Source organism: Tachyglossus aculeatus, unplaced genomic scaffold (genome assembly GCF_015852505.1).
Source record: "Tachyglossus aculeatus isolate mTacAcu1 unplaced genomic scaffold, mTacAcu1.pri scaffold_131_arrow_ctg1, whole genome shotgun sequence".
Classification (NCBI taxonomy): Eukaryota; Metazoa; Chordata; class Mammalia; order Monotremata; family Tachyglossidae; genus Tachyglossus; species Tachyglossus aculeatus.
The window spans coordinates 684,674-756,762 of record NW_024044860.1 but is presented as its reverse complement, the minus strand read 5'-3'; the positions used below and the strand labels follow the sequence as shown (position 1 = coordinate 756,762).

General features: G+C 47.9%; 2 protein-coding genes across 2 annotated transcripts in view; both read left to right on the top strand.

Moving 5' to 3' along the window:
- Positions 1-20,693, top strand: part of LYRM7 (LYR motif containing 7) — a 22,870-nt gene extending 2,177 nt beyond the window's left edge. Inside the window, exons 2-5 of the mRNA XM_038742565.1 lie at positions 2,709-2,781; positions 16,436-16,506; positions 19,796-19,877; positions 20,011-20,693. Of these exons, the coding sequence (XP_038598493.1) occupies positions 2,709-2,781; positions 16,436-16,506; positions 19,796-19,877; positions 20,011-20,099 (315 nt within the window). The 3' untranslated portion in view covers positions 20,100-20,693. The remainder of the gene's footprint in view (positions 1-2,708; positions 2,782-16,435; positions 16,507-19,795; positions 19,878-20,010) is intronic.
- Positions 20,694-47,870: 27,177 nt separating this feature from the next.
- CDC42SE2 (CDC42 small effector 2) lies at positions 47,871-68,785 on the top strand. Its single transcript, XM_038742566.1, has 5 exons — positions 47,871-47,915; positions 48,075-48,162; positions 57,749-57,850; positions 59,766-59,919; positions 68,682-68,785. Exons 2-4 carry the CDS (start codon positions 48,109-48,111, stop codon positions 59,889-59,891), a joined length of 282 nt encoding a protein of 93 aa, XP_038598494.1. The 5' UTR covers positions 47,871-47,915; positions 48,075-48,108; the 3' UTR covers positions 59,892-59,919; positions 68,682-68,785.
- Positions 68,786-72,089: the final 3,304 nt, after the last annotated feature.

Sequence of the window (72,089 nt, the reverse complement as noted above, 5' to 3'; positions counted from 1 at the left end):
CTGGACTGAGCGCTTATTGGAGTGTAGAGCACTGGACTGAGCGCTTTTTGAGGTGTAGAGCACTGGATGGAGCGCTTATAAGAGTGTAGAGCACTGGACTGAGCGCTTATTGAAGTGTAGAGCAGTAGACTGAGCGCTTTTTGAGGTGTAAGAGCACTGGATTGAGTGCTTATAGGAGTGTAGAGCACTGGACTGAGCGCTTTTTGGAGTGTAGAGCACTGGACTGAGCGCTTTTTGAGGTGTAGAGCACTGGACTGAGCGCTTATTGGAGTGTAGAGCACTGGACTGAGCGCTTTTTGAGGTGTGGAGCACTGTACTGAGTGCTTATAAGAGCGTAGAGCACTGGACTGAGCGCTTATTGGAGTGTAGAGCAGTAGACTGAGCGCTTTTTGAGGTGTAGAGCACTGGATTGAGCGCTTATTGGAGTGTAGAGCACTGGACTGAGCGCTTATTGGAGTGTAGAGCACTGGACTGAGCGCTTATTGGAGTGTAGAGCACTGGACTGAGCGCTTTTTGGAGTGTAGAGCACTGGACTGAGCGCTTTTTGAGGTGTAGAGCACTGGACTGAGCGCTTTTTGAGGTGTAGAGCACTGGACTGAGCGCTTATTGGAGTGTAGAGCACTGGACTGAGCGCTTTTTGAGGTGTAGAGCACTGGATTGAGCGCTTTTTGAAGTGTAGAGCACTGGACTGAGCGCTTATTGAAGTGTAGAGCAGTAGACTGAGCGCTTTTTGAGGTGTAGAGCACTGTACTGAGTGCTTATAAGAGCGTAGAGCACTGGACTGAGCGCTTATTGGAGTGTAGAGCACTGGACTGAGCGCTTTTTGAGGTGTAGAGCACTGGACTGAGCGCTTTTTGAGGTGTAGAGCACTGGACGGAGCGCTTATAAGAGGGTAGAGCACTGGGCTGAGCGCTTATTACAGTGTAGAGCAGTGGGCTGAGCGCTTATTGGAGTGTAGAGCAGTGGACTGAGCGCTTTTTGAGGTGTAGAGCAGTGGACTGAGCGCTTATAAGAGCGTAGAGCACTGGACTGAGCGCTTATTGGAGTGTAGAGCAGTGGACTGAGCGCTTTTTGAGGTGTAGAGCACTGGACGGAGCGCTTATTAATAATAATGATGGCATTTGTTAAGCGCTTACTATGGGCCCAGCACTGTTCTAAGCGCCGGGGAGGTTACAAGGTGTTGAGGTTGTCCCCCGGGGGGCTCCCGGTCTTCATCCCCATTTCCCAGATGAGGAAACTGAGGCCCGGAGAAGGGAAGCGACTCGCCCCAAATCACCCAGCTGACAGGTGGCGGAGCCGGGATTCGAACCCGGGACCTCTGAGTCCTAAGCCCGGCCTCTTTCCACTGAGCCACGCTGCTTCTCAGTAATTATTATTAAAATAATTATTATATCAGTGATGTTATCATTATATCACATATAATAATATAATAATTATAATAATAATTACTGAGAAGAATAACTATTATATAATTAATATTATCATTATATCACATATAATAAAATAGTAATTATTATATGATATATTATATATTATGTATTATATGCTGTATGTGAAAATATCGATAAAATAATAATTACTGTAATTATATTTTATATTATATATATTTTATATTATATTATATATGATGGATGTCATATGATGGATTGTATTATATATCATCTGTAGTGATATATGAATATTTAATTCAACATATTAGATATTAATAATTAATATTTATGTAATGGTATTATTTAATGTATAATATTAAATGTTAGTGTAATATATATCATGATAATATAATAGTAATAATAATATTACATATTATATAATGTATTATATTACATATTGTATATAGCGATATTGATGATATAATAATTATTGTAATCATATATAATATATATTTTATGTTATATTATGTAATATACATTATATAATGCATTATATTATATTGCATTATACATATAATATGTATTTTACGTTATATTATATAATATACATTATATAATGCATTATATTATATTGCATTATATATGTTAATATATATTTTAAGTTATATTATATAATATACATTATATAATGCATTATATTATATTGCATGATATATGTTAATATATAAATATTTAATTCAATGCATAACATTAAATGTTATGAATGTAATATGTTATGATAATATAATATTAATAATAATAATGGCATTTATTAAGCGCTTACTATGTGCCGAGCGCCGCTCTAAGCGCCGGGGAGGCGACAGGGCGGCGGGGTTGTCCCCCAGCCTTCCCATTTTCCAGATGCGGAAACCGAGGCCCCGGAGACGGGAAGCGACGCGCCCAGCGCCCCCCAGCCAAGTGGCGGGGGGGCAGGACTCGAACCCAGGACCCCCGACTCCAGAAGCCCCGGGCCCTTTCCCCGCCGAGCCACGCCGCTTCCCCCTCGTCCTATTTACTGAGCGACCGTCCATTCACTCATTCGGCGGTGTTTGCTGAGCGCCCGCTCATTCATTCAGCCGAGCGCTGTACTGAGCGCTTAACTGAGGGCGCTCAATAAGTACGGTTAAAGTAACGAACGTCTCCTGACTCTACCGTTCCCTCCGCAGCGCTCAGCACAGCGCTGGGCACCCGGGAGCCCGTCAGGCCCCCCAGGGCGGCGGGTGGCGTCTCCCCCATGCTCTGCGGGGCGTTCAGCACAGTCCCCCCGGTGTCTCTGACGTCTGTCCTTGTCCCCATCAGGTCCTGCGGCTGTTCAAGGCCCTGCACCGGGCGCGGAGGGACGTGTTTGCCGACGACGCCGTCGCCCTGCGAGGTGAGCACTTGCTTGGACGCCGGGGCTATGTACTGAGCGCCGTCCGGCAGAGTCGCTTGGGCCCGGTTCCCGCCCCGGCCCGTAGTGGGCGCTTCGCCTGGAGGGGGATAATAATAATAATAATAATAATAATAATAATAATAATAATAACAATGAGTCATTCACTCGATGGTACTTATTGAGCGCTTCCCCTGGAGGGGGGTAATAATAATAATTATAATAATAATAATAACAACAATAATAATAATAATGAGTCATTCACTCGATGGTACTTAGTGAGCGCTTCGCCTGGAGGGGGATAATAATATTAATAATAACAACAATGATAATGATAATGAGTCATTCACTCGATGGTACTTATTGAGCGCTTCGCCTGGAGGGGGGTAATAATAATAATTATAATAATAACAACAATAATAATAATTATGAGTCATTCACTCGATCGTATCGAGCGCTTCGCCTGGAGGGGGATAATAATAATAATAATAATAATAATAATAATAATAATAATATACCAACAATAATAATAATAATGAGTCATTCACTCAATCGTACTTATTGAGCACCTCCTGTGTGCAGAGCACTGTACTAAGCGCCTGGGAAAGTACAAGTTGGCAGCAGATAGAGACGGTCCCTGTATTTATTGAGCGCTTCGCCTGGAGGGGGATGATAATAATAATAATAACAACAACAATAATAATAATGAGTCATTCACTCGATGGTACTTATTGAGCGCTTCGCCTGGAGGGGGGTAATAATAATAATAATAATAATAATAATAACAATAATAATAATGAGTCATTCACTCGATCATATTGAGCGCTTCACCTGGAGGGGGATAATAATAATAATAATAATAATAATAATAATAATAATAATATACCAACAATAATAATAATAATGAGTCATTCACTTGATGGTACTTATTGAGCGCCTCGCCTGGAGGGGGATAATAATAATAATTATAGTAATAATAACAACAACAATAATAATAATAATGAGTCATTCACTCGATGGTACTTATTGAGCGCCTCGCCTGGAGGGGAATAATAATAATAATAATAGCAACAATAATAATAATAATGAGTCATTGACTCGATCGTATTGAGCGCTTTGCCTGGAGGGGGATAATAATAATAATAGTAATAACAATAATAACAACAATAATAATAATAATGAGTCATTCACTTGATGGTACTTATTGAGCGCTTCGCCTGGAGGGGGGTAATAATAATAATTATAATAATGATAATACAATAATAATAATAATGAGTCATTCACTCGATCGTATTTATTGAGCGCTTCGCCTGGAGGGGGATATTAATAATGATAATAACAACAATAATACTAATAATGAGTCATTCACTCAATCGTATTTATTGAGCGCTTCGCCTGGAGGGGGATAATAATGATAATGATAGTGATAATACTACTAATAATAATAATGATATAACAATAATAATAATAATAATGAGTCATTCACTCGAGCGTATTGAGCGCTTCGCCTGGAGGGGGATAATAATAATAATTATAATAATAATTATAACAATAATAATAACAACAATAATAATAATAATGAGTCATTCACTCGATCGTATTTATTGAGCGCTTCGCCTGGAGGGGGATAATAATAATAATAATAGCAACAATAATAATAATAATGAGTCATTCACTCGATCGTATCGAGCGCTTCGCCTGGAGGGGGATAATAATAATAATAATAGTAATAATAATAATAATATAACAACAATAATAATAATAATGAGTCATTCACTTGATGGTACTTATTGAGCGCCTCGCCTGGAGGGGGATAATAATAATAATTATAATAATAATAATAACAACAATAATAATAATAATGAGTCATTCACTCGATCGTATTTATTGAGCGCTTTGCCTGGAGGGGGGTAATAATAATAATTATAAAAATGATAATAACAACAATAATAATAATAATGAGTCATTCACTCGATTGTATTTATTGAGCGCTTCGCCTGGAGGGGGATAATAATAATAATAATAGCAACAATAATAATAATAATGAGTCATTCACTCGATCGTATTGAGCGCTTCGCCTGGAGGGGGATAATAATAATAATAATAATAGTAATAATAATAATAATATAACAACAACAATAATAATAATGAGTCATTCACTTGATGGTACTTATTGAGCGCCTCGCCTGGAGGGGGATAATAATAATAATTATAATAATAATAATAACAACAATAATAATAATAATGAGTCATTCACTCGATCGTATTTATTGAGCGCTTCGCCTGGAGGGGGATGATAATAGTAATAATAACAACCATAATAGTAATAATGAGTCATTCACTCGATGGTACTTATTGAGCGCTTCGCCTGGAGGGGGATAATAATAATAATAATAATAATAATAATAATAATGAGTCATTCACTCAGTCGTACTTACTGAGCGCCTACTGTGTGCAGAGCACTGTACTAAGTGCTTGGGAAAGTACAAGTTGGCAGCAGAGACGGTCCCTTTATTTATTGAGCGCTTCGCCTGGAGGGGGATGATAATATTAATAATAACAATAATAATAATAATAATGAGTCATTCACTCGATGGTACTTATTGAGCGCTTCGCCTGGAGGGGGGTAATAATAATAATTATAATAATAACAACAATAATAATAATAATAAGTCATTCACTCGATCGTATCGAGCGCTTCGCCTGGAGGGGGATAATAATAATAATAATAATAATAATAATAATCCAACAACAATAATAATAATGAGTCATTCACTTGATGGTACTTATTGAGCGCCTCGCCTGGAGGGGGATAATAATAATAATTATAATAATAATAATAACAACAACAATAATAATAATAATGAGTCATTCACTCGATCGTATTTATTGAGCGCTTCGCCTGGAGGGGGATGATAATAATAATTATAATAATAATAATAGCAACAATAATAATAATAATGAGTCATTCACTCGATCGTATTTATTGAGCGCTTCGCCTGGAGGGGGATAATAATAATAATAATAGCAACAATAATAATAATAATGAGTCATTTACTCGATCGTATTGAGCGCTTCGCCTGCAGGGGGATAATAATAATAGTAATAATAATAATAATAATAATAATATAACAACAATAATAATAATAATGAGTCATTCACTCGATGGTACTTATTGAGCGCTTCGCCTGGAGGGGGATGATAATAGTAATAATAACAACCATAATAGTAATAACGAGTCATTCACTCGATGGTGCTTATTGAGCGCTTCGCCTGGAGGGGGATAATAATAATAATAATAATAATAACAATAATAATGAGTCATTCACTCAATCGTACTTATTGAGCACCTCCAGTGTGCAGAGCACTGTACTAAGCGCTTGGGAAAGTACAAGTTGGCAGCAGATAGAGATGGTCCCTGTATTTATTGAGTGCTTCGCCTGGAGGGGGATAATAATATTAATAATAATAACAATAATAATAATAATGAGTCATTCACTCGATGGTACTTATTGAGCGCTTCGCCTGGAGGGGGATAATAATAATAATAATAATAATAACAATAATAATGAGTCATTCACTCAATCGTACTTATTGAGCGCTTCTCCTGGAGGGGGATAATAATAATAATAATAGCAACAATAATAATAATAATGAGTCATTCACTCGATCGTATTGAGCACTTCGCCTGGAGGGGGATAATAATAATAATAATAATAATAATAATAATAATAATGATATAACAACAATAATAATAATAATGAGTCATTCACTCGATCGTATTGAGCGCTTCGCCTGGAGGGGGATCATAATAATAATAATAACAACAATAATAATAATAATGAGTCATTCACTCGATCGTATTCATTGAGCGCTTCGCCTGGAGGGGGATGATAATAATAATAATAACAACAACAATAATAATAATGATAATGAGTCATTCACTCGATTGTATTTATTGAGCGCTTCGCCTGGAGGGGGATAATAATAATAATAATAATAATAATAACAACAATAATAATAATAATAATGAGTCATTCACTCAGTCGTACTTATTGAGCGCCTACTGTGTGCAGAGCACTGTACTAAGCGCTTGGGAAAGTACAAGTTGGCAGCAGATAGAGACGGTCCCTGTATTTATTGAGCGCTTCGCCTGGAGGGGGATAATCATAATAATAATAACAACAATAATAATAATAATAATGAGTCATTCACTCGATCGCATTTATTGAGCGCCTACTGTGTGCAGAGCACTGTACTAAGCGCTTGGGAAAGTACAAGTTGGCAGCAGATAGAGACGGTCCCTGTATTTATTGAGCGCTTCGCCTGGAGGGGAATAATAATAATAATAATAATAACAACGACAATAATGATTCATTCACTCAATCGTATTTATTGAGCGCTTCGCCTGGAGGGGGATGATAATGAAAATGATAATAATAATAATAATAATAATAATAACAACAATAATAATAATAATGAGTCATTCACTCGATTGTATTTATTGAGTGCTTCGCCTGGAGGGGGATAATAATAATAATAATAACAACAATAATGATTCATTCACTCAATCGTATTTATTGAGCGCTTCGCCTGGAGGGGGATGATAATGATAATGATAATAATAATAATAATAATAACAACAACAATAATAATAATAATGAGTCATTCACTCGATCGTATTTATTGAGTGCTTCGCCTGGAGGGGGATAATAATAATAATAATAATAACAACAACAGTAATAATAATGAGTCATTCACTTGATCGTACTTATTGAGCGCTTCGCCTGGAGGGGGATAATAATAATAATAATAATAATAATAATAATAATAATAATATAACAACAATAATAATAATAATGAGTCATTCACTCGATCGTATTTATTGAGCGCTTGGCCTGGAGGGGACTAATAATAGTAATAATAATAATAATAATAATAATAATAATGAGTCATTCACTCATTCGTATTTATTGAGCGCTTCCTGCGTGCAGAGCACTGGACTAAGCGCTTGATGCTATTTATTAAGCGCTTCCTCTGTGCCAAGCACCGTTCCAAGCCCTGGGATAGATAGAGAAGCAGCGTGGCTCGGCGCAAAGAGCCCGGGCTTGGGAGTCCGAGGTCCTGGGTTCGAATCCCGGCCCCCGCCACCTGTCAGCTGGGTGACGCTGGGCGAGCCGCTCCCCTTCTCCGGGCCTCAGTTCCCTCGTTCATTCAGTCGTATTTATTGAGCGCCTACTGCGCGTAGAGCGCTGTACTGAGCGCCTGGGAGGTGCGTCTGTCAAATGGGGATGAAGACGGGGACACCCCGCTCACCTCGTATCCTCCCCGGCGCTTAGAACAGCGCTCGGCACGTAGTAAGCGCCTAACAAATAGCACTTTTATTATTATTATTATCATCATGGCAGGGCGATCAGATTGGGCCCCGGGGGGCTCACAGTCTCCATCCCCGTTCGGCGGAGGAGGAAACTGAGGCCCAGAGGAGGGAAGTGACTTGCCCAGGGTCGCACGGCAGACCAGCGGTGGGGCGGGAATTCGAACCCGCGACCCCGGCCTCCCTTAGGACCCCCCAGGCCGCCGTGGGACAACCTGACCCCCTTGCATCTCCCCCCCGGGGCGCTTAGAGCACGTAGTAAGCGCTTCACGGCGACCACCAGTAGAGAAGCGGCGTGGCTCAGCGGGGGGAGTCCCGGGTGGCGAGTTCGAATCCCGGCCCCGCCGCTTCTCTGGGCCTCAGTCGCCTCATCTGTCAAATGGGGGTGAAGGCCGGGGGACACCCCGACCACCCTGTGACCTCCCCGGCGCTTAGAACAGTGCTTGGCACGTAGTAGGCGCCCCGCAAACGCCGTCCTCCTTCTTCTCCCGACTACCCGCTGGGCCGCGCCGCTTCGGAGAGAGACGCCGTCCTTCGGTGGGGTGTACTGAGCGCTCCCTGCGTGCAGGGCGCTGTGCTGAGCGCTACGGAGAGTCCTGTCAAGGGGCCCAGAGTCTGTCGGTGGTACTTGTTGGTCTCCCTTTGTTGCCGAATTGTCCTTCCCAAGCGCTTAGTGCGGTGCTCTGCACACAGTGAGCGCTCAATAAATACGATTGAGTGAATGAATGAATTTGTTGAGCGCCTCCTGCCCTTTCCCTCGTCTCTCTTTGTCTCCGGGTTGTCTCTCTGTCTCTCTTTTTGTCTCTGTCTCTCCGTTTTGCCTCTTGCTGTTGATCTCCCGGCCTCTGTCTCTCTGTCTTAGTACAGTACTAAGCGCTTAGTACAGTGCTCTGCACACGGTAAGCGCTCAATAAATACGATTGATGGTGTCTCTCCGGCCCCGTCTCTTGTCTCTCTCCGTTTTGTCTCTTTCCGTTTATCTCTCCGGCTCCCGTCTCTCTGTATTTTTCTGTCTCTGTGTTGCTCTGTTTGTGTCTCTGTTCTTGTTTCTCTCTGTCTCTCTTCGTCTCTCCATCTATTTCCTTGTCTCTGCCTCTGTTTTTTGTCTCTCTTATTCTCTCTGTCTCTCATTGTCTCTCCACCTATTTCCTTGTCTCTGCCTCTGTTTTTGTCTCTCTTATTCTCTCTGTCTCTCATTGTGTCTCCATCTGTTTCCTTGTCTCTGCCTCTTTTTTGTCTCTCTGATTCTCTCTGTCTCGTTGTCTCTCCATCTATTTCCTTGTCTCTGTTTTTGTGTCTCTGATTCTCTCCGTCTCTCGTTGTCTCTCCATCTATTTCCTTGTCTCTGCCTCTGTTTTTTGTCTCCCTGATTCTCTCTGTCTCTCGTTGTCTCTCCATGTATTTCCTTGTCTCTGCCTCTTTTTTGTCTCTCTGATTCTCTCTGTCTTGTTGTCTCTCCATCTATTTCCTTGTCTCTGCCTCTGTTTTTTATCTCTCTGATTCTCTCTGTCTCTCGTTGTCTCTCCATCTATTTCCTTGTCTCTGCCTCTTTTGTCTCTCTGATTCTCTCTGCCTCTCATTGTCTCTCCATCTATTTCCTTGTCTCTGCCTCTGTTTTTGTCTCTCTGATTTCTCTCTCTGTCTCTCGTTGTCTCTCCATCTGTTTCCTTGTCTCTGCCTCTGTTTTTGTCTCTCTGATTCTCTCTGTCTCTCGTTGTCTCTCCATCTATTTCCTTGTCTCTGCCTCTTTTGTCTCTCTGATTCTCTCTGCCTCTCATTGTCTCTCCATCTATTTCCTTGTCTCTGCCTCTGTTTTTTGTCTCTCTGATTTCTCTCTCTGTCTCTCGTTGTCTCTCCATCTATTTCCTTGTCTCTGCCTCTGTTTTTTATCTCTCTGATTCTCTCTGTCTCTCGTTGTCTCTCCATCTATTTCCTTGTCTCTGCCTCTTTTGTCTCTCTGATTCTCTCTGCCTCTCATTGTCTCTCCATCTATTTCCTTGTCTCTGCCTCTGTTTTTTGTCTCTCTGATTTCTCTCTCTGTCTCTCGTTGTCTCTCCATCTGTTTCCTTGTCTCTGCCTCTGTTTTTGTCTCTCTGATTCTCTCTGTCTCTCGTTGTCTCTCCATCTATTTCCTTGTCTCTGCCTCTTTTGTCTCTCTGATTCTCTCTGCCTCTCATTGTCTCTCCATCTATTTCCTTGTCTCTGCCTCTGTTTTTTGTCTCTCTGATTCTCTCTATCTCTCGTTGTCTCTCCATCTATTTCCTTGTCTCTGCCTCTTTTTTGTCCCTCTTATTCTCTCTGTCTCTCATTGTCTCTCCATCTTTTCCTTGTCTCTGCCTCTTTTTTGTCTCTCTGATTCTCTCTGTCTCTCGTTGTCTCTCCATCTATTTCCTTGTCTCTGCCACTGTCTTTTGTCTCTCTGATTCTCTCTATCTCTCGTTGTCTCTCCATCTATTTCCTTGTCTCTGCCTCTTTTTTGTCCCTCTTATTCTCTCTGTCTCTCATTGTCTCTCCATCTTTTCCTTGTCTCTGCCTCTTTTTTGTCTCTCTGATTCTCTCTGTCTCTCGTTGTCTCTCCATCTATTTCCTTGTCTCTGCCACTGTCTTTTGTCTCTCTGATTCTCTCTATCTCTCGTTGTCTCTCCATCTATTTCCTTGTCTCTGCCTCTTTTTTGTCCCTCTTATTCTCTCTGTCTCTCATTGTCTCTCCATCTTTTCCTTGTCTCTGCCTCTTTTTTGTCTCTCTTATTCTCTCTGTCTCTCGTTGTCTCTCCATCTATTTCCTTGTCTCTGCCACTGTCTTTGTCTCTCTGATTCTCTCTGCCTCTCATTGTCTCTCCATCTATTTCCTTGTCTCTGCCACTGTTTCTGTCTCTCTGATTCTCTCTGTCTCTCATTGTCTCTCCATCTATTTCCTTGTCTCTGCCTCTTTTTTGTCTCTGATCATCTCTGTCTCTCGTCTCTCCATCTATTTCTCTGTCTCTTCCTCTGCTTTTTGTCTCTCTGATTCTCTCTGTCTCTCGTTGTCTCTCCATCTATTTCCTTGTCTCTGCCTCTGTTTTTGTCTCTCTGATTATCTCTGCCTCTCGTCTCTCCATCTATTTCCTTATCTCTGCCTCTGTTTTTTGTCTCTCTGATCTCTCTGCCTCTCGTTGTCTCTCCATCTATTTCCTTGTCTCTGCCTCTTTTGTCTCTCTGATCTCTGTCTCTCGTTGTCTCCATCTATTTCCTTGTCTCTGCCTCCTTTTTGTCTCTCTGATTCTCTCTGTCTCTCGTTGTCTCTCCATCTTTTCCTTGTCTCTGCCTCTGTTTTTTGTCTCTCTGACTCTCTGTCTCTCATGTCTCTCCATCTATTTCCTTGTCTCTGCCTCTTTTTTGTCTCTGATTCTCTCTGTCTCTCATTGTCTCTCCATCTATTTTCTTGTTTCTGCCTCTGTTTTTGTCTCTCTTATTATCTCTGTCTCTCATTGTCTCTCCATCTATTTCTTTGTCTCTACCTCTGTTTTTGTCTCTCTGATTATCTCTGTCTCTCGTTGTCTCTCCATCTACTTGTCTCTGCCTCTGTTTTTTGTCTCTCTGATCTCTCTCTGTCTCTCGTTGTCTCTCCATCTATTTCCTTGTCTCTGCCTCTGTTTTTTGTCTCTCTGATCTCTCTCTATCTCATTGTCTCTCCATCTGTTTCCTTGTCTCTCTCTGCCTTTGTTTTTTGTCTCTCTGATCTCTCTCTATCTCATTGTCTCTCTGTCTTTTTCCTTGCCTCTCGTTGCCTCTGTTTTTATCTCTCTGATTCTCTTTCTGTCTCTCATTGTCTCTGTCTATTTCCTTGTCTCTCTTGCCTCGGTTTTTTGTCTCTCTGTCTCTCATTGTCTCTGTCTATTTCCTTGTCTCTCTTGCCTCTGTTTTTTGTCTCTCTGTCTCTATCTCCCATTGTCTCTGTCTATTTCATTGTCTCTGCCTCTGTTTTTTGTCTCTCTTATCTCTCTCTCTGTCTCTCGTTGTCTCTGTCAATTTCCTTGTCTCTCCCTGTTTTTATCTCTCTGATTCTCTCTATGTCTCTCACTGTCTCTTTGTCTATTTCCTTGTCTCTCTTGCCTCTGTTTTTTTGTCCCTCTGTCTCTATCTCTCGTTGCCTCTCCGTCTATTTCCTTGTCTCTCTCTGCCTCTGTTTTTTGTCTCTCTGATCTCTCTCTGTCTCTCGTTGCCTCTCCACCTATTTCCTTGTCTCTCTTGGCCTCTGTTTTTTGTCTCTCTGATCTCTCTCTGTCTCTCGTTGCCTCTCCACCTATTTCCTTGTCTCTCTTGGCCTCTGTTTTTTGTCTCTCTGATCTCTCTCTGTCTCTCGTTGCCTCTCCACCTATTTCCTTGTCTCTCTTCGCCTCTGTTTTTTGTCTCTCTGATCTCTCTCTGTCTCTCGTTGCCTCTCCACCTATTTCCTTGTCTCTCTTGGCCTCTGTTTTTTTGTCTCTCTGTCTATTTCCTTGTCTCTCGCCTCTGTTTTTTGTCTCTCTATCTCTCGTTGTCTCTCCGTCTATTTCCTTGTCTCTCTCTGCCTGTTGTTTATTTGTCTCTCTGATCTCTCTGTCTCTTGTCTCTCCACCTAGTTCCTTGTCTCTGCCTCTGTTTTTGTCTCTCTGATTTTCTCTCTGTCTCTCCGCCTATTTCCTTGTCTCTCTTACCTCTCTTTTTTTGGCTCTCCCCGTCTCTCCGTGTTTCTCTGCGTCTCCAGCCTTGTCTCTCTCTGCCTCTGTTTTTGTCTCTCTGATCTCTCTCTGTCTCTCGTTGCCTCTCCATCTATTTCCTTGTCTCTCTTGGCCTCTGTTTTTTGTCTCTCTGATCTCTCTCTGTCTCTCGTTGCCTCTCCATCTATTTCCTTGTCTCTCTTGGCCTCTGTTTTTTGTCTCTCTGATCTCTCTCTGTCTCTCGTTGTCTCTCCGTCTATTTCCTTGTCTCTGCCTCTGTTTTTTGTCTCTCTGATCTCTCTCTGTCTCTCGTTGCCTCTCCATCTATTTCCCTGTCTCTCTTGGCTTCTGTTTTTTGTCTCTCTGATTCTCTCTCTGTCTCTGAGTGTCTGTCTATTTCCTTGTCTCTCTCTGCATCTGTTTTTTGTCTCTCTGATCTCTCTCTGTCTCGTTGTCTCTGTCTATTTCCTTGTCTCTGCCTGTTTTTTGTCTCTCTGATCTCTCTCTGTCTCTCGTTGCCTCTCCATCTATTTCCTTGTCTCTCTCGGCCTCTGTCTTTTGTCTCTCTGATCTCTCTCTGTCTCTTGTTGTCTCTCCCTCTATTTCCTTGTCTCTGCCTCTGTTTTTTGTCTCTCTGATCTCTCTCTGTCTCTCGTTGCCTCTCCATCTATTTCCTTGTCTCTCTTGGCCTCTGTTTTTTGTCTCTCTGATTCTCTCTCTGTCTCTCATCGTCTCTCTGTCTATTTCCTTGTCTCTCTCTGCCTCTGTTTTTTGTCTCTCTGATCTCTCTGTCTCTCGTTGTCTCTCTATTTCCTTGTCTCTGCCTCTGTTTTTTGTCTCTCTGATCTCTCTCTGTCTCTCGTTGTCTCTCTGTCTATTTCCTTGTCTCTCTTGGCCTCTGTTTTTTGTCTCTGTGATTCTCTCTCTGTCTCTGAGTGTCTCTCTGTCTGTTTCCTTGTCTCTGCCTCTGTTTTTTGTCTCTCTGATCTCTCTCTGTCTCTCGTTGTCTCTCCACCTATTTCCTTGTCTCTCTTGGCCTCTGTTTTTTGTCTCTCTGATTCTCTCTCTGTCTCTCATTGTCTCTCTGTCTATTTCCTTGTCTCTCTGCCTCTGTCTTTTGTCTCTCTGATCTCTCTCTCTGTCTCTCATTGTCTCTCCGTCTATTTCCTTGTCTCTGCGTCTGTTTTTGTCTGATTATCTCTGCCTCTTGTCTCTCCATCTATTTCCTTGTCTCTGCCTCTGTTTTTTGTCTCTCTGATCTCTCTCTGTCTCTCGTCTCTCCATCTATTTCCTTGTCTCTGCCTTTGTTTTTTGTCTCTCTGATCTCTCTCTATCTCATTGTCTCTCTGTCTATTTCCTTGCCCCTCTCTGCCTCTGTTTTTATCTCTCTGATTCTCTTTCTGTCTCTCATTGTCTCTGTCTGTTTCCTTGTCTCTCTTGCCTCTGTTTTTTGTCTCTCTGTCTCTATCTCCCATTGTCTCTGTCTATTTCCTTGTCTCTGCCTCTGTTTTTTGTCTCTCTGATCTCTCTGTCTCTCGTTGTCTCTCTGTCTATTTCCTTGTCTCTTGGCCTCTGATTTTTGTCTCTCTGGTTCTCTCTCTGTCTCTCATTGTCTCTGTCTATTTACTTGTCTCTCGCCTGTTTTTTTGTCTCTCTGTCTATTTCCTTGTCTCTCGCCTCTGTTTTTGTCTCTCCATCTCTCTATCTCTCGTTGTCTCTCCGTCTATTTCCTTGTCTCTCTCTGCCTCTGTTTATTTGTCTCTCTGATCTCTCTCTCTGTCTCTTGTCTCTCCACCTAGTTCCTTGTCTCTGCCTTTGTTTATGTCTCTCTGATTCTCTGTCTCTCCGCCTATTTCCCTGTCTCTCTTACCTCTCTTTTTTTGTCTCTCCCCGTCTCTCACCATCTCTCCATGTCTCTCCGCGTCTCCAGCCTTGTCTCTCTCTGCCTCTGTTTTTTGTCTCTCTGATCTCTCTGTCTCTCGTTGCCTTTCCATCTATTTCCTTGTCTCTCTTGGCCTCTGTTTTTTGTCTCTCTGATTCTCTCTCTGTCTCTGAGTGTCTCTCTGTCTATTTCCTTGTCTCTCTCTGCCTCTGTCTTTTGTCTCTCTGATCTCTCTCTGTCTCTTGTTGTCTCTCCGTCTATTTCCTTGTCTCTGCCTCTGTTTTTTGTCTCTCTGATCTCTCTCTGTCTCTCGTTGCCTCTCCGTCTATTTCCTTGTCTCTCTTGGCCTCTGTTTTTTGTCTCTCTGATTCTCTCACTGTCTCTCATTGTCTCTCTGTCTGTTTCCTTGTCTCTCTCTGCCTCTGTTTTTTGTCTCTCTGATCTCTCTCTGTCTCTCGTTGCCTCTCCATCTATTTCCTTGTCTCTCTTGGCCTCTGTTTTTTGTCTCTCTGATTCTCTCTCTGTCTCTCATCGTCTCTCTGTCTATTTCCTTGTCTCTCTCTGCCTCTGTTTTTTGTCTCTCTGATCTCTCTGTCTGTCTCTCGTCTCTCTATTTCCTTGTCTCTGCCTCTGTTTTTTGTCTCTCTGATCTCTCTCTGCCTCTCGTTGTCTCTCTGTCTATTTCCTTGTCTCTCTTGGCCTCTGTTTTTTGTCTCTCTGATCTCTCTCTGTCTCTCGTTGTCTCTCCGTCTATTTCCTTGTCTCTGTCTCTGTTTTTTGTCTCTCTGATCTCTCTCTGTCTCTCGTTGTCTCTCCACCTATTTCCTTGTCTCTCTTGGCCTCTGTTTTTTGTCTCTCTGATTCTCTCTCTGTCTCTCATTGTCTCTCTGTCTATTTCCTTGTCTCTCTGCCTCTGTCTTTTGTCTCTCTGATCTCTCTCTCTGTCTCTCATTGTCTCTCCGTCTATTTCCTTGTCTCTGCCTCTGTTTTTGTCTGATTATCTCTGCCTCTTGTCTCTCCATCTATTTCCTTGTCTCTGCCTCTGTTTTTTGTCTCTCTGATGCTCTCTGTCTCTCGTCTCTCCATCTATTTCCTTGTCTCTGCCTCTGTTTTTTGTCTCTCTGATCTCTCTCTATCTCATTGTCTCTGTCTATTTCCTTGCCCCTCTCTGCCTCTGTTTTTATCTCTCTGATTCTCTTTCTGTCTCTCATTGTCTCTGTCTATTTCCTTGTCTCTCTTGCCTCGGTTTTTTGTCTCTCTGTCTCTATCTCCCGTTGTCTCTGTCTATTTCCTTGTCTCTGCCTCTGTTTTTTGTCTCTCTGATCTCTCTCTCTGTCTCTCGTTGTCTCTCTGTCTATTTCCTTGTCTCTTGGCCTCTGATTTTTGTCTCTCTGATTCTCTCTCTGTCTCTCATTGTCTCTGTCTATTTCCTTGTCTCTCGCCTCTGTTTTTTTGTCTCTCTGTCTATTTCCTTGTCTCTCGCCTCTGTTTTTTGTCTCTCCGTCTCTATCTCTCGTCTCTCCGTCTGTTTCCTTGTCTCTCTCTGCCTCTGTTTATTTGTCTCTCTGATCTCTCTGTCTCTTGTCTCTCCACCTAGTTCCTTGTCTCTGCCTCTGTTTTTGTCTCTCTCATTCTCTCTCCGTCTCTCCCCCTATTTCCTTGTCTCTCTTACTTCTGTTTTTTTGTCTCTCACCGTCTCTCCGTGTCTCTCCGCGTCTCCAGCCGCAAGACTGAAGATCAATGAGGAATTCCGAAACCACCGAGGCGAGACGTCCCCCGAGAAGATCCAGCAGGTGACTGAATTCGAACCCGGCCCCCGCCCTTCCCTGGGCTCCCCCCCGGCCTCACTTAGGCCAAATGGCTGCTCCCTGCCTCAGTTTCCCCCTTAGTAAAATGGGCACCCGAACCCCGCTCTCCCTCCCCCCGGACCAAGAAACCCATCTCCATGTTATTATTATCATTATTGTTGTTATTATTATTATTATCATCTACTCCAGTGCTGAGTATCATGTCTAGCACATAGTAAGCGCTTAGCAAATACCACTATTATTATTATTGTTATTGTCATTGTTATTATTATTATTACCATCACCCCCAGGGCTTAGTACAGTGCCTGGCACCTAGTAAGCACCCAAGCAATACCACAGTGATTATCATTATTATTATTATTATTATTATTATTATTATTATCATCTACCACAGTGCCAAATACTATGTCGGGCACATAGTAAGTGCTTAGCAAATACCACTATTATTATTATTGCTATTGTCATTGTTATTATTATTATTACCATCACCCCCAGGGCTTAGTACAGTGCCTGGCACCTAGTAAGCACCTAAGAAACACCACAGTGATTATTATTGTCATTATTACTGTCATTATTATTATTATTATTATTATTGTTATCATCATCTACCCCAGTGCCGAATACTGTGTCTGGCACATAGTAAGCGCTTAGGAAATACCACTATTATTATTATTGTTGTGATTGTTATTATTATTATTATCATTATTATTATTATTATTATTATCATTATTATTATCACCACCCCCAGGGCTTAGTACAGTGCCTGGCACCTAGTAAGCACCTAAGAAACACCACAATGATTATTATTGTCATTCATTATTATTTATTAGTATCATCTCCCCCGGCACTTAGTACAGTGTCCGGCGGCAAGCAGGAAGTGCTTAAGAAGTACCCCTGTTGTTGTTATTATTAATATTATGATTATTATTATCTCCGCCGATGCTTAGTACAGTGCCTGGCACCTAGTAAGCACCTGATCAATCAACCAATCAATCAGTCGTATTTATTGAGCGCTTACTGTGTGATACCACAGTCATTATTGTCATCATTATCATTGTCATTATTATTATTATCACCCCCAGGGTTTAGTACAGTGCCTGGCACCTAGTAAGCACCTAATCGATCAACCAATCAGTCGTATTTATTGAGCGCTTACTGTGTGATACCACAGTCGTTATTGTCATCATCATCATTATCATCATCTCCCCCAGCGCTTAGTACAGTGTCTGGCACGTAGTAAGGGCTTACCAAACACCGCAGTTATCAATTGCGATCTCCCCCGGCGCTTAGTACAGTGCTCTGCACATAGTAAGCGCTCAATAAATACGATTGATTAGTGCGGTGTCCGGCCCTTAGTAAGCGCTTAACAAATACCGCTATTATTATTATGATTATTAACCATGACGCTTAGTACGGCGTCCGGCCTATAGTAAACGCTTCACAAACCCCACCGTGATTATTCTGGTGATTAATTAGCGCTTAGTACGGCGTCCGGCCCGTAGTAAGCGCCTAACGAATACCACTATTATTGTGACGATCATTAACGCAGCGCTCAGAACAGCAGCCGGCCCGTAGTAAGCGCTTCCCGAACACCGCTGTCGTTGTTGTGATTATGAAGCACAGTGCTTAGTGCGGCATCCGGCCTGCGGTAATAATAATAATGCTTTGCACGTAGTAAGCGCTTAATAAATGCCATTATTGTTATTATTATTATTAATTATTATCATTATCATTATTACTATTACATATTATTACTTATTAATTAATTATATATTATTAATTACATTATAATATAATTAGAATATAATTACATTATAATATAATAATATTATATCATATGTTAATATGATATATTATATAATACATTATATAAAACAATGGTATTTTATATAATAATTATAATATAATATAATATTATTAATAGTAATCGTTATAATTATCATCATATATTATTAATCATTAATTAATTATATATTATTAGTTGTATTGTGATATAATTATAATATAATTACATTACAATACAATAACATTATATTATGTATTAATATAATATATCATATAATGCACTACATGTAATAATATTATTTTTTATAATATAATATAATATAATCAATCAATCAATCGTATTTATTGAGCGCTTACTATGTGCAGAGCACTGTACTAAGCGCTTGGGAAGTACAAATTGGCATCACATAGAGACAGTCCCTACCCGATAGTGGGCTCACAGTCTAAAATAAAATATAATGTTATTAATATTATATTATCATATCGTAATAATTACTATACAATATAATATCATTACATATCATTATCATAATATCATAATATCATTACATATAATGCATTATATTATATATTATATTAATATGTAATATAATGCATTGTATACAATGATATTATATTATATGATATTATATTATATATTGATATAATATTATATCATAATAATTACTATATGATATAACATCATCACATATAATGCATATATATATTAATATATAATATAATACATATAATATAATACACTATATATAACGATATTTTATTATATAATAATTGTAATATAATATTATAATAATATAATATTATTAATATAATATTATTATATTATAATGATTATTATTAATAATAATGATAATAATAATGATGGCATTTATTAAGCGCTTACTGTTCTAAGCGCATAAGCCCTTCCCAAATCCCACTGTGATGATTCTGATCATTACTCCCCAGCGCTTAGTACAGCATCCGGCCCGTAGTAAGCGCCTAACAAATGCCGCTGTTACGATTATTACCCCCCCCCCCCCCGTCCCAGTGCTTAGTATGGCGTCCGGCCCGTAGTAAGCGCTGAAGAAATCCCACCGTTATTAGGATTATCGCTATTACTATTATTATTATTATTATTATTATTATCATAATTATTACTGAGCCCCCGGCGCTCAGCACGGCGTCCGGCCCGACCCCCCCCCTCCCCAAACTTGAGAAGCAGCGGGGCTCAGTGGGAGGAGCCCCGGCTTTGGAGTCCGAGGTCCCGGGTTCGAATCCCGGCCCCGCCAGCCGTCAGCTGGGCGACTCCGGGCGAGTCGCTTCCCTGCTCCGGGCCTCAGTTCCCTCACCTGGAAAATGGGGATGAAGACCGGGAGCCCCCCGGGGGACCACCCCATCACCCCGTAGCCTCCCCGGCGCTTAGAACAGTGCTGGGCACATAGTAAGCGCTTAATAAAAGATGCCATCCTCATTTTTTTTCGATCCGGGCCTCGGTTTCCCCCCCTCGCAGCTGGTGGCGACGGGCCGGGAGGTGGAGACGCTGCTGAGGAGGTCGGTAGTCCAAGTGGTCCACAGCGGCACGGGCATCCTCCGTAAGTCTGGGAAGCCTCCGGGAGGAGGCGGGCGGCGGGGCCGGGGCGTCCAGTACGCCGCCGCCGCCACGGAAGGGGCGGGAGGCGCGGGGGTCCCCGCGGAGCGCTGTGCTGAGCGCCCGGTCCCCCGCAGGCCTGGTCCCCAGGAAGGATCTGCTCGTCGAAAACGTTCCCTTCTGCGACGCTCCCGACGGGAGGCCCCGTCCCGCCCGGAAACCCTGATCCCGCCCGGAAGGCCCGATCCCTTCCGGGAACTCCGATCTCGCCCGGAAGCGCTCATCCCGCCCGGAAACTCGCATCTCACCCCGTCCCGCCCGGAAGGCCTCATCCCGCCCGGAAACTCCGCTCCCGCCCGGAAGTCCCGATCCCTTCCGGGAACTCCGATCTCGCCCGGAAGTTCTCATCTCGCCCTGACGCCCCGATCCTTCCCGGATATTCCGATCTCTCCCGGAAGCCGTCACCCTGCCCGGAAACTCTGATCCCGCCCGGAAGTCCCGATCCCTTCCGGGAACTCCGATCTCGCCCGGAAGTTCTCATCTCGCCCTGAAGCCGCGATCCTTCCCGGATATTCCGATCTCTCCCGGAAGCCGTCACCCTGCCCGGAAACTCCGATCCCACCCAAAAGTCCCGATCCCTCCCGGAGATTCCCATCTCTCCGGGAAGCTCGGAAGCCGTCTTCCCACCCGGAAAGACCCATCCCTCCTGGAAACTCTGATTTTTGCCCGGAAGTGCCGATTCCACCCGGAAATTCCGCTCCCACCCAAAAGTCCCATCCCTCCCGGAAACTCTGATCCCACCAAAAGTCCCGATCCCACTCAGAGATTCCCATCTCGCCGGGAAGCTCGGAAGTCCTCTTACCACCCGGAAAGACCCGTCCCTCCCGGAAACTCTGATTTTTGCCCGGAAGTGCCGATTCCACCCGGAAATTCCAATCTCGCCCGGAAGCGCTCATCCCGCCTGGAAACTCTCATCTCGCGCAGAAGCCCCAATCCTTCCCAGATATTCCGATCTCTCCCAGAAGCCCTCACCCTGCCCAGAAACTCCGATCCCGCCCAAAAGTCCCGATCCCTCCCGGAGATTCCCATCTCGCCGGGAAGCTCGGAAGCCCTCTTCCCGCCCAGAGAGACCCATCCCTCCCGGAAACTCTGATTTTTGCCCGGAAGTGCCGATTCCACCCAGAATCTCCGCTCCCGCCCAGCAGTCCCGATCCCTTCTGGGAACTCTGATCTCGCCCAGAAGCGCTCATCCCGCCCGGAAGCCCCGATCCTTCCTGGATATTCCAATCTCTCCCAGAAGGCCTCACCCTGCCCAGAAACTCCGCTCCCGCCCAAAAGTCTCGATCCCTCCCGGAAACTCCGATCTCGCCCGGAAGTCCCGATCCCTCCCGGAGATTCCCATCTCGCCGGGAAGCTCGGAAGCCCTCTTCCCGCCCGGAAAGACCCATCCCTCCCGGAAACTCTGATTTTTGCCCGGAAGTGCCGATTCCACCCGGAAGTTCCACTCCCGCCCGGAAGTCCCGATCCCTTCTGGGAACTCCGATCTTGCCCGGAAGCGCTCATCCCACCCGGAAACTCTCATCTCGCCTGGAAGCCCCGATCCTCCCTGGATATTCTGATCTCTCCCGGAAGCCCCCACCCTGCCGGGAAACTCCGATCCCACCCAAAAGTCCCGATCCCTCCCGGATATTCCCATCTCGCCGGGAAGCTCGGAAGCCCTCTTCCCTCCCAGAAAGACCCATCCCTCCCGGAAACTCTGATTTTTGCCCGGAAGTTCTGATTCCACCCGGAAATTCCGATCTCACCCGGAAGCCCCGATCCTTCCTGGAAATTCCGATTTCTTCCGGAAGCCCTCACCCTGCCCGAAAACGCCAATCTCGCCCGGAAGTCCCAATTCCCATCTCGCTCGGAAGCCCTCTTCCCACCCGGAAAGACCCATCCCTCCCGGAAACTCTGATTTTTGCCCGGAAGTGCCGATTCCACCCGGAAATTCCGCTCCCGCCCAAAAGCCCCAATCCCTTCCGGGAACTCCGATCTCGCCCGAAAGCACTCATCCCGCCCGGAGAATCCCATCTCGCCCGGAAGCCCTCTTCCCGCCCGGAAACTCCGATTTTTGCCCGGAAGTCCTGATTCCACCCGGAAGCGCCGATCCCGCCCGGAATTCCTCATCCCGCCCGGAGGAGGATCCGCGTCCAGATTAAAGTCCGGGAGCCGGTCGGTCAGTGCCCTGCTTCGGTTCTCTCTGTCTCTCTTTCTGTCTCTGTCTCTCTGTCTCTGTCTCTCTCTCTAGCCGCCACCCACCCCCCGGCAGCCAATCACAGGCCCCCAAAGCCCATCCCCGGCCAATCACAGCCCCGCAAATCCCCCCAGCCAATCAGGCTCCCAAAGCCCACCCCCAGCCAATCACAGACCCCCACAGCCCACCCCCAGCCAATCTCAGCCCCGCCAACTCCCCCCAGCCAATCACTGCCCTGCACAGCCCACCCCCGGCCAATCACAGCCCCAGCCTGGACCATCCCTGGCCAATCACATCCCTGTTGAAGTCCCCCAGCCAATCACAGCCCCAGCCCGGACCACCCCCAGCCAATCTCAGGCCCCCCCAAAGCCCACCCCCAACCAATCATAGCCCTGTCAGAGCCCCCCAGCCAATCACAGGTCTCCAAAGCCCACCCCCTGCCAATCATAGACCCGCACAGGCCACCCCCAGCCAATCACAGCCCTGTCATAGCCCCCAAGCCAATCACAGGCCACCCAAAGCTCACCCCCCAGCCAATCACAGACCCACACAGCTCACCCCCAGCCAATCACAGCTCTGTCAAAGCCCCCCAGCCAATCACAGGCCCCCAAAGCCCACCCCCAGCCAATCACAGACCCGCACAGCCCACCCCTAGCCAATCACAGGCCCCCAAAGCCCACCCCCAGCCAATCACAGGCCCCCAAAGCCCACCCCCAGCCAATCACAGACCCACACGGCCCACCCCCAGCCAATCACAGACCCCCCCAAAGCCCACCCCTAGCCAATCACAGACCCGCACAACCCACCCCCAGCCAATCACAGCCCTGTCAAAAACCCTCAGCCAATCACAGGCCCCCAAAGCCCACCTCCAACCAATCACAGCCCCTCAAAGCCCCCCAGCCAATCACAGACCCCCAAAGCCCACCCCCAGCCAATCACAGCCCCTCGAAGCCCCCCAGCCAATCACAGGCTCCCAAAGCCCACCCCCAGCCAATCACAGACCTGCAAAGCCCACCTCCAACCAATCACAGCCCCTCAAAGCCCCCCAGCCAATCACAGGCCCCCAAAGCTCACCCCCAGCCAATCACAGACCCGCACAGCCCACCCCCAGCCAATCACAGACCCCAAAGCCCACCCCCAGCCAATCACAGACCCACACAGCCCACCCCTAGCCAATCACAGACCCCCAAAGCCCACCCCCAGCCAACCACAAACCCGCACAGCCCACCCCCCAGCCAATCACAGCCCTGTCAAAGCCCCCAAGCCAATCACAGGCCCCCCAAAGCCCACCCCCACCCAATCACAGACCCACACAGCCCACCCCCAGCCAATCACAGCCCTGTCAAAGCCCCCCAGCCAATCACAGGCCCCCAAAGCCCACCCCCAGCCAATCACAGACCCGCACAGCTCACCCCCAGCCAATCACAGGCCCGCACAGCCCACCCCCAGGCAATCACAACCCTGTCAAAAACCCTCAGCCAATCACAGACCCCCAAAGCCCACCCCCAGCCAATCACAGGCCCCCAAAGCCCACCCCCAGCCAATCAGAGACCCGCACAGCCCACCCCCAGCCAATCACAGACCCCAAAGCCCACCCCCAGCCAATCACAGACCCCAAAGCCCACCCCCAGCCAATCACAGACCCACACAGCCCACCCCTAGCCAATCACAGACCCCCAAAGCCCACCCCCAGCCAACCACAAACCCACACAGCCCACCCCCCAGCCAATCACAGCCCTGTCAAAGCCCCCAAGCCAATCACAGGCCCCCCAAAGCCCACCCCCAGCCAATCACAGACCCGCACAGCCCACCTCCAGGCAATCACAGACCCCCCAAAGCCCACCTCCAGGCAATCACAGACCCCCCAAAGCCCACCCCCAGCCAATCACAGACCTGCACTGCCCACCCCCAGCCAATCACAGCCCTGTCAAAAACCCTCAGCCAATCACAGACCCCCAGAGCCCACCTCCAAACAGTCACAGCCCCTCAAAGCCCCCGAGCCAATCACAGACCTGCAAAGCCCACCTCCAACCAATCACAGCCCCTCAAAGCCCCCCAGCCAATCACAGGCCCCCAAAGCCCACCCCCAGCCAATCACAGACCCACACAGCCCACCCCCAGCCAATCACAGACCCCCAAAGCCCACCTCCAACCAATCACAGCCCCTCAAAGCCCCCCCAGCCAATCACAGGCCCCCAAAGCCCACCCCCAGCCAATCACAGACCCGCAGTGCCCACCCCCAGCCAATCACAGCCCTGTCAAAGCCCCCCAGCCAATCACAGGCCCCCAAAGCCCACCCCCAGACAATCAATCAATCAATCGTATGTATTGAGCGCTTACTATGTGCAGAGCACTGTACTAAGCGCTTGGGAAGTACAAATTGGCAACACATAGAGACGGTCCCTACCCAACAGTGGGCTCACAGTCTAAAAGACCCGCACAGCCCACCCCCAGCCAATCACAGACCCCCAAAGCCCACCCCCAGCCAATCACAGCCCCGTCAAAGCCCCCAAGCCAATCACAGGCCCCCAAGGCCCACCCCCAGCCAATCACAGACCCGCACAGCCCACCCCCAGCCAATCACAGACCCGTCAAAGCCCCCAAGCCAATCAGAGGCCCCCCCCAAAGCCCACCCCCACCCAATCACAGACCCGCACAGCCCACCCCCAGCCAATCACAGCTCTGTCAAAGCCCCCCAGCCAATCACAGGCCCCCAAAGCCCACCCCCAGCCAATCACAGACCCGCACAGCCCACCCCAAGGCCCACCCCCAGCCAATCACAGACCCGCACAGCTCACCCCCAGCCAATCACAGGCCCCCAAAGCCCACCCCCAGCCAACCACAAACCCGCACAGCCCACCCCCAGCCAATCACGGACCCGCACAGCCCACCCCCAGCCAATCACAGCCCCGTCAAAGCCCCCCAATCAATCACAGGCCCCCACAAAGCCCACCCCCCAGCCAATCACATCCCCTCACAGCCCCCCAGCCAATCACAGGCCCCCCAAAGCCCCGCAGCCAATCACAGGCCCCCAAAGCCCACCCCCAGCCAATCAGCCCCGCCAACCTCTCCAGCCAATCACAGCCCCGCAAATCCCCCCGGCCAATCACAGCCCCGCAAATCCCCTCAGCCAATCACAGGCCCCCAAAGCCCCCCCCCCCCCCCCCCCCCCCCCCCCAGCCAATCTGGGTCCCTTGTAGAATGGGCCGCCGCGTGACCCTGGACCAGTCCCTTCCCCGGGCCTCAGTTTCCCCCCTGTCCAATGGGGATGGAGGGCGGGATCCCACCCGCCGGGCCCGCGGCGTTCAGTACAGTGCCCGGCACACGGTCGGCGCTTCGCCGGTGACCACTCTGGTTGTCGTTCATCCATTCGTTCGCCCGGCGGAGTGTAGTGAGCGCTTCCCCCCCCCCCCCCCCCCCCCCGCCCCTTTAGACTGTGAGCCCACTGTTGGGTAGGGACTGTCTCTATATGTTGCCAATTTGTACTTCCAAAGCGCTTAGTACAGTCCTCTGCACATAGTAAGCGCTCAATAAATATGATTGATTGATTGATCGATTCCCGTGTGCAGAGCGCTGGGCTAAGCGCTGGGGAGAGGAAGAGACGACCATCAGCGGACACGATCCCTGCTCGGTGACTCGCCCAAGGTCACACGGCAGCAGACAAGGGGTGGAGCAATAATAATAATAATAATAATAATGGCATTTATTAAGCGCTTACTATGTGCAAAGCACTGTTCTAAGCGCCGGGGAGGTTACAAGGCGATCAGGTTGTCCCACGGGGGGCTGACGGTCTTCATCCCCATTTGACAGATGAGGGAACTGAGGCTCAGAGAAGTGGAGCGACTTGCCCAAGGTCACACAGCAGACAGGTGGCAGAGCCGGGATTCGAACCCGTGCCCTCTGACTCCAAAGCCCGGGCTCTTCTCCACTGAGCCACGCTGCTCCTCTAATAATAATAATAATAATAATAATAATGGCATTTATTAAGCGCTTACTATGTGCCAAACACTGTTCTAAGCGCCGCTGGGGGGGGGATACAGGGTGATGAGGTTGTCCCCCGGGGGGGCTCACGGTCCTCATCCGCTTGGCACATAGTAAGCGCTTAATTAATGCCGTCATTATTACTATTATTATTCTCTGGGCCTCAGTTCCCTCATCTGTCAAATGGGGATGAAGACCGGGAGCCCCCCGGGGGACAACCTGATCACCTTGTAACCTCCCCCTGGCGCTTAGAACAGTGCTTGGCACGTAGTAAGCGCCTAATAAATGCCATCATCATTATTATTATTCTTCTCTGGGCCTCAGTTCCCTCTTCTGTCAAATGGGGATGAAGCCCGTGAGCCCCCCGGGGGACAACCCCATCACCTTGTAACCTCCCCGGCGCTTAGAACAGTGCCTGGCACATAGTAAGCGCTTAATAAATGCCATCATTATCGTTATTGTTATTCTCTGGGCCTCAGTTCCCTCATCTGTCAAATGGGGATGAAGACCGGGAGCCCCCCGGGGGACCACCTCATCACCTTGTAACCTCCCCGGCGCTTAGAACAGTGCTTGGCACGTAGTAAGCGCCTAATAAATGCCATCATTATTATTATTATTCTTCTCTGGGCCTCAGTTCCCTCATCTGTCAAATGGGGATGAAGACCGGGAGCCCCCCGGGGGACAACCCCATCACCTTGTAACCTCCCCGGCGCTTAGAACAGTGCTCGGCACATAGTAAGCGCTTAATTAATGCCATCATCATTATTATTATTATTCTCTGGGCCTCAGTTCCCTCATCTGTCAAATGGGGATGAAGACCGGGAGCCCCCCGGGGGACAACCTCATCACCTTGTAACCTCCCTGGCGCTTAGCACAGTGCTTGGCACATAGTAAGCGCTTATCAAACACCATCATTATTATTATTATTATTATTATTATTATTATTATTATTAATCTGTCAAATGGGGATGAAGACCGTGAGCCCCCCAGGGGACAACCCCATCACCTTGTAACCTCCCTGGCGCTTAGCACAGTGCTTGGCACGTAGTAAGCGCTTAATAAATGCCATCATCATTATTATTCTCTGGGCCTCAGTTCCCTCATCTGTCAAATGGGGATGAAGACTGCGAGTCTCCCGAGGGCCAACCTCATCACCTTGTAACCTCCTGGGCGCTTAGAACAGCGCTTGGCACATAGTAAGCGCTTAATTAATGCCATTATTATTATTATTATTATTATTATTATTATTCTCTGGGCCTCAGTTCCCTCATCTGTCAAATGGGGATGAAGCCCGGGAGCCCCCCGGGGGGACAACCCCATCACCTTGTAACCTCCCCGGCGCTTACAACAGCGCTCAGCACATAGCAAGCGCTTGATAAATACCACCATCATTATTATTATTATTCTCTGGGCCTCAGTTCCCTCATCTGTCAAATGGGGATGAAGACCGTGAGCCCCCCGGGGGACAACCTCATCACCTTGTAACCTCCCCGGCGCTTAGCACAGTGCTTGGCACATAGTAAGCACTTAATTAATGCCATTATTATTATTATTATTATTATTGTTATTATTATTATTATTCTCTGGGCCTCAGTTCCCTCATCCGTAAAATGGGGATGAAGACCGGGAGCCCCCCGGGGGACAACCTCATCACCTTGTAGCCTCCCCGGCGCTTAGCACAATGCCTGGCACATAGTAAGCGCTTAATAAAGGCCATTATTATCATCATAGTAAGCGCTTAACAAATACCAACATTATTATTATTATTACTATTCATTCAATCGTATTTATTGAGCGCTTCCTGTGTGCAGAGCACTGTACTGAGCGCCTGGGAAGGCCAAGTAGAAGGGGGAGACGCAGGTGACGCCGCGTCTACCCCAGCGCCGGGCACGTAGTAAGCGCTTCTCAAGCACCATCGTTATTATGATGATTAATTCGATCGTCTTCAATCAATCAATCAATCGTATTTATTGAGCGCTTCCCGTGGGCAGAGCACTGTACTGAGCGCCTGGGAAGGCCAAGCAGAAGGGGGAGACGCAGGTGACCCTGCGTCTACTCCAGCGCCGGGCACGTAGTAAGCGCTTCGCCAACACCGTCGTTATTATTAGGATTTATTCGATCGTCTTTAATCAATCAATCAATCAATCAATCGTACTTATTGAGCACTTCCCGTGGGCAGAGCACTGTACTGAGCGCCTGGGAAGGCCAAGCAGAAGGGGGAGACGCAGGTGACCCCGCGTCTACTCCAGCGCCGGGCACGTAGTAAGCGCTTCTCAAACACCATCGTTATTATGATGATTAATTCAATCGTCTTTAATCAATCAATCAATCAATCAGTCGTATTTATTGAGCGCTTCCCGTGTGCAGAGCACTGTACTGAGCGCCTGGGAAGGCCAAGCAGAAGGGGGAGATGCAGGTGACCCTGCGTCTACTCCAGCGCCGGGCACGTAGTAAGCGCTTCTCAAACACCATCGTTATTATGATGATTCATTCGATCGTCTTTAATCAATCAATCAATCAATCAATCGTACTTATTGAGCGCTTCCCGCGTGCAGAGCACTGTACTGAGCGCCTGGGAAGGCCAAGTAGAAGGGGGAGACGCAGATGACGCCGCGTCTACTCCAGCGCTGGGCACGTACTAAGCGCTTCGCCAACACCATCGTTATTATTAGGATTTATTCGATCGTCTTTAATCAATCAATCAATCAATCAGTCGTATTTATTGAGCGCTTCCCGTGGGCACAGCACTGTACTGAGCGCCTGGGAAGGCCAAGTAGAAGGGGGAGACGCAGATGACGCCGCGTCTACTCCAGCGCTGGGCACATAGTAAGCGCTTCTCAAACACCATCGTTATTATTAGGATTCATTCGATCGTCTTTAATCAATCAATCAATCAATCGTACTTATTGAGCGCTTCCCGCGTGCAGAGCACTGTACTGAGCGCTTAGGAAGGCCAAGTAGAAGGGGGAGACGCAGATGACGCCGCGTCTACTCCAGCGCTGGGCACGTAGTAAGCGCTTCGCAGACACCATCGTTATTATGATGATTCATTCGATCGTCTTCAATCAATCAATCAATCAATCGATCGTATTTATTGAGCGCTTCCCGCGTGCAGAGCACTGTACTGAGCGCCTGGGAAGGCCAAGTAGAAGGGGGAGACGCAGGTGACGCCGCGTCTACTCCAGCGCCGGGCACGTAGTAAGCGCTTCTCAAACACCATCGTTATTATGATGATTCATTCGATCGTCTTTAATCAATCAATCAATCAATCAATCGTACTTATTGAGCGCTTCCCGCGTGCAGAGCACTGTACTGAGCGCCTGGGAAGGCCAAGTAGAAGGGGGAGACGCAGGTGACGCCGCGTCTACTCCAGCGCCGGGCACGTAGTAAGCGCTTCTCAAACACCATCGTTATTATGATGATTCATTCGATCGTCTTTAATCAATCAATCAATCAATCAATCGTACTTATTGAGCGCTTCCCGCGGGCAGAGCACTGTACTGAGCGCCTGGGAAGGCCAAGTAGAAGGGGGAGACGCAGGTGACGCCGCGTCTACTCCAGCGCCGGGCACGTAGTAAGCGCTTCTCAAGCACCATCGTAATTATGATGATTGATTCGATCGTCTTCAATCAATCAATCAATCAGTCGTACTTATTGAGCGCTTCCCGCGTGCAGAGCACTGTACTGAGCGCCTGGGAAGGCGGCAACACCTAGAGACGGTCCCACCATCTATAATCAATCAATCAATCCAGGTCACCCAGCGGACAGGTGGCGGCGCCGGGATTCGAACCCAGGACCCCGGGCTCTCCCCGCCGAGCACTGTACTGAGCGCTCGGCGGCCCTGGGTCCCTCCCCGGCCCCGCTGCCTGGCCTTCGCCGAGTCACTAGGCGCTCAGTACAGCGCTCCGCACCCCCGTGAGCGCTCAATAAGTACGACTGAATAAATAAAACCGTCCGGGCGTGGGTTCGAATCCCGCCTCCGCCGCTTATCTGCCGTCTGGCCTCGGGCCGGCCGCTTCCCTCCTCCGGGCCTCAGTTTCCCCCCTGTCAAACGGGGAGGAGGACCCCATCCGCGGGCGTCTCCCCCGGCGCTTCGAGCGGTGCTCGGGCCTCAGTTTCCCCCTTTGTCCCATCCCCAGGCGTCTCCCCCAGCGCTCAGAGCGGTGCCCGGCGCGTAGGGGGCGCTTCCCAAATTCATTCACTCGGTGGTATTTACTGAGCGCTTCCTGCGTGCGGGGCACTGGACTGAGCGCCGTCGTCCCCATTCTCCGGGCCTCAGTTTCCCCCTTTGTCCCATCCCCAGGCGTCTCCCCCAGCGCTCAGAGCGGTGCCCGGCGCGTAGGGGGCGCCTCCCAAATTCATTCACTCGGTGGTATTTACTGAGCGCTTCCTGCGTGCGGGGCACTGGACTGAGCGCCGTCGTCCCCATTCTCCGGGCCTCAGTTTCCCCCTTTGTCCCATCCCCAGGCGTCTCCCCCAGCGCTCAGAGCGGTGCCCGGCGCGTAGGGGGCGCTTCCCAAATTCATTCACTCGGTGGTATTTACTGAGCGCTTCCTGCGTGCGGGGCACTGGACTGAGCGCCGTCGTCCCCATTCTCCGGGCCTCAGTTTCCCCGTCCGGAGGGGCGAGGAGGCAGGGCCGTCCAAACAAGCGCCTCCGCCCCCCAAAATCCCCGCCCCCCCCTCGGTGCCTCAGTTTCCCCCCCCGCGAAAGTGGCGGTAAAGCCCCCGCTTCACCCCCCCCCCGGCCTCTCGGTGCCTCAGTTTCCCCCCGCCGCGCGGAAAACGGGGAAACGGGCCGCCAAGGGGGGCGGGGGCGTCTCCCCCATCCCGCGGGGGGCCGCCTCCACCCGCCGTGCCTCGGGCGTAACAAACAGGAAGCGTCCAGTACAGTCAGGAAGTCGGTGCGGAGCCGGAAGAGACGTCCCGCCAGGAGCCCGCGGTCGACGACGACGGCCTCTCCGTCCCCCCGGGGGTACGTACTGAGCGCCTCCGGTGCCCCCGGCACTGTGCTGAGCGCCCGGGCCGGGGCCCTCGGAACATTCATTCATTCAGTCGCCTTTATTGAGCGCCCACCGGGCGCCCAGCACTGTACTGAGCGCTTGGGAAGCGGGGCGCTGTGCTAAGCGCCGCGGGGCCCCGAGCAGTGGAAGAGACGCCTCTCCGGCCCCGCAACGAAACCTGAGGAGCAGCGGGGCTCGGGCGGGGGGGGGGGGTCGGAGGTCGTTCACTCGAGCGCTTAGTACAGTGCTCTGCACATAGTAAGCGCTCAATAAATACGATTGATTGATTCATTCAGTCCGTCCTATTTATTGAGCGCTTCCTGTGCGCAGGGCGCTGGACTGAGCGCTTGGGAGGGACCAGTTGCCCACGTATCGGTCCTGGGTTCTAATCCCGGCTCCGGCTGGGTGTCTTTGGGTGAGTCGCTTCCCTTCTCTGGGCCTCAGTTTCCTCATCTGGAAAATGGGGGTGAAGACCGGGAGCCCCCCCATGGGACAACCCCGTCACCTCGTGACCTCCCCGGCGCTTAGAACAGCGCTTGGCACGTAGTAAGCGCTTAATAAATACCATCATTATTATTATTATTATTATTCTCTGGGCCTCAGTTCCCTCATCTGTCAAATGGGGATGAAGACTGTGAGCCCCCCGGGGGACAACCCCATCACCTTGTATCCTCCCCGGCGCTTAGAACAGTGCTTGGTACGTAGTAAGCGCTTAATAAATGCCCTCATTTTTATTATTATCATTATTATTATTATTATTATTCTCTGGGCCTCAGTTTCCTCATCTGTCAAATGGGGATGATGACCGGGAGCCCCCCGGGGGACAACCCCATCACCTTGTAACCTCCCCAGCGCTTAGAACAGTGCTTGGCATATAGTAAGCGCTTAATAAATACCATCATTTTTATTATTACTATTATTATTATTCTCTGGGCCTCAGTTTCCTCATCTGTCAAATGGGGATGAAGACTGGGAGCCCCCCGGGGGACAACCCCATCACCTTGTATCCTCCCCGGCGCTTAGAACAGTGCTTGGTACATAGTAAGCGCTTAATAAATGCCATCATTTTTATTATTATTATTATTATTCTCTGGGTCTCAGTTTCCCCATCTGTCAAATGGGGATGAAGACCGTGAGCCCCCCCGGGGGACAACCCCATCACCTTGTATCCTCCCCGGCGCTTAGAACAGCGCTTGGCACATAGTAAGTGCTTAATAAATGCCATCATTATTATTATTATTATTATTATTATTATTAACCTCATCACCTTGTATCCTCCCCAGCGCTTAGAACAGTGCTTGGCACATAGTAAGCGCTTAACAAGTACCAAAATTATTATTTTATTCTCTGGGCCTCAGTTTCCTCATCTGTCAAATGGGGATGATGACCGGGAGCCCCCCGGGGGACAACCCCATCGCCTTGTAACCTCCCCAGCGCTTAGAACAGTGCTTGGCATATAGTAAGCGCTTAATAAATACCATCATTTTTATTATTACTATTATTATTATTCTCTGGGCCTCAGTTTCCTCATCTGTCAAATGGGGATGAAGACTGGGAGCCCCCCGGGGGACAACCCCATCACCTCGTGACCTCCCCGGCGCTTAGAACAGTGCTTGGCACGTAGTAAGCGCTTAATAAATACCATCATTATTATTATTATTATTATTCTCTGGGCCTCAGTTTCCTCATCTGTCAAATGGGGATGAAGACTGTGAGCCCCCCGGGGGACAACCCCATCACCTTGTAACCTCCCCGGCGCTTAGAACAGCGCTTGGCATATAGTAAGCGCTTAATAAATACCATCATTTTTATTATTACTATTATTATTATTCTCTGGGCCTCAGTTTCCTCATCTGTCAAATGGGGATGATGACCGGGAGCCCCCCGGGGGACAACCCCATCACCTTGTAACCTCCCCGGCGCTTAGAACAGCGCTTGGCATATAGTAAGCGCTTAATAAATACCATCATTTTTTTTATTACTATTATTATTATTCTCTGGGCCTCAGTTTCCCCATCTGTCAAATGGGGATGAAGACCGGGAGCCCCCCGGGGGGGACAACCCCATCGCCTTGTTACCTCCCCAGTGCTTAGAACAGTGCTTGGCACATAGTAAGCGCTTAATAAATACCATCATTTTTTTATTATTATTATTATTCTCTGGGCCTCAGTTTCCCCATCTGTCAAATGGGGATGAAGACCGGGAGCCCCCCGGGGGGGACAACCCCGTCACCTTGTAACCTCCCCGGCGCTTAGAACAGTGCTTGGCACGTAGTAAGCGCTTAATAAATGCCATTATTATTATTATTATTATTATTATTATTATTATTAACCTCATCACCTTGTATCCTCCCCAGCGCTTAGAACAGTGCTTGGCACGTAGTAAGCGCCTAATAAATGCCATCATTATTATTATTATTATTCTCTGGGCCTCAGTTCCCTCATCTGGAAAATGGGGATGAAGATCGTGAGCCCCCCGGGGGACAACCCCATCACCTTGTAACCTCCCCGGCGCTTAGAACAGTGCTTGGCACATAGTAAGCGCTTAATAAATGCCGTCATTATTATTATTATTATTATTATTAACCTACAATTGCATCACCTTGTAAACTCCCCAGCGCTTAGAACAGTGCTTGGCACGTAGTAAGCGCTTAATAAATGCCATTATTATTATTGTTATTATTATTATTATTATTATTATTAACCTCATCACCTTGTATCCTCCCCGGCGCTTAGAACAGTGCTTGGCACATAGTAAGCGCTCAACAAATACCAAAATTATTATTTTATTCTCTGGGCCTCAGTTTCCTCATCTGTCAAATGGGGATGAAGACCGGGAGCCCCCCCGGGGGACAACCTCATCACCTTGTAACCTCCCCGGCGCTTAGAACAGCGCTTGGCACGTAGTAAGCGCTTAATAAATACCATCATTATTATTATTATCATTCTCTGGGCCTCAGTTTCCTCATCTGTACAATGGGGATGAAGACCGTGAGCCCCCCGGGGGACAACCCCATCACCTTATAAACTCCCCGGTGCTTAGAACAGTGCTTGGCACATAGTAAGCGCTTAATAAATGCCATCATTTTTATTATTATTATTATTATTCTCTGGGCCTCAGTTTCCCCATCTGTCAAATGGGGATGAAGACCGTGAGCCCCCCCGGGGGACAACCCCATCACCTTGTATCCTCCCCGGCGCTTAGAACAGTGCTTGGCACATAGTAAGCGCTTAATAAATGCCATTATTATTATTATTATTATTTATTATTACAGTCTGGGGGGAGGGACAGAAAATCAGCCCATCTGGGGGAGTTCACTTCAGTCCATCCATGGTATTCATTCATTCATTCAATCGTGTTTCATTCGATCGTATTTACTGAGCGCTTCCTGTGTGCAGAGCACTGTACTAAGCGCTTGGGAAGTCCAAGTTGGCGACATATAGAGACAGTCAATCAATCAATCAATCGTATTTATTGAGCGCTTCCTGTGTGCAGAGCACTGTACTAAGCGCTTGGGAAGTCCAAGTTGGCAACATAGAGAGACGGTCCCTACCCAACAACGGGCTCACGGTCTTATTCATTCATTCATTCATTCAATCGTATTTATTGAGCGCTTACCGTGTGCAGAGCACTGTACTAAGCGCTTGGGAAGGACAATTTGGCGACATAGAGAGACGGTCCCTACCCAACAGCGGGCTCACGGTCTTATTCATTCATTCATTCATTCAGTCGTATTTATTGAGTGCTTACTGTGTGCTGAGCACTGTACTAAGCGCTTGGGAAGTCCAAGTTGGCGACATAGCGAGACGGTCCCTGCCCGACAGCGGGCTCATGGTCTTATTCATTCATTCATTCATTCAATCGTATTTATTGAGCGCTTACTGTGTGCAGAGCACTGTACTAAGCCCTTGGGAAGTCCAAGTTGGCAACATAGAGAGACGGTCCCTACCCGACAGCGGGCTCATGGCCTTATTCATTCATTCATTCATTCATTCAATCGTATTTATTGAGCGCTTCCTGTGTGCAGAGCACTGTACTAAGCGCTTGGGAAGTCCAAGATGGCGACATATAGAGACGGTCCCTACCCAACAACGGGCTCACGGTCTTATTCATTCATTCATTCATTCAATCGTATTTATTGAGCGCTTCCTGTGTGCGGAGCACTGTACTAAGCGCTTGGGAAGTCCAAGTTGGCAACATAGAGAGACGGTCCCTACCCAACAGCAGGCTCACCGTCCTATTCATTCATTCATTCATTCAATCGTATTTATTGAGCGCTTCCTGTGTGCAGAGCACTGTACTAAGCGCTTGGGAAGTTCAAGTTGGCAACCTATAGAGACGGTCCCTACCCGACAGCGGGCTCACGGTCTTATTCATTCATTCATTCATTCAATCGTATTTATTGAGCGCTTCCTGTGTGCAGAGCACTGTACTAAGCGCTTGGGAAGTCCAAGTTGGCAACATAGAGAGCCGGTCCCTACCTGACAATGGGCGCACGGTCTTATTCATTCATTCATTCATTCAATTGTATTTATTGAGCGCTTCCTGTGTGCAGAGCGCTGTACTAAGCACTTGGGAAGTCCAAGTTGGCGACATATAGAGACGGTCCCTACCCGACAGCGGGCTCGCGGTCTTATTCATTCATTCATTCATTCATTCAATTGTATTTATTGAGCGCTTCCTGTGTGCAGAGCACTGTACTAAGCGCTTGGGAAGTCCAAGTGGGCAACATAGAGAGACGGTCCCTACCCAACAACGGGCTCACTGTCTTATTCATTCATTCATTCATTCCATCGTATTTATTGAGCGCTTACTGTGTGCAGAGCACTGTACTAAGCCCTTGGGAAGTCCAAGTTGGCAACATAGAGAGACGGTCCCTACCCGACAGCGGGCTCATGGCCTTATTCATTCATTCATTCATTCATTCAATCGTATTTATTGAGCGCTTCCTGTGTGCAGAGCACTGTACTAAGCGCTTGGGAAGTCCAAGATGGCGACATATAGAGACGGTCCCTACCCAACAACGGGCTCACGGTCTTATTCATTCATTCATTCATTCAATCGTATTTATTGAGCGCTTCCTGTGTGCGGAGCACTGTACTAAGCGCTTGGGAAGTCCAAGTTGGCAACATAGAGAGACGGTCCCTACCCAACAGCAGGCTCACCGTCCTATTCATTCATTCATTCATTCAATCGTATTTATTGAGCGCTTCCTGTGTGCGGAGCACTGTACTAAGCGCTTGGGAAGTCCAAGTTGGCGACATAGAGAGACGGTCCCTGCCCGACAGCGGGCTCACGGTCTTATTCATTCATTCATTCATTCCATCGTATTTATTGAGCGCTTCCTGTGTGCCGAGCACTGTACTAAGCGCTTGGGAAGTCCAAGTTGGCAACATAGAGAGACGGTCCCTACCCAACAACGGGCTCACGGTCTTATTCATTCATTCATTCATTCAATCGTATTTATTGAGCGCTTCCTGTGTGCAGAGCACTGTACTAAGCGCTTGGGAAGGACAAGGGGGCAACAGATAGAGACGGCCCGTACTCGACGACGGGCTCACCGCCTCGAAGACTGTTTATCGATCGCTTCCTACGTGCTGTGTGACCTTGGGCTTCTCTGTGCCTCAGTTCCTTCATCTGTAAAATGGGGATGAAGACCGTGAGCCCCCCGTGGGACAACCCGATCACCTTGTAACCTCCCCAGCGCTTAGAACAGTGCTTGGCACATAGTAAGCGCTTAACAAATGCCATTATTATTATTATTATTACGTGCAGAGCTCTGGACTGAGCGTTCGGGAGAGGGCCGCAGACGCCCCGCTTCCCTAGGGCAGTCCGAGGCCGCGCAATCCGTCGGCCCTATGTACTGAGCGCTCGCCGTGTGCGGACCGCCTGGGAGGCCCCGACCCGGCCGTCTCCGTCCCCGTTTCGCAGAGGAGGGAAACCGAGGCCCGCAGAAGGGAAGCGACTCATCATCATCATCATCAATCGTATTGATTGAGCGCTTACTGTGTGCAGAGCACTGTACTAAGCGTCTGGGAAGTACAGATTGGCAACATAGAGAGACAGTCCCTACCCAACGGTGGGCTCCGGCAAGTGGCGGAGCAGGGATTCGAACCCGGGACCCCCCGACACCCAGGCCTCGCCAGCTTGTCCTTCCCAAGCGCTTAGTCCAGCGCTCTGCACGCGGTAAGCGCTCAATAAATACGATCGAATGGATGACGGCCGGGCCGGGGCGCCTCCTCTCCAGTAATTACGGTAGGGGAGGGGGGGGGGAAGGGCAGTAGTTTGGGGGCTCCCCCTCTTACAGTCATTACGGGAGGGGCGACCTCAGGGCTCCTCCTTTAGGGTAATTACGACAGGGGAAGATCCTGGGGCTCCTCTTTTATGGGACTTACGACAGGCGTCATTCCTGAGCTCCTCCTTTAGGGTAATTACGGCTGGGAGTAGGGAGGATCCGGGCACCTCCTTTAGGATAATTACGGTAGGGGGATAGTCCTTGGCTCCTCCTTTAGGGTAATTATGGCTGGGGGGTAGGGAGGGTTAGGGGCTCCTCCTTTAGGGTAATTATGGTAGGGGGGATAATCCAGGGCTCCTTCTTTAGGGTAATTATGGCTGGAGGGTAGGGAGGGTTAGGGGCTCTTCCTTTAGGGTAATTATGGTAGGGGGGATAATCCAGGGCTCCTTCTTTAGGGTAATTATGGCTGGAGGGTAGGGAGGGTTAGGGGCTCCTCCTTTAGGGTAATTATGGTAGGGGGGATAATCCAGGGCTCCTTCTTTAGGGTAATTATGATGGGGGAAATCTGGGGGCTCCTCCTTTAGGGTAATTACGATGGGGGAAAATCCCGGAGCTCCTCCTTTATGGGATTTACGACAGGGGTCAGTCCTGGGCTCCTCCTTTAGGGTAATTATGGCTGGGGGTGGGGAGGATCGGGGCTCCTCCCTTAGGGTAATTACGGTAGGGGGATAGTCCTGGGCTCCTCCTTTAGGGTAATTATGACTGGGGGGTAGGGAGGGTTAGGGGCGCCTCCTTTAGGGTAATTACGGTAGGGGGGATAATCCAGGGCTCCTTCTTTAGGGTAATTATGATGGGGGAAATCTGGGGGCTCCTCCTTTAGGGTAATTACGACGGGGGAAAATCCCGGAGCTCCTCCTTTATGGGATTTACGACAGGGGTCAGTCCTGGGCTCCTCCTTTAGGGTAATTATGGCTGGGGGTGGCGAGGATCGGGGCTCCTCCCTTAGGGTAATTACGGTAGGGGTCAGTCCTGGGCTCCTCCTTTAGGTTAATTATGACTGGGGGGTAGGGAGGGTTAGGGGCTCCTCCTTTAGGGTAATTATGGTAGGGGGGATAATCCAGGGCTCCTTCTTTAGGGTAATTATGATGGGGAAAATCTAGGGGCTCCTCCTTTAGGGTAATTACGACGGGGGAAAATACCGGAGCTCCTCCTTTATGGGATTTACTACAGGGGTCAGTCCTGGGCTCCTCCTTTAGGGTAATTATGACTGGGGGTGGGGAGGATCAGGGCACCTCCTTTAGGATAATTACGGTAGGGGGATAGTCCTGGGCTCCTGCTTTAGGGTAATTATGACTGGGGGGTAGGGAGGGTTGGGGGCTCCTCCTTTAGGGTAATTATGGTAGGGGGGGATAATCCAGGGCTCCTTCTTAAGGGTAATTATGATGGGGGAAATCTAGGGGCTCCTCCTTTAGGGTAATTACGACGGGGGAAAATCCCGGAGCTCCTCCTTTATGGGATTTACGACAGGAGTCAGTCCTGGGCTCCTCCTTTAGGGTAATTATGACTAGGGGTGGGGAGGAACCGGGCACCTCCTTTAGGATAATTACGGTAGGGGGATAGTCCTTGGCTCCTCCTTTAGGGTAATTATGGCTGGGGGGTAGGGAGGGTTGGGGGCTCCTCCTTTAGGGTAATTACGGTAGGGGGGATAATCCAGGGCTCCTTCTTTAGGGTAATTATGATGGGGAAAATCTAGGGGCTCCTCCTTTAGGGTAATTACGATGGGGGAAAATCCCGGAGCTCCTCCTTTATGGGATTTACGACAGGGGTCATTCCTGGGCTCCTCCTTTAGGGTAATTATGGCTGGGGGTGGGGAGGATCGGGGCTCCTCCCTTAGGGTAATTACGGTAGGGGGAAAGTCCTGGGCTCCTCCTTTAGGGTAATTATGGCTGGGGGGTAGGGAGGGTTAGGGGCTCCTCCTTTAGGGTAATTATGGTAGGGGGGATAATCCAGGGCTCCTTCTTTAGGGTAATTATGATGGGGGAAATCTAGAGGCTCCTCCTTTATGGGATTTATGACACGGGTCACTCCTGGGCTCCTCCTTTAAGGTAATTATGGCTGGGGGTGGGGAGGGGAGCGTTCCTCTAGGGTATTTACGGTAGGGGGGATAGTCCTGAGCTCTTCCTTCAGGGTAATTATGGCTGTGGGTGGGGAGGGGCAGGGCTCCTTCTTTAGGGTAATTATGGTAGGGGGATAGTCCAGGGCGACGGTGGTGGGGGAGGGGGGGGGTGTCAATCCTGGACTCCTCCTTTAGGGTAATTATGGCTGGGGGTTGGGAAGGGCAGGGCTCCTCTTTTAGGGTAATTATGGCTGGGGGTGGGGAGGGTGAGGGCACCTGCTTTAGGGTAATTATGATGGGAGGAAATCCAGGGGCTCCTTCTTTATGGGACTTATGGGAAAGGGGGCGGTCCTGGGCTTTTCATTTAGTGAAATTATGGCTGGGGGTGGAGAGGGCAGGGCTCCTCCTTTATGGTAATTACGGTAGGGGGATAGTCCTGGGCTCCTCCTTTAATGTAATTATGGCTGGGGGGTGGGGAGGGCAGGGTCTCCTCCTTTAGGGTAATTATGGTAGGGAAATAATCCAGGGCTCCTCCTTTAGGGTAATTATGATTGGGGGAAATCCAGGGGCTCCTCCTTTATGGGACTTATGACAGGGGTCAGACCTGGGCTCCTCCTTTAGGGTAATTATGGCTGGGCGTGGAGAGGGTGAGTGCTCCTCCTTTAGGGTAATTACGGTAGTAGGATAGCCCAGGGCGACAGGGGTCAGTCCTGGGCTCTTCCTTTAGGGTAATTATGGCTGGGGGGTGGAGAGGGAAGGGCTCCTCCTTTAGGGTAATTACGGTAGGGGGATATCCAGGGCGACAGGGATCAGTCCAGGGCGCTTCCTTTAGGGTAATTATGGCTGGGGGGTGGAGAAGGAAGGGCTCCTCCTTTAGGGTAATTACGGTAGGGGATAGTCCAGGGCTCCTCCTTTAGGGTAATTATGATGGTGGGAAATCCAGGGGCTCCTCCTTTATGGGATTTACGACATGGGTCATTCCTGGGCTCCTCCGTTAGGGTAATTATGGCTGGGGGTGGGGAGGGCTGTGGCTCCTCCTTTAGGGTAATTATGGTAGGAGGGATAGTCCAGGGTGACTGGGGTCAGTCCTGGGCTCCTCCTTTAGGATAATTATGGCTGGGGAGTGGGGAGGGCAGCGACTCCTCCTGTAGGGTAATTATGGTAGGGGGGATAATCCAGGGCTCCTCCTTTAGGGTAATTATGTTGGGGGAAAATCCAGGGGCTCCTCCTTTATAGGATTTACTACAGGGGTTGGTCCTGGGCTCCTCCTTTAGGGTAATTGTGGCTGGGCGTGGACAGGTCAGGGCTCCTTCTTTAGGGTAATTATGGTAGGGGGGATAGTCCAGGGTGACTGAGGTCAGTCCTGGGCTCCTCCTTTAGGGTACTTATGGCTGGGGAGTGGGGAGAATCAGGCTCCTCCTTTAGGGTAATTATGGTAGGGGGATAGTCCTGGGCTCCTTCTTGAGGGTAATTATGGTTGGGGGTGGAGTGGGCAGGGCTCCTCTTTTAGGATAATTATGGCTGGGGTTGGGGGGGAGGTCTCCTCCTTTGGGGGGGGCAGTCTGGGGCTCCTCCTTTAAAGGAATTACGACAGGGGTTAGTCCTGGGATCCTCCTTTAGGGTGATTACGGTAGTTGGTGGGTCGGGCTCCCCCTTTACTGTGATTACGGTAGGGGTCAGTCGAGGGCTCCTCCTTTAGGGTAATTGTGGGATGGTGTGGGTAGGGCGCCTCCTTTAGGGTAATTACGGCGTGGGGGGGGCGTGTGGTCCAGGCTTCCTTTGTGGTATTTACGGTAGGAGGACGTACCCCTCCCCACTGCATGTGCAGGGTGGTGCCCTATGGTTATGTTACTTACGGTAGCACGGCCTGGGGCGGTTTCTCGTGCGCGGCGCGGTAATTACGGTAAGGGGCGCCTCCCTTACGTTAATTACGGCAGAGGGGGCCGGCGCCGCCCCCAACCCCGGGGGTGGGGGAGGGATTCATTCATTCATTCAATCGTATCTACTGAGCGCTTCCTGTGTGCAGAGCACTGGACTGAGCGCCCCTGCGCCCCCTTTAGGGTACTTACGGCCAGAGGGCGCCCCCACCCGGCTGAGAAGCGGCTACCCCTGGGCCCCTCTCTTACGGTAATTACGGCAGTGTGTGTGTGTGTTGGTGGGGGGGGGACGCCAGCGGCTCCTCCCCTCCCCTGCGAAGGGGCTGAGGGAGTGCTCCCCTTTTACGATATCTACGACAGGGGTCGTCTCCCCCAGCCTGCGAAAGTGATGGGGGGCGGGGAGCGGACTAGGGTGCGCGCTTACTTTATGGTATTTACGGTAGGAGAACGCGCCCTGGCCAGGCGCAGGGCGGTGCGCTCCGGTCCTGGTACTTACGGTAGCGACCCCCGCCATAATCATGCATTCAATCGTGTTTATTGAGCGCTTCCTGTGTGCAGAGCACTGTACTGAGCGCTTGGGAAGTACAAATTGGCAACATATCAAGCATATCAACATATAATCAAGCAAAGGGCTTGTCCGGGGCCCCTCCCTTACGGTAATTACGGCGGGGGGGAGAAGGAGGGGGAAGGGCGTGCGCCCCTTTTACGGTATCTACGACCGGGGGCGGCGACCCTCCCCCCGGGCCGCGAAGGTCGTGGGGGGGAGGAGAACGGACTGAGGCGTGCGCTTCCTTTATGGTATTTACGGCAGGAGGACAGTTCTCCCCCCCCCACCGTCCCATGCGCAAGGGAGTGCGCTCCGGTTCTGCTACTTACGGTAGGGCAGCGCTGGGCGCGTCCGAGAGCGGCGCGGTAATTGCGGTTATTGTGCATGCGCCCTTCATCCCCAACCTTCTTTGCGCCTCTTTCATGGTATTTACGGTAGGGGACGCGCCCTGCCGTCACTTACGGTAGCGCGGCGCAGGGCGGAGTTCGGAGGCGGCGCGGTTATTACGGTAGGGGGCGGGCGAGGCCGGAGTGTTCGCGCGCATGCGCCCTGCCCCCCCCCCACTTTTGATGCGCTCTCATGGTATTTACGGTAGGGGACGCGCCTTGCCGTTACTTACGGTAGCGCGGTGTGGTAATTACGGTAGGGGGCGGGCGGGGCCGGAGTGTCCGCGCGCATGCGCCCTGCGCCCCCCCACCTTATTGCACCTCTTTCGTGGTATTTACGGTAGGGGACGCGGCCTTCCGTTACTTACGGTAGCGGGCGTGGGAGGCCGGAGTGTCCGCGCGCGTGCGCCCTCCGTCCCTCACCTTCGATGCGCCTCTTTCGTGGTATTTACGGTAGGGGACGCGCCCTGCCGTTACTTACGGTAGCACGGCGCGGTAATTACGGTAGGGGGCGGGCGAGGCCGGAGTGTTCGCGCGCATGCGCCCTCCATCCTGCACCTTCGTTGCGCCTCTTTCGTGGTATTTACGGTAGGGTACGCGCCCTGCCGTTACTTGCGGTAGCGCGGCGCGGTAATTACGGCAGGGGGCGGGCGAGGCCGGGGTGTTCGCGCGCATGCGCCCTTCGTCCCCCACCCCCCCGTTTGCGCCTCTCTCATGGTAGTTACGGTAAGGGACGGGCCCTGCCGTTGCTTACGTTAACCTTCCCGGCGCCGCGCGGTAATTACGGTAGGGGGCGGGCGAGGTTGGAGTGTCCGCGCGCATGCGCCCTTCGCCCACCACCTGTGTTGCGCCTCTTTCGTGGTAATTACGATAGGGGACGCGCCCTGCCGGTACTTACGGTAGCTGGGCGCGGAGCGGTAATTACGGTAGGGGGCGGGCGAGGGTGGAGTGTCCGCGCGCATGCGCCCTTCGTGCAGCACCTCCGTTGCGCCTCTTTCGTGGTAGTTACGGTAGGGGACGCGCTCTTCCGTTACTTACGGTAGCGCGGCGCGGGACGAGTTTCGGGCGCGGTAATTACGGTAGGGGGCAGGTGAGGCCGGAGTGTCCGCGCGCATGCGCCCTTCGTCCCGCACCTTCGATGCGCCTCTTTCATGGTAGTTACGTTAGGGGACGCGCCCTTCCGTTACTTACGGTAGCGGGCGGGCGAGGCCGGAGTGTCCGCGCGCATGCGCCCTTCGCCCCCCACCTGCGTTGCGCCTCTTTCGTGGTATTTACGGTAGGGGACGCGCCCCCCCCCCCCCCCCGTTACTTACGGTAGCGCGGCGCGGTAATTACGGTAGGGGGCGCGCGCGCGCCCCCCCCCAGTGCGCGTGCGCGTTCCCGGCGTGCGGCGTCCAGTTGAGTCCCCGTGCTGAGCGCTGTACTGAACGCCCGGGGAGGGGGAGGGGCGGGCCTTTCGCTTTCACTTTAGACCCCACGTTCCTCGGCGGGGCACCGTGCTGGACGCCTCTTCGGGGCCGAAGACTGTGCTAGACGCCTGCTGAGGTGCGGCGGGGGGGGGGACTGTACTAGGCGCTGGCTGGGGGGGACTGTAGTAGACGCCTGCTCTTGGGGGAGGGCGGTGCGGGGCGCCTCCTGTGGGGGGGGAGGGGACTGTACTGGACCCTTGGTGTGAGTGAGGACTGTACTAGGCGCCTGTTCTAGGGGAGGACTGTACTAGACCCTTGTGTGGGGAGGACTGTATTAGGCGCCTGCTGTGTTGGGGGGACTGTACTAGGCGCCTGCTCTTTGGGGAGGGCTGTGCTGGGCGCCTGCTGTGTGTGTGTCTGTGTGTGTGTGCGCGCGCGCGGACTGTACTAGACCCTTGGTGTGGGGGGGGGAGTGTACTAGGCGCCTGCCGGGTGGGAGAGGACTGGATTGGACCCTTGGTGTGTGGGGAGGACTGTATTAGGCGCCTGCTCTTTGGGGAGGACTGTGCTGGGCGCCTGATGTGTGTGTGGGGGGGCGGGACTGTACTGGGCGCCTGCTGTGTGTGTGTGTGTGCGCGGACTGTACTAGGCGCCTACTGTGTGGTGGAGGACTGTACTAGGCGCCTGCTTGTGTGTGCGCGCGGACTGTACTAGACCCTTGGTGTGCGGGGAGGACTGTATTAGGCGCCTGCTCTTTGGGGAGGGCTGTGCTGGGCGCCTGATGTGTCTGTGTGTGTGTGTGTGTGTGTGTGCGCGCAGACTGTACTAGACCCTTGCTGTGTGGGGAGGACTGTACTAGGCGCCTGCTGTGTGTGTGGGGGGGGCGGGACTGTACTGGGCGCCTGCTGTGTGTGTGTGTGTGCGCGGACTGTACTAGGCGCCTACTGTGTGGTGGAGGACTGTACTAGGCGCCTGCTTGTGTGTGCGCGCGGACTGTACTAGACCCTTGGTGTGTGGGGAGGGCTGTATTAGGCGCCTGCTCTTTGGGGAGGGCTGTGCTGGGCGCCTGATGTGTGTGTGTGTGTGTGTGGACTGTACTAGACCCTTGGTGTGTGGGGAGGACTTTACTAGGCGCCTACTGTGAGGTGGAGGACTGTACTAGGCGCCTGTTGTGTGTGTGTGTGTGTGTTTGCGCGGACTGTATTAGACCCTTGGTGTGTGGGGAGGACTGTACTAGGCGCCTGCTTTGTGGGGAGGACTGTGCTGGGCGCCTGCTGTGTGTGTGTGTGTGTGTGTGTGTGTGTGTGTGTGTGTGTGTGTGCGCGGACTGTACTAGACTCTTGGTGTGTGGGGAGGAGTGTACTAGGCGCCTGCCGGGTGGGAGAGGACTGTACTGGACCCTTGGTGTGAGGGGAGGACTGTAGTAGGCGCCTGCTCTTTGGGGAGGGCTGTGCTGGGCGCCTGATGTGTGTGTGTGTGTGTGTGTGTGGACTGTACTAGACCCTTGGTGTGTGGGGAGGAGTGTACTAGGCGCCTGCCGGGTGGGAGAGGACTGTACTGGACCCTTGGTGTGAGGGGAGGACTGTACTAGGCGCCTGCTCCTTGGGGAGGACTGTGCTGGGCGCCTGATGTGTACTCGACCCTTGCCGTGCTGGGCGTCTGCTATGCAGGGGGGAGGACTGTATTAGGCGCCTGCTGAGGTGCGTGTGTGGTGGTGGGGACTGTGCTAGGCTCCTGCTGTGAGGGGGGGACTGTACTAGGCACCTGTTGTGTGGGGGAGGACTGTACTAGGCACCTGCTGAGGTGGGAGGGGACTGTGCTAGGCTCCTGCTGGGGGAGGAGGACAGTGTTGGGCGTCTGCTGTGTGGGAGGAGGACCGTACTGGGCGCCCGCTTTGGGACTGTACTAGACCCCTGCTGCGTGGAGAGGACCGTGCTGAATGTCGGCCGTGTGGGGAGCGCCGTACTGGACGCCCGCCGTGGGCCGAGCCCCGTACTGGACGCCTTCCTTCCGGGGGCCCGACACCGGAAGCTTCTTGAGCCGGGGGGCACTGGACTGAGCGCCCCGGGAGAGGACGACACAACCGGCCACGGTCCTCTTGGACTGCTGTGCGGCCTGGGGACTGTGCTGGGCGCCCGCTGTGTGTGCGGGGACTGTGCTGGGCACCCGCTGTGTGTGGGGGGACTGTGCTGGGCGCCCACTGTGTGGGGGAGGACTGTACTGAGTGTGTGGGGACTGTGCTGGACGCCTGCTATGCGTGCGGGGGCTGTGCTGGGCACCTGCTGCGTGTGGGGACTGTGCTGGGCACCTGCCATGTGTGCGGGGACTGTGCTGGGCGCCTGCTGTGTGATATGGGGACTGTGCTGGGCGCCTGCTGTGTGTTCTGGGGACTGTGCTGGGCACCTGCTCTTCAAAGAGGACTGTGCTGGACGCCTGCTGCGTGGGGGAGGGCTGTGCTGGACACCTGCTGTGTGGTCCGGGGACTGTATTGGGTTCCTGCTCTTTGAGGAGGACTGTGCTGGACGCCTGCTGTGTGGGGGAGGACGTGCTGGGCAACTGCTGTGTGTGGGGGGACTGTACTGGGCGCCTGCTGTGTGTTTTGGGGACTTTGCTGGGCGCCTGCTGTGTGTTCTGGGGACTGTGCTGGGCACCTGCTCTTCAAAGAGGACTGTGCTGGACGCCTGCTGCGTGGGGGAGGGCTGTGCTGGACACCTGCTGTGTGGTCCGGGGACTGTATTGGGTTCCTGCTCTTTGAGGAGGACTGTGCTGGACGCCTGCTGTGTGGGGGAGGACGTGCTGGGCAACTGCTGTGTGTGGGGGGACTGTACTGGGCGCCTGCTGTGTGTTTTGGGGACTTTGCTGGGCCCCTGCTGTGTGGTCTGGGGACTGTACTGGGTGCCTGCTCTTCGAGGAGGACTGTGCTGGACGCCTGCTGTGCGGGGGAGGACTGTGCTGGATGCCTGCTGTGCAGGGGAGGACTGTGCTGGACGCCTGCTGCGTGGGGGAGGACTGTGCTGGGCACCTGCTGTGTGGTCTGGGGACTGTGCTGGGCGCCTGCTCTTCGAGGAGGACTGTGCTGGACACCTGCTGTGTGGGGGAGGACGTGCTGGGCAACTGCTGTGTGTGGGGGGACTGTACTGGGCGCCTGCTGTGTGTTTTGGGGACTTTGCTGGGCCCCTGCTGTGTGGTCTGGGGACTGTACTGGGTGCCTGCTCTTCGAGGAGGACTGTGCTGGACGCCTGCTGTGCGGGGGAGGACTGTGCTGGATGCCTGCTGTGCAGGGGAGGACTGTGCTGGACGCCTGCTGCGTGGGGGAGGACTGTGCTGGGCACCTGCTGTGTGGGCTGGGGACTGTGCTGGGCGCCTGCTCTTCGAGGAGGACTGTGCTGGACGCCTGCTGGGCGGGGGAGGACTGTGCTGGGCACCTGCTGTGTGTGTGGGGACTGTGCTGGGCACCTGCTGTGTGTGGGGGGACTGTGCTGGACGCCTGCTGTGTGGTCTGGGGACTGTGCTGGGCACCTGCTGTGTGTGGGGGGGACTGTGCTGGGCGCCTGCTGTGTGGTCTGGGGACTGTACTGGGTGCCTGCTCTTCGAGGAGGACTGTGCTGGACGCCTGCTGTGTGGGGGAGGACTGTGCTAAGCGCCTGCTGTGTGTGTGGGGACTGGACTAGGTGCCTGCTCTTGGAGGAGGACTGTGCTGGACGCCTGCCGTGTGGGGGGGGGGGGACTGTACTGGGTGCCTGCTCTTTGAAGAGGACTGTGCCGGGCGCCTGCCGTTGTGTGTGGGGACTGGACTAGGTGCCCGCTGAGGTCGGAGGCGCGGCGGCGCGGCCCGCCGCGCTGGTAGCAGGCGCCCGGCCCGGCGTCCAGCACGGCGCCCCGCGCACGTAGTAGACGCCCTGCCTCCGTCCCGTCCCCCGCAGGTTCCGCCCTCCGGTCGGGCCCAGAGACCCCGCGGAGAGAGAGAGAGAGAGAGAGAGACGGCCGCCCGGAGGGCCGTGGTCGGGTCTCTGCGGCCTCTGGCGTCTCTGCGGCCTCCGACGTCTCTGCGGCCTCCGACGTCTCTGCGGCCTCGTCTCCGCGGCCTCCGACGTCTCTGCGGCCTTCGACGTCTCTGCAACCCCGTCTCTGCGGCCTCCGACGTCTCCGCGGCCTCCGGCGTCTCTGCGGCCTCTGACGTCTCTGCGACCTCGTCTCTGCGACCTCCGACGTCTCCGCGGCCTCCGACGTCTCTGCGGCCTCGTCTCCGCGGCCTCCGACGTCTCTGCGGCCTTCGACGTCTCTGCAACCCCGTCTCTGCGGCCTCCGACGTCTCCGCGGCCTCCGGCGTCTCTGCGGCCTCTGACGTCTCTGCGACCTCGTCTCTGCGGCCTCCGGCGTCTCTGCGGCCTCGTCTCCGCGGCCTCCGGCGTCTCCGGCGTCTCTGCGGCCTCCGGCGTCTCTGCCATGAGCGAATTCTGGCTGTGCTTCAACTGCTGCATCACGGAGCAGCCGCAGCCTGTGAGTGCCGACCCCCGGCTTCTCCTTCCCTCCCTCTTCTTCCTCCCCTTCTCCTCCTTTCCTCCTCCTCCGTCCATCCTTCCCTCCATCTTTCTTCCTCCTCCTCGTCCTCCCCTTCTCCTCCTTTCCTCCTCCTCTATCCATCCTTCCCTCCATCTTTCTTCCTCCTCCTCGTCCTCCCCTTCTCCTCCTTTCCTCCTCCTCTGTCCATCCTTCCCTCCATCTTTCTTCCTCCTCCTCATCCTCCCCTTCTCCTCCTTTCCTCCTCCTCTGTCCATCCTTCCCTCCATCTTTCTTCCTCCTCCTCGTCCTCCCCTTCTCCTCCTTTCCTCCTCCTCTGTCCATCCTTCCCTCCATCTTTCTTCCTCCTCCTCGTCCTCCCCTTCCCCTCCTTTCCTCCTCCTCTATCCATCCTTCCCTCCATCTTTCTTCCTCCTCCTCGTCCTCCCCTCTCCTCCTTTCCTCCTCCTCTGTCCATCCTTCCCTCCATCTTTCTTCCTCCTCCTCGTCCTCCCCTTCTCCTCCTTTCCTCCTCCTCCGTCCATCCTTCCCTCCATCTTTCTTCCTCCTCCTCGTCCTCCCCTTCCCCTCCTTTCCTCCTCCTCTATCCATCCTTCCCTCCATCTTTCTTCCTCCTCCTCGTCCTCCCCTCTCCTCCTTTCCTCCTCCTCCGTCCATCCTTCCCTCCATCTTTCTTCCTCCTCCTCGTCCTCCCCTTCTCCTCCTTTCCTCCTTCTCTGGCCATCTTTCCCTCCATCTTTCTTTATTCCTTCTCCTCCTCCTCCTCCTCCTCCTCCTCCTATCATCCACTTTTCTTCTTCCTCCTCCTCATCTCCTCTTCCTTCCCTTCTCCTCCTTTCCTCTTCCTCTGTCCATCCTTCCCTCCATCTTACCTTCTTCCTTCTCCTCCATCCACTTTTCTCTTTCCTCCTCCTTTCCTCTGTCTCTTCCTTCTCCTTTCCTCTCCCTCCTCCTCTATCCATCCTTCCCTCCATCTTTCTTCCTCCTCGTCGTCCTCCCCTTCTCTTCCTTTCTTCCTCCTCTATCCATCCTTTCCTCCGTCCACCTTTTCTCCTTCCTCCTCCTCGTCTCCTCTTCCTCCCCTTCTCCTCCTTTCCTCCTCCTCCTCTATCCGTTCTTCCCTCCATCTTTCTTCCTCTTCCTCCTTCTCCTCCTCCATCCACTTTTCTCCTTCCTTCCTCCCTCCCTCCCTCCCTCCTCCTTTTCCTTCTCCTTTCCTCCTCCTCCGTCTCTATCCATGCTTCCCTCCATCTTTCTTTCTTCCTCCTCCTCCAACCACCTTTCCTTCCTCCTTGTCTCCCCCTTCTTCTCTCCTCCCTTCTTTTCCTCCTCCCCCTCCCTCCATCCATCCTTTCCTTCCTCCCCCCTCCTCTTCTTCTTCTTCCTCTTCCTCTATTCCTCCTCCTCCTCCATCCATCCATCCTTCCTTCCCTCCACCTTTCCTTCCCCCTCCTCCTCTTCCTTCCCTTTCCACCTCCTGCGCCTCCTCTTCTCTTCCTCGTCTTTTCCTCTCCTCCTCTTTTCCTCTTCTTCATCCATCCATCCATCCTTCCCTCCACCTTTCCTTCCTCTTCTCTTCCTCCTCCTCTCCCTCCACTTCTTCCTTCTCTTCCTCTCCTTATGTTCTTCTTCCTCTTCCTTCTCCTCCACCTCCATCCAGCCTTCCCTCCACATTTCCTCCTCCCTTCTCCTCCCTCTCCTCTTCCTCCATCCATCGCTCCATCCTTCCCTCCACCTTCCCTCCACCTTTCCTCCTCCCTCCTCCTCTTCTCTTCCTTCCCCTCCTCCTCCTCCTCTTCATCCTCCATCCCTCCATCCTTCCCTCCCACCTTTTTCTTCCTCTTTCCTCCCTCCTCCTCCTCCTCTCCTCTTCCCCTCCTCCCCCTCCACTTCCTCTTCCTCCCCTTCTCCTCCTTTCCTCCTCTTCTATCCACCCTTCCCTCCATCTTTCTTCCTCCGCCTCCTCCATCCACTTTTCTCCTTCCTCCTTCCCCCTCCTTTTCATTCTTTCCTCCTCCTCCTTCTCCATCCACCCTTCCCTCCATCTTTCTTCCTTCCTCCTCCTCTTCCCTCTTCTCATTTCCTATTCCCTCCATCCATCCCTTCCTTCCACCTTTCCTTCCTCCTCCCTCCATCCTTCCTCCTCCTCTTTTCCTCCATCCATCCACCTTTCCTTCCTCCTCCTCCTCTTCTCTTCCTTCCCCTTCCTCGTCCTGCTCCTCTTTTTCTCTTCTTCTCCTCCTTTTCTCCTCCTCCTCTTCCTCCCTGTCCTCCTCTTTTCCTCTTCCTCCATCCATCCATCCTTCCCTCCACCTTCCTTTCCTCCTTCCTCCATCCTTCCTCCTCCTCCTCCCCTTCTCTTCCTTCTCCTCCATCCTTCCACCTTTTTCTTCCTCCTCCTCCTCCTCCTCTCCTCCTCTTCCTTCTCCTCCTCTTCTTCCCGCCCCCGCCGGCTCCCTCATCTTTTTCCTGCTTAAAAATAGCCGGAACTTGCCAGGGGTCACCATGGCAACCGCGGCCTCCCCCCCCCCCCCCCCACGCACACACCCGGTGTCTATTTATGTCACGCGCCTGCACGCGTGTCTGCCTGTGTCTCTGCGTGTGTGCACGTTCTTCGCTCAGTCCACAGCCTGGCACATAATAAGCGCCTCCCAAATAACCACGGTCGCTATCATTAGCCCAGTGGTGGGAGCGTAGGAGGTGCTTAGCAAATACCATTATTACCGTTATCATTAGTAAGCCAGGAACATAGTAAGTGCTCAGCACGGACCATTGTTATTATTATTACTCTGCCTGGCACCTAGTAAGCACCTAATAAATACCTTGATCGTTCATTCGGTCGTATTTATTGAGCGCTTCCCGTGTGCAGAGCACTGTACTGAGCGCTTGGGAAGTACAAGTCGGCAACAGATAATGACGATTATCATCATTATTATCATTAATACTATTAGAGAAGCAGCGTGGCTCGGTGGAAAGAGCCCGGGCTTTGGAGTCCGAGGTCCTGGGTTCGAATCCCGGCCCCGCCGCTTGGCAGCTGGGTGACTTTGGGCGAGTCGCTTCACCTCTCTGGGCCTCAGTTCCCTCGTCTGTAAAATGGGGGTGAAGACTGTGTCCCCCCCCGTAGGACAACCTGATCACCTTATAACCTCCCCAGCGCTTAGAACAGTGCTTGGCACATAGTAAGCGCTTAACAAATGCTATTATTATTATTATTATTATTATTATTATGTGTTAAGGGCTTACTAGGTGCCAGGGACTGTACTGAGCGATGGGAGTTTTTGTTAATGGTACTTGCTAAGCGCTTTCTAGGTGCCAGGGACTGTTCCAGCGCTTCGAACAGTGCTTTGCACATAGTAAGCGCTTAACAAATGCCGTCATTATTATTATTGTTGTTGTTATTATTAGTATTGAGCGCTTCCTGTGTACAGAGCACTGGACTAAGCGCTTGGGAAGTACAAGTCGGCGAGAGAGAGAGAATGATGATTATTACAACGGTACTGGGAACGTGATAATTATCTGCCAAATACCATTATTATTATTATTTATCGTTACCATTGTCATTATTCAGCCAGGAACGTAGTAAGGGCTTAGCAAATTCCATTATTATTATTATTATTATTACGTTATTATTATTACTATCATCCTTATGATCATTCCAGGGCTTAACAAATTCCCTTATTGTTATTATTACCATCTTCATCCTTATGATCATTTCAGGGCTTAACAAATTCCATTATTCATTCATTCATTCATTCAGTTGTATTTATTGAGCGCTTACTGTGTGCAGAGCACTGTACTAAATGCTTGGGAAGGACAAGTTGGCAACATAACTTTTACTATTATTATTGTCACTATCATCATCCTTATGATCATTCCAGGGCTTACCAAGTTCCATTATTATTATTATTATTATCATTGTTATTATTACTGTCATCATCCTTATGATCAGTCCAGGGCTTAACAAATTCCATTATTATTATCATCATCCTTATGATCATTCCAGGGCTTAACAAATTCCATTATTATTACTATATCATTACTATTATTACTATCATCATCCTTATGATCATTCCAGGGCTTAGCAAATTCCATTATTATTACTATATCATGGTTATTATTACTATCATCATCCTTATGATCATTCCAGGGCTTAAATAACTCCATTATCATTACTATATCATTGTTATTATTACTGTCATCATCCTTATGATCATTCCAGGGCTTAGCAAATTCCATTATTATTACTATATCAAGATTATTATTACTACCATCATCCTTATGATCATTCCAGGGCTTAGCAAATTCCATTGTTATTAATATATCATGATTATTATTACTATCATCATCCTTATGATCATTCCAGGGCTTAGCGAATTCCATCATTATTACCATCATCATCCTTACGATCGTTATTACTATATCATGATTATTATTACTATCATCATCCTTATGACCATTCCAGGGCTTAGCAAATTCCATTATCATTACTCTATCATTATTATTATTACTATCATCATCCTTATGATCATTCCAGGGCTTAGCAAATTCCATTATTATTACTATATTATAATTATTATTACTATCATCATCCTTACGATCACTCCAGGGCTTAGCAAATTCCATTATTACTACTATATCAAGATTGTTATTACTATCATCATCCTTATAATCATTCCAGGGCTTAGCAGATTCCATTATTATTACTATATCATGATTATTATTACTATCATCATCCTTATGACCATTCCAGGGCTTAACAGATTCCATTATTATTACCATATCATTATTATTATTACTATCATCCTTATGATCATTCCAGGGCTTAACAAATTCCATTATCATTATTATATTATTATAATTACTATCATCATCTTTATGATCATTCCAGGGCTTAGCAGATTCCATTATTATTACTATATCATGATTATTATTACTATCATCGTCCTTATGATCATCGCAGGGCTTAAATAACTCTATTATTATTACTATATCATGATTATTATTACTATCATCATCCTTATGACCATTCCAGGGCTTAGCAGATTCCATTATTATTACTATATCATGATTATTATTATTATCGTCATCCTTATGACCATTCCAGGGCTTAGCGGATTCCATTGTTATTACTATATCATGATTATTATTACTATCGTCATCCTTATGACCATTCCAGGGCTTACCAAATTCCGTTATTTTTACTATATCATGATTATTATTACTATCATCATCTTTATGATCACTCCAGGACTTAGCAAATTCCATTATTATTACTATCATCATCCTTATGACCATTCCAGGGCTTAGCTAATTCCATTATTATTACTATATCATGATTATTATTACTATCGTCATCCTTATGATCATCCCAGGGCTTAACAGATTCCATTATTATTACTATCATCATCCTTATGATCATTCCAGGGCTTTGCAAATTCCGTTATTATTACTATCATCATCCTTATGATCATTCCAGGGCTTAACAAATTCCATTATTATTACAGTATCATTATTATTATTACTATCATCATCGTTATGATCATCCCAGGGCTTAAATGACTCCATTATTATTACTATATCATGATTATTATTACTGTCATCATCCTTATGATCATTCCAGGGCTTAGCAAATTCCATTATTATTACTATATCATTATTTTTATTACTATCGTCATCCTTATGATCAATCCAGGGCTTAGCTAATTCCATTATTATTACAATATCATGATTATTATTACTATCATCATCCTTATGACCATTCCAGGGCTTAGCAAATTCCATTATCATTGCTATGTCATTATTATTATTGCTATCATCGTCCTTATGATCATTCCAGGGCTTAACAAATTCCATTATCATTACTATCATCATCCTTATGATCATTCCAGGGCTTAGCAGATTCCATTATTATTACTATATCATTATTATTATTACTATCGTCATCCTTGTGATCATTCCAGGGCTTAGCAAATTCCATTATTATTACTATATCATGATTATTATTACTATCATCATCCTTATGACCATTCCAGGGCTTAACAAATTCCATTATTATTACTATCATCATCCCTATGACCATTCCAGGGCTTAGCAAATTCCATTATTATTACTATATCATGATTATTATTACTATCATCATCCTTATGATCATTCCAGGGCTTAACAGATTCCATTATTATTACTATCATCATCCTTATGATCATTCCAGGGCTTAGCAAATTCCGTTATTATTACTATCATCATCCTTATGATCATTCCAGGGCTTAACAAATTCCATTATTATTACAGTATCATTATTATTATTACTATCATCATCGTTATGACCATCCCAGGGCTTAAATAACTCCATTATTATTACTATATCATGATTATTATTACTGTCATCATCCTTATGATCATTCCAGGGCTTAGCAAATTCCATTATTATTACTATATCATTATTTTTATTACTATCGTCATCCTTATGATCACTCCAGGGCTTAGCTAATTCCATTATTATTACAATATCATGATTATTATTGCTATCATCATCCTTATGACCATTCCAGGGCTTAGCAAATTCCATTATCATTGCTATGTCATTATTATTATTACTATCATCGTCCTTATGATCATTCCAGGGCTTAACAAATTCCATTATCATTACTATCATCATCCTTATGATCATTCCAGGGCTTAGCAGATTCCATTATTATTACTATATCATGATTATTATTACTATCGTCATCCTTGTGATCATTCCAGGGCTTAGCAAATTCCATTATTATTACTATATCATGATTATTATTACTATCATCATCCTTATGACCATTCCAGGGCTTAGCTAATTCCATTATCATTACTATCATCATCCTTATGATCATTCCAGGGCTTAGCAAATTCCATTATTATTACTATATCATGATTATTATTACTAGCATCATCCTTATCATCATTCCAGGGCTTAGCAAATTCCATCATTATTACTATCATCATCCCTACGATCATTCCAGGGCTTAGCTAATTCCATTATTATTACTAGATCATGATTATTATTACTATCATCATCCTTATGATCATTCCAGGGCTTAAATAACTCCATTATCATTACTATCATCATCCTTATGATCACTCCAGGGCTTAGCAAATTCCATTATTATTACTATATCATGATTATTATTACTATCATCATCCTTATGACCATTCCAGGGCTTAGCTAATTCCATTATTATTACTGTCATCATCCTTATGACCATTCCAGGGCTTAGCAGATTCCGTTATTATTACTATATCATGATTATTATTACTATCATCATCCTTATGATCATTCCAGGGCTTAGCAGATTCCATTATTATTACTATATCATGCTTATTATTACTATCATCATCCTTATGACCATTCCAGGGCTTAGCAGATTCCATTATTATTACTATATCATGATTATTATTACTATCATCATCCTTATGATCATCCCAGGGCTTAGCTAATTCCATTATTATTACAATATCATGATTTTTATTACTATCATCATCCTTATGATCATTCCAGGGCTTAACAAATTCCATTATCAATACTATCATCATCCTTATGATCATTCCAGGGCTTAGCTAATTCCATTATCATTAATATATTATGATTACTATTACTATCATCATCCTTATGATCATTCCAGGGCTTAGCTAATTCCATTATTATTACCATATCATGATTATTATTACTATCATCATCCTTATGATCATTCCAGGGCTTAACAAATTCCATTATCAATACTGTCATCATCCTTATGATCATTCCAGGGCTTAGCTAATTCCATTATTATTACCATATCATGATTATTATTACTATCACCATCCTTATGATCATTCCAGGGCTTAACAAATTCCATTATTATTACTATCATCATCCTTATGATCATTCCAGGGCTTAGCTAATTCCAGTATTATTACTATATCATGATTATTATTACTATCATCATCCTTATGATCATTCCAGGGCTTAGCAGATTCCATCATTATTACTATGTCATGATTATTATTACTATCATCATCCTTATGATCATTCCAGGGCTTAGCAGATTCCATTATTATTACTATATCACGATTTATTATTACTATCATCATCCTTATGATCACTCCAGGGCTTAGCAGATTCCATTATTATTACTGTATCATGATTATTATTACTATCATCATCCTTCTGACCATTCCAAGGCTTAGCTAATTCCATTTATCATGATTATTATTACTGTCATCAGCCTTATGATCATTCCAGGGCTTAACAAATTCCATTATCATCACTATCATCATCCTTATGATCATTCCAGGGCTTAGCAAATTCCATTATTATTACTATATCATGATTATTATTACTATCATCATCCTTATGATCATTCCAGGGCTTAGCAAATTCCATCATTATTACCATCATCATCCTTAACGATCATTATTACTATGTCATGGTTATTATTACTATCATCATCCTTATGACCATTCCAGGGCTTAGCAAATTCCATTTTTATTACTATATCATGATTATTATTACTATCACCATCCTTATGATCATTCCAGGGCTTAGCAAATTCCATTATTATTACTATATCATGATTATTATTACTATCATCATCCTTACGATCACTCCAGGGCTTAGCAAATTCCATTATCATTACTATCATCATCCTTATGATCACTCCAGGGCTTAGCAAATTCCATTATCATTACTATATCATGATTATTATTACTGTCATTATCCTTATGATCATTCCAGGGCTTAGCAAATTCCGTCATTATTACCATCATCATCCTTACGATCATTATTACTATATCATGATTATTATTACTATCATCATCCTTATGACCATTCCAGGGCTTAGCAGATTCCGTTATTATTACTATATCATGATTATTATTACTATCATCATCCTTATGATCATCCCAGGGCTCAAACAACTCCATTATTATTACTATATCATGATTCTTATTACTATCATCATCCTTATGACCATTCCAGGGCTTAGCAAATTCCATTATCATTACTCTATCATTATTATTATTACTAGCATCATCCTTATGATCATTCCAGGGCTTAGCAGATTCCGTTATTATTACTATATCGTGAATATTATTACTATCACCATCCTTATGATCATTCCAGGGCTTAACAAATTCCATCATTATTATTATTATTATCATCATCCTTATGATCATTCCAGGGCTTAACAAATTCCATTATTATTATCATATCACGATTATTATTACTATCATCATCCTTACGATCATTCCAGGGCTTAACAAATTCCATTATCATTATTATCATCATCCTTATGGTCATTCCAGGACTTAACAAGTTCCATCATTATTATTATTATTATTATTATTATTATTACTATTATTACTGTCGTCATCCTTATGATCATTCCAGGGCCAGGAACGTAGTAAGCGCTTAGCAGGTAGTATTATTATTATTAATCGATTATTGCTGTTATCAGGGGGGTCCGGGGTTGGGTGTGGGGGGGGCGGGGGGAGGGGTGCGTGTCCCGACCTCTGACCCCCGACCCCCGCCCCGTGACCTCCGACCTCCGACCCCCAGAAACGCCGCCGCCGCCTCGACCGGACGATGATCGGGGAGCCCACCAACTTCGTCCACACGGCCCACGTCGGCTCGGGGGACCTGTTCGGCGGCGGGAGCTCGGTGAGCGCCCCCCGGGGAAACTGAGGCAGGGGGACTACCAGAGGCCCACAGGCGGAGATCTCCCGCCCCGCCGCCTCCCCGGGGAGGGGTCGTGGCTCGCTCTGTTGCCGACCTGGACTTCCCAAGCGCTTAGTACAGCGCTCTGCACACAGGAAGCGCTCAATAAATACGATTGATTGAATGAATGAATGAAGGATGGATGGATGGATGGATGGTCTCCCCCTTCTAGGCTGCGAGCCCGCTGTCGGGTAGGGACGGTCTCTAGATGTTGCCGACTTGGACTTCCCAAGCGCTTAGTACAGTGCCCCTGCACACAGGAAGCGCTCAATAAATAGGAATGAATGAATGAATACGATTGAATGAATGAAGGATGGACGGACGGATGGATGGTCTCCCCCTTCTAGCCTGTGAGCCCGCTGTCGGGTAGGGACCGTCTCTAGATGTTGCCCACTTGGACTTCCCAAGCGCTTAGTACAGTGCCCCTGCACACAGGAAGCGCTCAATAAATAGGAATGAATGAATGAATACGATTGAATGAATGAAGGATGGACGGACGGATGGATGGTCTCCCCCTTCTAGCCTGTGAGCCCGCTGTCGGGTAGGGACCGTCTCTAGATGTTGCCCACTTGGACTTCCCAAGCGCTTAGTACAGTGCTCGGCACGCAGGAAGCGCTCAATAAATACGAAGGAATGAATGAATAAATACGACTGAATGAATGAAGGATGGATGGATGGTCTCCCCCTTCTAGCCTGTGAGCCCGCTGTCGGGTAGGGACCGTCTCTAGATGTTGCCCACTTGGACTTCCCAAGCGCTTAGTACAGTGCTCGGCACGCAGGAAGCGCTCAATAAATACAAAGGAATGAATGAATAAATACGATTGAATGAATGGAGGATGGATGGATGGATGGATGGATGGATGGATGGTCTCCCCCTTCTAGACTGTGAACCTGTTGTCGGGTAGGGGCCGTCTCTAGATGTTGCCCACTTGGACTTCCCAAGCGCTTAGTACAGTGCTCCGCACACAGGAAGCGCTCAATAAATACGATTGATTGAATGAATGAATGACGGATGGATGGATGGATGGATGGATGGATGGATGGATGGAGTCTCCCCCTTCTAGACTGTGAACCTGTTGTCGGGTAGGGGCCGTCTCTAGATGTTGCCCACTTGGACTTCCCAAGCGCTTAGTACAGTGCTCCGCACACAGGAAGCACTCAATAAATATGATTGATTGAATGAATGAATGACGGATGGATGGATGGATGGATGGATGGATGGATGGATGGATGGATGGTCTCCCCCTTCTAGACTGTGAGCCCGCTGTCGGGTAGGGACCGTCTCTCTATGTTGCCGACTTGGACTTCCCAAGCGCTTAGTACAGTGCCCCTGCACACAGGAAGCGCTCAATAAATAGGAATGAATGAATGAATACGATTGAATGAATGAAGGATGGACGGACGGATGGATGGTCTCCCCCTTCTAGACTGTGAGCCCGCTGTCGGGTAGGGACCGTCTCTCTGTGTTGCCAACTTGGACTTCCCAAGCGCTTAGTCCAGTGCTCTGCACACAGTAAGCGCTCAATAAATACGAATGAATGAATAAATACAATTGAATGAATGAAGGATGGATAGTCTCCCCCTTCTAGCCTGTGAGCCCGCTGTCAGGTTGGGACCGTCTCTAGATGTTGCCCACTTGGACGTCCCAAGCGCTTAGTACACTGCTCTGCACACAGGCAGCGCTCAATAAATAGGAATGAATGAATGAATGAATACGATTGAATGAATGAATGAATGAACGCGATTGAATGAATGAAGGACGGACGGATGAAGTCCACCTCCCCTTTCCCCCGCAGCGGGAGCGCTCAGTACAGCCGCACCCCCGGTTTGACCGCCGCGCTTCCCTCCCCGTTCCCAGGTGAATTCCATCCAGATCCAGATGAAGTCCAAAGGCGGATACGGAGGAGGAAGAGGAGGAGGAGGAGGAGGAGGCGGCGGCGGCGGCGGCGGGGGTCCGCTCCTGGTGGAGGCCCAGGCCAGCTGAGCCCCCCTCGCCCACCCCCCGGGGGCCTGTGAGTAGCTACCGATCGATCGATCGATCGATCAATCAATCAATCAATCAAAGGGGAGGGGAAACAGTTGCAACCTGGGGGGCGTCTCCTGCATAGCCGTGCGGCGGCGGGCCCGAATTCGGGGCTTGGGAGTCCGAGGTCCCGGGTTCCGATCCCGCCCCCGCCACGTTCCTTCTCGGGCGGGTCACCGCGCCGCTCCGTGCCTCGGTTTTCCCGTCTGTGAAATGGGAGTTGAGAGCGTGAGCCCCCCCCCCCCACCGTGGGACAACCTTTCATTCATTCATTAAATCGTATTTATTGAGCGCTTCCTGCGTGCAGAGCAATGGACTGAGCAACATCTAGAGACGGTCCCCATTCATTCATTCATTCATTCATTCAATCGTCGTATTTATTGAGCGCTTCCTGCGTGCAGAGCACTGGACTGAGCAACATCTAGAGACGGTCCCCATTCATTCATTCATTCATTCAATCATCGTATTTATTGAGCAACATCTAGAGACGGTTCCCATTCATTCATTCATTCAATTCATTCATTCAATCGTCGTATTTATTGAGCGCTTCCTGTGTGCAGAGCACTGGACTGAGCAACATCTAGAGACGGTCCCCATTCATTCATTCATTCAATCATCGTATTTATTGAGCGCTTCCTGCGTGCAGAGCACTGGGCTGAGCAACATCTAGAGACGGTCCCCATTCATTCATTCATTCATTCATTCAATCAATCATCGTATTTATTGAGCGCTTCCTTCGTGCAGAGCACTGGACTGAGCAACATCTAGGGACGGTCCCCATTCATTCATTCATTCAATCGTCATATTTATTAAGCGCTTCCTGCGTGCAGAGCACTGGACTGAGCAACATCTAGAGACGGTCCCCATTCATTCATTCATTCATTCAATCATCGTATTTATTGAGCGCTTCCTGCGTGCGGAGCACTGGACTGAGCAACATCTAGAGACGGTCCTCATTCATTCATTCATTCATTCATTCAATCGTATTTATTGAGCGCTTCCTGTGTGCAGAGCACTGGACTGAGCAACATCTAGAAACGGTCCCCATTCATTCATTCATTCATTCAGTGATCGTATTTATTGAGCAACATCTAGAGACGGTTCCCATTCATTCATTCATTCAATTCATTCATTCAATCATCGTATTCATTGAGCGCTTCCTGCGTGCAGAGCACTGGACTGAGCAACATCTAGAGACGGTCCCCATTCATTCATTCATTCATTCATTCAATCATCGTATTGATTGAGCAGCATCTAGAGACGGTCCCCATTCATTCATTCATTCATTCATTCAATGATCGTATTTATTGAGCGCTTCCTGCGCGCAGAGCACTGGGCTGAGCAACATCTAGAGACGGTCCCTATTCATTCATTCATTCATTCAATGATCGTATTTATTGAGCAACATCTAGAGACGGTCCCCATTCATTCATTCATTCATTCAGTTCATTCATTCAATCATCGTATTTATTGAGCGCTTCCTGCGTGCAGAGCACTGGACTGAGCAACATCTAGAGACGGTCCCCATTCATTCATTCATTCAATCATCATATTTATTGAGCGCTTCCTGTGTGCAGAGCACTGGACTGAGCAACATCTAGAGATGGTCCCCATTCATTCATTCAGTCATTCAATCATCGTATTTATTGAGCAACATCTAGAGACGGTCCCCATTCATTCATTCAATTCATTCATTCAGTCATCGTATTTATTGAGCGCTTCCTGTGTGCAGAGCACTGGACTGAGCAACATCTAGAGACGGTCCCCGTTCATTCATTCATTCATTCAATCATCGTATTTATTGAGCAACATCTAGAGACGGTCCCCATTCATTCATTCATTCAGTTCATTCATTCAATCATCGTATTTATTGAGCGCTTCCTGCGTGCAGAGCACTGGACTGAGCAACATCTAGAGATGGTCCCCATTCATTCATTCAATCATCATATTTATTGAACGCTTCCTGTGTGCAGAGCACTGGACTGAGCAACATCTAGAGATGGTCCCCATTCATTCATTCAGTCATTCAATCATCGTATTTATTGAGCAACATCTAGAGACGGTCCCCATTCATTCATTCAATTCATTCATTCAGTCATCGTATTTATTGAGCGCTTCCTGTGTGCAGAGCACTGGACCGAGCAACATCTAGAGACGGTCCCCATTCATTCATTCATTCAATCATCGTATTTATTGAGCGCTTCCTGCGTGCAGAGCACTGGGCTGAGCAACATCTAGAGACGGTCCCTATTCATTCATTCATTCATTCAATGATCGTATTTATTGAGCAACATCTAGAGACGGTCCCCGTTCATTCATTCATTCATTCAATCATCGTATTTATTGAGCGCTTCCTGCGTGCAGAGCACTGGACTGAGCAACATCTAGAGACGGTCCCCATTCATTCATTCATTCATTCATTCAATCGTCGTATTTATTGAGCGCTTCCTGCGTGCAGAGCACTGGACCGAGCAACATCTAGAGATGGTCCCCATTCATTCATTCATTCAATCATCATATTTATTGAGCGCTTCCTGTGTGCAGAGCACTGGACTGAGCAACATCTAGAGATGGTCCCCATTCATTCATTCAGTCATTCAATCATCGTATTTATTGAGCAACATCTAGAGACGGTCCCCATTCATTCATTCACTTCATTCATTCAGTCATCGTATTTATTGAGCGCTTCCTATGTGCAGAGCACTGGACCGAGCAACATCTAGAGACGGTCCCCATTCATTCATTCATTCAATGATCGTATTTATTGAGCGCTTCCTGCGCGCAGAGCACTGGACTGAGCAACATCTAGAGACGGTCCCCATTCATTCATTCAGTCATTCAATCATCGTATTTATTGAGCAACATCTAGAGACGGTTCCCATTCATTCATTCATTCAATTCATTCATTCAATCATCGTATTTATTGAGTGCTTCCTGTGTGCAGAGCACTGGACTGAGCAGCATCTAGAGATGGTCCCTATTCATTCATTCATTCATTCAATGATCGTATTTATTGAGCAACGTCTAGAGACGGTCCCCATTCATTCATTCATTCAGTTCATTCATTCAATAATCGTATTTATTGAGCGCTTCCTGCATGCAGAGCACTGGACCGAGCAACATCTAGAGATGGTCCCCATTCATTCATTCAATCATCATATTTATTGAACGCTTCCTGTGTGCAGAGCACTGGACTGAGCAACATCTAGAGATGGTCCCCATTCATTCATTCAGTCATTCAATCATCGTATTTATTGAGCAACATCTAGAGATGGTTCCCATTCATTCATTCAATTCATTCATTCAGTCATCGTATTTATTGAGCGCTTCCTGTGTGCAGAGCACTGGACTGAGCAACATCTAGAGACGGTCCCCGTTCATTCATTCATTCATTCAATCATCGTATTTATTGAGCAACATCTAGAGACAGTCCCCATTCATTCATTCATTCATTCAATCATCGTATTTATTGAGCGCTTCCTGCGTGCAGAGCACTGGACTGAGCAACATCTAGAGACGGTCCCCATTCATTCATTCAGTCATTCAATCATCGTATTTATTGAGCAACATCTAGAGACGGTTCCCATTCATTCATTCATTCAATTCATTCATTCAATCATCGTATTCATTGAGCGCTTCCTGCGTGCAGAGCACTGGACCGAGCAACATCTAGAGACGGTCCCCATTCATTCATTCAATCATCATATTTATTGAGCGCTTCCTGTGTGCAGAGCACTGGACTGAGCAACATCTAGAGATGGTCCCCATTCATTCATTCAGTCATTCAATCATCGTATTTATTGAGCAACATCTAGAGACAGTCCCCATTCATTCATTCAATTCATTCATTCAGTCATCGTATTTATTGAGCGCTTCCTGCGTGCAGAGCACTGGACTGAGCAACATCTAGAGACGGTCCCCGTTCATTCATTCATTCATTCAATCATCGTATTTATTGAGCAACATCTAGAGACGGTCCCCGTTCATTCATTCATTCAATCATCGTATTTATTGAGCGCTTCCTGCGTGCAGAGCACTGGACTGAGCAACATCTAGAGACGGTCCCCATTCATTCATTCATTCATTCAATGATCGTATTTATTGAGCAACGTCTAGAGACGGTCCCCATTCATTCATTCATTCAGTTCATTCATTGAATAATCGTATTTATTGAGCGCTTCCTGCGTGCAGAGCACTGGACTGAGCAACATCTAGAGACGGTCCCCGTTCATTCATTCATTCATTCAATCGTCGTATTTATTGAGCGCTTCCTGCGTGCAGAGCACTGGACCGAGCAACATCTAGGGACGGTCCCCATTCATTCATTCAATCATTCAGTCGTATTTATTGAGCGCTTCCTGTGTGCAGAGTGGGCACACAGTGAGCGCTTAACAAATACCATCATTAGTATCACTATTATGGTGCCTCCCTCGGCGCTTAGAACAGCGCTTGGCACATAGTAAGCGCTTAACAAATACCATTATTATCATTATCATTATTATTATTACTATTATTATTATTATTATTTTGGTGCCTCCCCCAGCGCTTAGAACAGCGCTGGGCACATAGTGAGCGCTTAACAAATGCCATCATTAGTATTATTATTATGGTGCCTCCCCCAGCGCTTAGAACAGCGCTGGGCACATAGTAAGCGCCTAACAAATACCATCATTAGTATTATTATTATTATGGTGCCTCCCCCAGCGCTTACAACAGCGCTGGGCACATAGTAAGCACTTAACAAATACCATCATTATTATTATTATTATTATTATTATTATTATTATTATTTTGGTGCCTCCCCCAGTGCTTAGAACAGCGCTGGGCACATAGTAAGCGCCTAACAAATCCCATCATTAGTATTATTATTATTATGGTGCCTCCCCCAGCCCCTAGAACAGCGCTGGGCACATAGTAAGCGCTTAACAAACACCATCATTAGTATTACTATTATGGTGCCTCCCCCAGCGCTCAGAACACCACTGGGCACATAGTAAGCGCTTAACAAATACCATCATTAGTATTATTATTATTATTATGGTGCCTCCCCGAGCGCTTAGAACAGCGCTGGGCACATAGTAAGCGCCTAACAAATACCATCATTAGTATTATTATTATTATTATTATTATGGTGCCTCCCCCAGTGCTCAGAACAGTGCTCCGCACATAGTAAGCGCTTAACAAATACCATCATTAGTATTATTATTACGGTGCCTCCCCCAGTGCTGGGCACATAGTAGGCGCCTAACAAATATCATCATTAGTATTATTATTATTATGGTGCCTCCCCCAGCGCCTAGAACAGCGCTGGGCACATAGTAAGCGCCTAACAAATACCATCATTATTGTTATTATTACAATGCCTCCCCCAGCGCTGGGCACATAGTAAGCGCCTAACAAATACCATCATTAGTATTATTATTATTATGGTGCCTCCCCCAGCGCCTAGAACAGCGCTGGGCACATAGTAAGCGCCTAACAAATACCATCATTAGTATTATTATTACAGTGCCTCCCTCGGTGCTGGGCACATAGTAAGCGCCTAACAAATACCATCATTAGTATTATTATTATTATGGTGCCTCCCCTGGCGCTCAGAACAGCGCTGGGCACATAGTAAGCGCTTATCAAATACTATCATTAGTATTATTGTTATTACGGTGCCTCCCCCAGCGCTGGGCACATAGTAAGCGCTTAACAAATCCCATCATTAGTATTATTATTATTACGGTGCCTCCCCCAGTGCTCAGAACACCACTGGGCACATAGTAAGCGCTTAACAAATACCATCATTATTATTATTATTCCGGTGCCTCCCCCAGCGCTGGGCACATAGTAGGCGCCTAACAAATACCATCATTAGTATTATTATTATTATGGTGCCTCCCCCAGTGCTCAGAACAGCGCTGGGCACATAGTGAGCGCTTATCAAATACCATCATTAGTATTATTATTATTACGGTGCCTCCCCCAGCGCTGGGCACATAGTAAGCGCCTAACAAATCCCATCATTAGTATTATTATTATTACGGTGCCTCCCCCGGCACTCAGAACACCACTGGGTACATAGTAAGCGCTTAACAAATACCATCATTAGTATTATTATTATTATCATTATTATTATTATTATTATTACGGTGCCTCCCCCAGCGCTGGGCACATAGTAAGCGCCTAACAAATCCCATCATTAGTATTATTATTATTATGGTGCCTCCCCCGGCACTCAGAACACCGCTGGGCACATAGTAAGCGCTTAACAAACACCATCATTAGTATTATTATTCCGGTGCCTCCCCCAGCGCTGGGCACATAGTAAGCGCCTAACAAATGCCATCATTAGTATTATTATTATTATGGTGCCTCCCCCAGTGCTCAGAACAGCGCTGGGCACATAGTGAGCGCTTATCAAATACCATCATTAGTATTATTGTTATTACGGTGCCTCCCCCAGCGCTGGGCACATAGTAAGCGCCTAACAAATCCCATCATTAGTATTATTATTATTACGGTGCCTCCCCCGGCACTCAGAACACCACTGGGTACATAGTAAGCGCTTAACAAATACCATCATTAGTATTATTATTATTATCATTATTATTATTATTATTATTATTATGGTGCCTTCCCCAGTGCTTAGAACAGCGCTGGGCACATAGTAAGCGCCTAACAAATCCCATCATTAGTATTATTATTATTATGGTGCCTCCCCCGGCGCCTAGTACAGCGCTGGGCACATAGTGAGCGCTTATCAAATCCCATCATTAGTATTATTATTATTACGGTGCCTCCCCCAGCGCTGGGCACATAGTGAGCGCTTATCAAATCCCATCATTAGTATTATTATTATTACGGTGCCTCCCCCAGCGCTGGGCACATAGTAAGCGCCTAACAAATCCCATCATTAGTATTATTATTATTATTACGGTGCCTCCCCCAGCGCCTAGAACAGCGCTGGGCACATAGTGAGCGCTTAACAAATACCATCATTAGTATTATTATTATTATCATTATTATTATTATTATTATGGTACCTCCCCCAGCGCTTAGAACAGCGCTGGGCACATAGTAAGCGCCTAACAAATACCATCATTAGTATTATTTTTATTATTACGGTGCCTCCCCCAGTGCTCAGAACAGCGCTGGGCACATAGTAAGCGCCTAACAAATCCCATCATTAGTATTATTATTATTATTACGGTGCCTCCCCCAGCGCCGGGCACGTAGTAAGCGCCTAACAGTCATCCTCATCATCGCTGCATCATTGTCATCCTCATCGCCGCAGCGCGGCTCAGTGGAAAAGAGCCCGGGCTTTGGAGCCCGAGGTCCTGGGTTCAAATCCCGGCTCCGCCACTTGTCAGCTGCGTGACTTGGGGCGAGCCACTTCACTTCTCCGGGCCTCAGTTCTCCCATCTGTAAAATGGGGGTGACGGCCGTGAGCCCCACGGTGGGACGACCTCATCACCTTGTATCCTCCCCGGCGCTTAGAACAGTGCTTGGCACATAGTGAGCGCTTAACAAATACCGACATTATTATTATTATTATTATTATATGTTGCCAATTTGTCCTTCCCAAGCGCTCAGTCCAGTGCTCTGCACATAGTAAGCGCTCAATAAATACGATCGATGATGATGATGATGATGATGATGATGACGGTGCCTCCCCCAGCGCTGGGCACGTAGTAAGCGCCCAACAGTTAACCCCATCATCGTCGTTGTCGTTCCGGGGACAATTTGTCCTTCCCAAGCGCTCAGTCCAGTGCTCTGCACATAGTAAGCGCTCAATAAATACGATCGATGATGATGATGATGATGATGATGATGATGACGGTGCCTCCCCCAGCGCTGGGCACGTAGTAAGCGCCCAACAGTTACCCCCATCATCGTCGTTGTCGTTCCGGGGACAATTTGTCCTTCCCAAGCGCTCAGTCCAGTGCTCTGCACGTAGTAAGCGCTCAATAAATGCGATCGATGATGATGATGATGATGATGACGATGATGACGGTGCCTCCCCCAGCGCTGGGCACGTAGTAAGCGCCCAACAGTTAACCCCATCATCGTCGTTATCGTTCCGGGGACAATTTGTCCTTCCCAAGCGCTCAGTCCAGTGCTCTGCACATAGTAAGCGCTCAATAAATGCGATCGATGATGATGATGATGATGATGATGATGGCGGTGCCTCCCCCAGCGCTGGGCACGTAGTAAGCGCCCAACAGTTGCCCCCATCATCGTCGTTATCGTTCCGGGGACAATTTGTCCTTCCCAAGCGCTCAGTCCAGTGCTCTGCACATAGTAAGCGCTCAATAAATGCGATCGATGATGATGATGATGATGATGATGATGATGATGATGATGACGGTGCCTCCCCCAGCGCTGGGCACGTAGTAAGCGCCCAACAGTTAACCCCTTCATCGTCGTTGTCGTTCTGGGGACAATTTGTCCTTCCCAAGCGTTCAGTCCAGTGCTCTGCACATAGTAAGCGCTCAATAAATACGATCGATGATGATGATGATGATGATGACGGTGCCTCCCCCAGCGCTGGGCACGTAGTAAGCGCCCAACAGTTAACCCCTTCATCGTCGTTATCGTTCCGGGTGCAGGCGTTGGCATGTCGGATCACACGCGGCGGGGGGGTGGGGGGGTCCTGCGGGCCTGTTGCACGCGTGACCTTGGCGTGTGCATCCGTGTGGAAGTGCACGCCTCAGTGGGAATTTTGGGGGGATTTTTCCGCCCCGTCTCCCCTTGGTTTTCCAGGTCGTCGGAATTTTCTGTCGCCGTCGTCGTCCACCTGGTGTCCGGCCCGCCGCCGCCGCCGCCGCCTTATTTCGTTCCCCCCCCGCCTGGGGTCGGCGGGCGGCCCGGCGGAGGTGGGGGGGGGGGTCGATTGGCGTCTCCCCCATCCCCGGGTCCGGGTGGGATGGGGGAGACGGGAGCGGGGGGGGTCCCGGGCCCACCCGCCGCCCGGGGTCGCCCACCCGCCGCCCGATTTCGTTTATACATTTTTTTGGACGTTCTGGGACTCGGCCCGTTGTGTCTTCATTGCCTGGGGGCGGGCGGGGGGGGGACACACTAATAATAATAATAATAATAATAATAATAATAATAATAATAATAATAATATGATGCTGTGCACGGGCTGACTATAATAATAATAATCACGGTAACATGATGCTGTTCACGGGCTAACTATAATAATAATAACAGTAGTGATAATGACGATAATAATACGATGCTGTTCGCGGGCTAACTATAATAATAATAATAACAGTGGTGATAATAACGATGATAATACGATGCTGTTCGCGGGCTAACCATAATAATAATAATAATAGTAGTGGTGATAATAACGATGATAATATGATGCTGTTCGCGGGCTAACCATAATAATAATAATAATAGTAGTGGTGATAATAACGATGATAATATGATGCTGTTCACGGGCTTCCTATAATAATAATAGTAATAATCACTATAATAATAGGCTGTTCAGGGGCTGACTATAATAATAATAGCAGTAATAATGATGATAATATGATGCTGTTCGCGGGCTAACCATAATAATAATAATAATAGTAGTGGTGATAATAACGATGATAATATGATGCTGTTCACGGGCTTCCTATAATAATAATAGTAATAATCACTATAATAATACGCTGTTCACGGGCTGACTGTAATAATAATAGCAGTAATAACGATAATAATATGATGCTGTTCAAGGGCTTCCTATAATAATAATAGTAATAATCACAATAATAATAGGCTGTTCACGGGCTGACTATAATAATAATAGCAGTAATAACGATAATAATATGATGCTGTTCACGGGCTTCCTATAATAATACTAGTAATAATCACTATAATAATGCTGTTCACGGGCTGACTATAATAATAATAGCAGTAATAACGATGATAATATGATGCTGTTCACGGGCTTCCTATGATAGTAATAGTAATAATCACTATAATAATAGGCTGTTCACGGGCTGACTATAATAATAATAGCAGTAATAACGATGATAATATGATGCTGTTCACGGGCTTCCTATGATAGTAATAGTAATAATCACTATAATAATAGGCTGTTCACGGGCTGACTATAATAATAATAGCAGTAATAATGATAATAATATGATGCTGTTCACGGGCTTCCTATGATAGTAATAGTAATAATCACGATAATAATAGGCTGTTCACGGGCTGGCTATAATAATAATAGCAGTAATAACGATAATAATATGATGCTGTTCACGGGCTTCCTATAATAATAATAGTAATAATCACGATAATAATAGGCTGTTCAGGGGCTGACTATAATAATAATAGCAGTAATAACGATGATAATATGATGCTGTTCACGGGCTTCCTATAATAATAATAGTAATAATCACTATAATAATAGGCTGTTCAGGGGCTGACTATAATAATAATAGCAGTAATAATGATGATAATATGATGCTGTTCACGGGCTTCCTATAATAATAATAGTAATAATCACGATAATAATATGCTGTTCACGGGCTGACTGTAATAATAATAGCAGTAATAACGATAATAATATGATGCTGTTCACGGGCTTCCTATAATAATAATAGTAATAATCACTATAATAGTAGGCTGTTCACGGGCTGACTATAATAATAATAGCAGTAATAACGATAATAATATGATGCTGTTCACGGGCTTCCTATAATAATAATAGTAATAATAACGATAATAATATGCTGTTCACAGGCTTACTATAATAATAGTAATAATAATGATAATACTATGATGCTGTTCACGGGCTTACTATAATAATAATAACGATAATATGATGCTGTTCACAGGCTTACTATAATAATAATAACGATAATGATATGGTGCTGTCCACGGGCTAACTATAATAACAGTAGTGATAATAACGATGATAATATGATGCTGTCCACGGGCTTCCTATAATGATAATAGTAATAATAACGATAATAATATGATGCTGTTCACGGGCTTACTATAATACTAATAATAGTAATAATAATAATAATGATAATACTATGATGCTGTTCACGGGCTTACTATCATAATAATGATAGTAATAATAATAACGGTAATATGATGCTGTTCACGGGCTTACTATAATAGAATAATAGTACTAATAATAATAACGATAGTAATATGATGCTGTTCACGGATTTACTATAATAATAGTAGTAATAATAATAATGATAATACAATGCTGTTCACAGGCTTACTATAATAATAATAATAATAATAATAATATGCTGTTCACGGGCTTACTATAATAATGATAATAATAATAACAATAATAATATGATGCTGTTCACGGGCTTACTATAATAATAATAATAGTAACAATAATAACGATAATAATATGGTGCTGTTCACGGGCTTACTATAATGATAATAGTAATAGTAATAATAATAATATGCTGTTCACGGGCTTGCTATAATAATAATAGTAATGATAACGATAGTAATATGCTGTTCATGGGCTTACTATAATCATAATAATAATAGTAATAATAATAACGATAATATGATTCTGCTCACGGGCTTACTATGATGATAATAATAATAGTAATAATAATAATAACGATAATACTATGATGCTGTTCACGGGCTTACTGCAATAATAATGATAGTAATAATAATAACGATAATATGATGCTGTTCACGGGCTGACTATAATAGTAGTAATAATAATAATAACGATAATAATATGCTGTTCATGGGCTTACTATACTAGTAATAATAGTAACAATAATAACGATAATAATATGATGCTGTTCACGGGCTTACTATAACAACAATAATAATAATAATCACGATAATAATATGATGCTGTTCACGGGCTTACTAGAATAACAATAATAATAATAATCACGATAATAATATGATGCTGTTCACGGGCTTACTATAATAATAATAATAATAATAATGGTAATAATAATAATCACAACAATAATATGATGCTGTTCACGGGCTTACTATAATGATAATAATAACGATAATAATATGATGTTCACGGGCTTACTATAATAATAATAGTAACAGTAATGATGATAATATCATGCTGTTCATGGGCTTACAATAATAATAATAATAATAGTAATAATAATAATAATAACGATAGTAATATGATGCTGTTCACGGGCTTACTAC

Coding starts and splice junctions, on each gene's coding strand:
- CDC42SE2 (XM_038742566.1), top strand. CDS start 48,109: ATGAGCGAATTCTGGCTGTGCTTCAACTGCTGCATCACGGAGCAGCCG. Junction 48,163..57,748: donor TCACGGAGCAGCCGCAGCCT/GTGAGTGCCGAC, acceptor TCCGACCCCCAG/AAACGCCGCCGCCGCCTCGA. Junction 57,851..59,765: donor TGTTCGGCGGCGGGAGCTCG/GTGAGCGCCCCC, acceptor CCCCGTTCCCAG/GTGAATTCCATCCAGATCCA.